Genomic DNA, 72,089 nt, shown 5'->3' on the forward strand with positions numbered 1-72,089 from the left:
TGCCTCCCCGGGGCACGCAGGGGCTGCCCGCGGGTGGGAGCAGGAGCTGCCCGCGGGTGGGAGCCAGGCAGGGGCTGCCCGCGGGTGGGAGCAGGAGCTGCCCGCGGGTGGAGGCAGGCAGGGGCTGCCCGCGGGTGGGAGCCAGGCAGGGGCTGCCCGCGGGTGGGAGCAGGAGCTGCCCGCGGGTGGGAGGCAGGCAGGGGCTGCCCGCGGGTGGGAGCCAGGCAGGGGCTGCCCGCGGGTGGGAGCAGGAGCTGCCCGCGGGTGGAGGCAGGCAGGGGCTGCCCGCGGGTGGGAGCCAGGCAGGAGCTGCCCGCGGGTGGAGGCAGGCAGGGGCTGCTCGCGGGTGGGAGCAGGAGCTGCCCGCGGGTGGAGGCAGGCAGGGGCTGCCCGCGGGTGGGAGCCAGGCAGGGGCTGCCCGCGGGTGGGAGCAGGAGCTGCCCGCGGGTGGAGGCAGGCAGGGGCTGCCCGCGGGTGGGAGCCAGGCAGGGGCTGCCCGCGGGTGGGAGCAGGAGCTGCCCGCGGGTGGAGGCAGGCAGGGGCTGCCCGCGGGTGGGAGCCAGGCAGGAGCTGCCCGCGGGTGGAGGCAGGCAGGGGCTGCTCGCGGGTGGGAGCAGGAGCTGCCCGCGGGTGGAGGCAGGCAGGGGCTGCCCGCGGGTGGAGCCAGGCAGGGGCTGCCCGCGGGTGGGAGCCAGGCAGGGGCTGCCCGCGGGTGGGAGCCAGGCAGGGGCTGCCCGCGGGTGGGAGCAGGAGCTGCCCGCGGGTGGGAGCAGGAGCTGCCCGCGGGTGGGAGCCAGGCAGGGGCTGCCCGCGGGTGGAGGCAGGCAGGCAGGCAGCTGTCCGCGGGTGGGAGGTGTCTGCAGCTGGAAAACAGCAGCTCCGGTTTCTGATCGGATTTGGGGGTGGGGTGGGAGGTGTGTGTGGGAAAAGCCAAGCGATGGATCTTCCCTTCTTTTGTCAACGCTCTCCCCCTCAGGACTAAGTCTGCACTGGAGGAAATAACTGCGAGGGGGAACCACTAATCACACCTCCGCGTGGGAGCTGGCTCCGGGGAGCAGCGTGTGCCGCCAGCCCCGGGATATTCCCTGCCTCCAACCTGAACTGATTCGTCCTGGAACGGTTCAGTCGCCCCTGCAGTTCACCTTTGCCAGCAGTTAACAAGCGTTCAATTTGGTTTTAATGGAGCTGGGTTTATTGTTCCTCTTTGGACTTACAATTACGTCGACTTCAGGTAACGCGAATTTCTTTCTTTCTTTGCCACTTCCACGCATGCACACAAAGAAAGGCTGGGTTTTGGTTGGGTTTGGGTTTTTTTTCCCTTTCCCTCCTTCTTCCAAAAGGCTGTAAGCAACAGCCCACTCCGGTGCGCGGTGAGCAACTAGACGCCGGGGACCTACATCATTTGGCGTACGTGGGTTTAAAAAGAGACCCCCTCGCTAGCGGTGCAGCCCCAGGCTGCCGGGGCTGCGGGTGCCCCCCAACCGCGCCGCGGTGAATATAAACATAACGGTGCTCCGAGCAGCCCCGACCCCCCGGAGGCCGGCGCGGTTCGGGCGCCGTTCCGGAGGGCCGGGGGGCGCCGGGGAGGGGGCGCTGGGCGCTGAGCGCTGCTCTTGCCTTCCCGCGGTGCAGGGTCCGCGCTGCCCCGGCCCCGCGCCCTGCCGCTGCCGGCCGGCGGTGAGCCGCGCTGGGCGGCGCCGGGGCAGCGGGAGCGGCAGCTGAGCGAGGCGGCGGCGCTACCGGCCGGCAGGGCCAGGGCGGACGGCGGGGCGCAGCGGCACCGGGCCCGGCGCTGCACTTGCTACACCTACAAGGACAAGGAGTGCGTCTACTACTGCCACCTCGACATCATCTGGATCAACACCCCCGAGTGAGTGAGTGCGGGCGGCGCGACGCGAAATGGCGGGCCGGGCCGGGCGGCGGAGGGCGCGACCCCCGCGGGCAGGGGGAGGCGCGGGGGCCGGCGGGGCTGCGCGGCCTCTGCCACGGGCCGGTAACGGGCTGGGCTCCCGCCCGCCCCCGGGAGGCCGAGTGCGCTGCGGGCGGAGCCGGCTCCCGCCGGCGTCGGGGTGGGGGTGGGCGAGGGGCCGGCGGGTCCCGCTGCCGGGGCGGGCTGTGCCGCGGGGCCTCCCCCCCGCCACCCCGCCACCTGCCGGGGGAGCCCCGGGCACAGGCCCCGGCGCGGTGAGCTCCGGCTGGGGGGCACGGCGGGCCCCGCTGTGCGCGGCCGGGGGCTGCGGGGGCGGCCGGGCGAAGCCCCTCACGGGGGAAGCAGCCCCCTGGCAGGAGCGAGCTGTGCCCCGCAAAGCCGCGTTGGGAAGGGGAGAGCCGTGTGTGCGCAGCTGTGCTGGTCTTGGTAAAAATCCACGTGGGAAAAATACTTACGACGTTAAAAGACTAACTTTTGAAAAACTCAATAGACCAGATTTAAAATGTTACAAAAGAACATCTCTGACAATTACGCTTTATGGGAATGGCAGACATGACTTTTTGTTTCAACTCATGAGAAAAACAAATTTTGAAACCATTTCCCACGAACTAAAAATTCTGTGTTCCACGCGGGTCAGCGGGGGCGCAGCACGCGTGCAGAAAGGCAGGGTCGGTACTAGCAGTACTGAATGAAAAGAACCCACCCAGGAAGATTCCCTGCGTCCCAAAGGTTAGAGGCTGCCTTTTCCTACCCCGCAGTATATAGCCTGTCTCTCTGAGTAACTGACAGTCTCAAGGATTTGTGAAGATTTACGTAGGCTAGTAGGTTTCAGTCCCGCAGCAGCCACAGCAATCGCTTCTTGAAAAATAATCAGATCAGGTGAATCTAAACCCAGATTTCTTTTGATGAACTTCAAGAATGAATGATCTGACTGCGTGGATGTGAACTACACACACCAAGTACTCCGCTGACTGCAGTTACGAACAGTTGTACTAACTTGGATCTGCCTTTGAATCAATTGCAAAGCTTTTAAGCAGATTAAAATAACAAAAGGAATATAAAAATCGAAAGTAGCAGTAAAATAAGTTATGTCAGATGGGGTTTAGGGTGCTTAATTTGTAAATTCATGTGTGTGTCCTGGCTAGAGGCCATGTCTGATGACGAGTCTTTTGAACTTCTACCAACCCGTAAGTATCATGTATTCACACAAGGCATTCAGTTCCTTGAGTTCCATACCTGTGCTAATCCACCACAGGATTACTTAGAATTATTTTAGCTAAATATTTATGACTCTATTTATGTCAGAGCTTCATCAGTGAAAATGAAAGAATGACATTCCTTTGCCCCTACACACTGAATAAATAGAATTCTGCTAATTTTAAACACACACCCACTTCTTTTTTTTTTTTTTTTTTCTTTAAGGATATCCTGTTTTAAGTCTACAGGAATTATAACTTTCATTCCAATGGCAAAAATATTTGGTGTGCGTTAATAGTGTGGAGTAAATTCAGTGATGTGGAGAATTTTTGTCCTACATGAATGTTTTGTGCAAGCATCACCAATGAAAGAATAAAAAACCAGAGAACAGAGAGAGATGTAACTTTCTCATGATGCATATTGCATTGGGGCCATAAGTCTCTGCTTTCTTAACAGAAGTCAGTTGTACATAACAGCAAATCTCAGGTATGTGAAGTCTGCCTCCATGGTCTAGTGTATAGATTAGCCTGGAACCATTCGACCTGAGGTCTAGGAAAGTGTGACTGGACATTTCTGTACAAGCTATAGAATGAATATATTCAATTTGAATATTAAATACTCGCATAGAACAATACATTTTAGCTACTGTGATCCAAATACATGAACCTGTATAACCTAATAACACTGCTGGAACTAGGTTAATCGGGATGCTGAGGGCCCTCTGGGGTTGATAAATAGTGAGTGGATAACAGTGGACGTTAGGGGAATTAGTCCAGTAGGAACTGAATTTTCTGGAATCTGTAAGTGCTCATTAGAACTGGAGAAAGGAGGTCCTCTCAAAATTGGCTGGCTGCAGTGCCTAGAGCGTGGTGCCCTTTGGCTGGAAGAGCCAGGTGTCTGAAAGGGGCTGTTTGCTGTCCTGCTCCTCTCGCTGTTCCTTGAGGCTTACCTGGTCTGAGCTAGAAAGGTGAGCAATGAAAGGAAAAGCTCTGTTTACAGGTGAGGTAGATGTACAGATCTTTCTCTAAGCTGAAAGAGCGCAGTCTCGATTTTCAAAATTCCTTGGACTCTTTCTAGGAATGTCTCTGTATATGAGGGCAGAGGTAGTCGCTGAAATAAGTATGCATGGAGATATTACACATTTTGGACCATGTTCAGTGCAACAGAAGCTGGATTTAAGATTTCATGTCGCATGGCTGTAATTCTGGCCTGGTGTCCTGCCTGGAACGGTATCTCAGTCAGTCAAAAGGTGCTTCTGGATGTGAATGAGAGAACTCAGGCTTGCTTGTGCAATCTAATATCCCATGCACGTTATGCTGCTTCTTTTTAAATGGAAGTAACCACTGGATCTGTACAGACTGGTGGTTTGTAAATGGGGCTTTTATGTTGCTGTTGTATGCATGTTGTTGAAAGTTTTTCTATTTACTAAAAATCTGGCTCAAATGCAACTTTGAGGACCATACGCACAATGGGAGGCCAGAAAGATGGTGTTAAAGACTGGAGAAGTTTTCCTGACATCTGTTGATTCTGCTATTTTTCTTGCTTATTTACTTATCATCTTTTTTTTGGTTTTATTTCCTACATCAAACACTACAGTTGCTTTTTATTATTTTTTTCTTTCTTATTTCCCCTGACTTACGTCCTTTACATTATCATTTCTTATTCCCATCACAAATTCCTTAATATTTTCTCTTTCCAGGTTACTCTCTCCTCGATACTTCAAAGACAAACTTTACTTCCTCCTCTGGTTTCTTCCCCCTGCTCTTCCCAACAGAAGAAGCTGTTAAGCATTGTTGTAATACATTCAAAACAAATTTTGGTCATGGCCTCTTCTGGAAAACCAGATGAAGTTTTTATTGAAACTGTTGGAGGCAGAGCGATGATAGAGGGTCTGTTCCTACCATGCTGAGAAATCACTTAGATCAGCAGGGTGACAGTTGTAGAAAAGCACAAAATAACAGGATATGCAGCCTCTGATTCTTTGCAGCTATTACCAATTAAATGAGAAATTACCTCTGCACAAATGTTTGAGTATTGCTTTATACTTGTTCATGAACCACTGCTGTTAGTCCAAACTAGTAAGCACACCAGTGTTGTTTTGACATAGTGAATCTTTTATCCTGGGAACAGTGGGACCCTTAAGTGGAAAACAAGACCTAAAGAAAGTCAAGTCAGTCAGGATAGAATAATGCAATTATATGATGTAGGCAAAGGTTGCGTAACAAAGGTAATTAAAAGCTGGTAAATTATTCTCACTGATAAGATTGATTACTTAGGAATTAGTTTGCAATGTATCTTTTTTGTCAAGTGATTCATTATGCTTATCTTGATCTATAGCTACAGACATATCTTAAAGAAGAAAGAATTAATTCTTTTAAACAGTACCCACTGGTGTAGTACAGCCACAACTTGATGCTTAATTATGTAAGTTAAGGGAGAAAATACAGGCAAGACTTCTTTTAGATAGGCACTTCTTCAAAGAATATTTCAATATGAACTGAACTTGTGCTTCGACAGCAAAATAATGGTTCAATTAATAATAATGTTGCTGTGTGAAGCATTAGAGATGCTGGGAATGATTAGTGAAAGATTAAAAGGTGACAACTATAAGAAAGTCATACTGTCATGAGGACACAGTACCAGATACTCAAGTGGACTCAATTCTGAAATAAAATTGTAATGAGAATTTATGGCAATAATCCAGACACTTTCAAAAGAGTTAGTATAAATCCATACTGGTAAAGTTATTTCCTCAAACTAAGCACTAGAAATAATAATTTCTTGAAGTGTCTAAATCAAAAAAACCCTATTTTTTTGTAGATGACATGTCTTATTTCAGTATTTGCTGTTACGCTCAAAAGATGAGTTACTGAATGAGATTCTGCGACCGTGATATAGAGAACAGCTTACATGATGATCTAAGAGTTCTGTCTGCCAATTACATCAATTTCTGAATCGGGAGAACTGGGTGGACAAAGTGAAAGGAAGAACTGGATCTAACTTTGTGTTTGCTGCTCTGATCCTCTGTATTTACGTTCTGTTTCCCCCGTGGAAGAGCATGCACTGACTTGCATTCTGTTGCTTTGCTCTGTGGGATGTACTGATGGATGTATGGTGACTGTTTCACGGTGTGTGCTCACATGGTGACACCACAAGGATGTGATATTTTGTCACTTCAATAGAGAAGAAATTTGTTTCTGTAACACACCAAGTCAGATATTCCTTAGCACTAGGTTGTCTCCAGATAGTTCCCCTGTGCGAATCTGTTTTCCTGACCTAATGTGACCAGCCATTAGGGTGAGAAAGGCTTTTCATACACTTCCATTTTTTTGGTCTTCCCTGAAAGCGATGACAAATGGGTTTCTTAGGGGTCCAGGAATTGTCAAGCTGAACAGACAACAGCAGCTGATTCCACGTGTTGTCAGCTCTCTAACAGTTGTAAGTTAATGATCTTTGCTCATTACTGGCTAAGGTTACCATCAGAAAGTCATTTTAGAATGGAAAAAATTTGTACCCTATCATCACTTCACTCATAGCTTTGGTCATATAAAGAGAGGAAGTGATGGCTTGGGGGGGTTGTTACAAAAGAGAAGACTTAAGACAACCAACTGGATACTCTTGTTCTAACTGTATGCTCTGCTGGCTGATTTTGCCTTCGTAACATCTTCGTTGAATGGAAGCCCACGTAACAATTTTACATGCTTTTCATCCTTATGGATATTAAGTTGTATTATAAAGTATTAAAATTACTCCACTTTTTGAGAATTATTTTCATAATTAGGTAAGTTCAGATGATGTCCTGTATATTACTGGAAATAAAAGTACACAGCTAAAGATCTCTTGCTCAGCAGAACAACTAAGCATGTGCTTAGAATTTTAACAGATTGGACTGAAAATACCTGCTAGCCAAAGGCAAGATGATAAAACAGTGGCTGCGAGCCAGGCAGTTCAAATAAGGAAGCTGATCTGTTGGTTAAACACTGCATATGGTTAACCATCAGAATCGAGTGCCAAAAGTGAAGTGATGAATATCCTGTTGAGTTGCTTTTATTTTTCTAAATGAAGTTTGCCCTGCATTTTGCAGACTTTACTATCTACATGTTCACCGAAATCTATTTGGCTTGTATACATGGATGCTACCAAGATTAGACTACATATATACGCCGTATGTCCTGATGTATTCTGAATGTTGAAGATAAAAAGAAAAATCTTAACAAGCTAGTAACTGAAATAACTCAAGCTATGGAACCTGTGGTCATACTGATAGGAAAAAATACCAAGCATAAAGCAGATAAAAGAAATTGATGGAGATAAGGAAGAGTAACTTCCTGGTTTTTTTTTTTAGTTACAAATTTTTGTGCAAATTGAAATGACAGGGTAAATAGCTCTAATCCTAAAAACTGGAGGATCTTTGGTGTTAAAAAGCTGCACAGATCCTCACATCAAATGGAGAGTGTTTCAGATGGATTTACTGAATGTACTAACAGGCTTCTGCTGTTACTGTTATGTTTTATCATGGACAAACTGACTGGATTTTTAGGCTTGTTATTCAAACATAGTTAATTCTTGTTGCATGTTTAAGTCGTGTGTTGACTTCACACTTTCAGTGCCTTACTGTCTGAAACGTGCACAGCTTGCATGTCCTCCACAGTCTAAAAGCAGAGTATATCCTCGCAGTCTTCCTGTAAAGCTTATTTACAGTACACACAATATTGATGTTTTAGCAGCAGTATCCTCTGAAAGACTTGAAATGACTTGGCTCTGCAGGCTAAAATCCCATGTCACTGCAGGAGCTGGCCCCACAGAAGATGGGGTCAGGGATGAGGCACTAATAGCTCGTGTCTGAAACTTCGCTACTGCTGCTCATGTTGATCTCATTCTAAGAATAAATAGTCTTGTGGGCTGTCAAACCACAGTCACTTTCATCTGTCTTGAGTTTTAACACCATGCGTTTATTTTCCCCTAGGTTTTTGTTTTATTTGTTTTAAAACCAGCAGTGGGTTTTGAACTATATACACTGTGGAGAGTGGTAGAAATAGGGGTTGGAGCGTGTGTTCTTTGTGCGCGCCGGTATGGTGGCTTCAAAAGCTAGCAATAAGTACTCCGAATTTTAGTTTGAAAAAGCTACCATTTGAGACATAAATATGGATGAAAGTAATCAAATTTCCAGCTGCTCTGCCTTTTGGGATTTACCTCAGTGTATTTGTCTTAGAACCAGCCCACTTAGTAATAATACTCCAGCCAGTCAGAGGAAGGAAAAAGAATAATGGGAGTCTGGGCCTCACGAACAGAAAATGCTGCACTGGATTTTATTTATTTAAACCAAGAATCATATATCTTGCCACAAAACTGGGAGCAGATTGGGATTGGTATGAGGTACTGAAGGATTTTAGCAGTGTTGTTTCAAGAGAGGTATTTTTGTGAAACTGACTGAGTTTATTAGGTCAGGTGAGCTCTACCCAGCCTCTCTGAGTATTTCGGGTGTTAATGGAAAAATACCCACCCCCACCCTCCATGCTTCCTTCAGATTGCTTACCTCAAGAAATGTATCCCAGCTTTTCACTCAGCTCGGATATTTTTCTGTTCATGTTTGAAGAAGAAAACATCTAACACTGTTTTGACAGCTACAGGAGGAGGAGGACTAGTGGTAAACCCCCTTCATATTCGCTCACAGTCCTGTACTTGGGTACCATAAAGTCCCAGCAGGAGGGAAATCAAAGAACTCACGTGATCAGTGAAACTGGATGATGAAGGCGATGTGTGCAATCCTTGGCTCATTACCTGAATTAGGTATAACTAAGAAACTACAACTAATTTGGGTCCTCACAAATTAACAAGTATTAATTGAAGAATAAGACTGGGAAAAAAATTGAAGGTTAAACCAAATAAGCAAGGTCATGGAGGTGCATCTTTTTTGGATAACATTAGCCTAATTAGGTATCTAGGAATACTGACTACTACTAAATTGAGGATGTGCAAATGAAGGTGTGGCTATAAAGAATAAAAGTTTGTTTCCTCTGAAATGATTTTAACTGCAAAAAGCTACTCAAAACGAGTAGCGCTTCTGTGAATGGAGCATGTGGTTAGAATGGCAGAAGACCAGCAAGTCAAGCACTTTGAGGAAGATGTTTTACTTAAATGAGGAGGAAAAGGAAAGGGTGATACGAGAGGTACACCTATTGTGAACTTCTCTGTTAGAAAACACGCCTGTTACAGAAAGAGTTGTAGCCAGCTTTCAGAGCAGCCAACGATCTCTTCATCTACAGCTACACAATGTTACTGCAGGAGCTTTGTATGAAATATCTGTTATTTGCCCCAAGCATCCTTCATTCTAGAGACATGTTGTTTCACTTGGAGGTTGTTAAATTTTGCTACTTCTCCACATTTTTTTTTCTCAGTGGTCCTTACAGGGATCTCATACATTTTAAGATTGTCTGAAAACACTGGAGACTGTTAGGAGCCTTGCTGGCCTGGATGCATGCCAGAAAATATATTGCTGAATACTGAAATCACAGCATCTAAGATGATTGCTGCAACCCCCTCATCCCTTTGTTTTGCCTGAAACTCTCAAGTGCCCTGGAGCTATCTGCTGTGTGTAAGTGGCTGGGAAAGTAGAAAATAATAGCTGCTCACAGGTCAATTATAACATAGCCTGAGAAACTCAGCCACATGTTATAAAAATTAAAATAAACCAATTGGATTTATCTGCCTGAATTCTGAACACTCACTATAGTATAAATGATTGACAGCAGGACTTAGGCAAATCATACTTCCCTTGAAGTATGATTCTTCCACACAGACATGCAGGTAGTAGTCGTTCAATGAGCAGGTTATTTTTCTGTGGGAAATTTCCACTGATGCCACTGGTTCAGAATAACTGTTTCACTACTGCTCAGTACTACTTGTCTTTTTCAACAAACAAATGCCTGTTTCTGTTAATGTAATGGCAAAAACTTGCTTCAAGAGCTAGCTGACTTTCAGGGGAGAGCTTTTATGACTGTGTTCTGTGGACACAAAGTACAGAAATAATCTCGGTTATTTCAGCATCTGAGTGTCCAGTCTGCAAATCTATACTTTCGTTCTTTTAAATTTCTAGGAGAAATACTAGCTGACCTAAAGATTGCTGTGTATTCCTTTTCATTGCAGAAATCAAAAGTATGTTTCAAATGAAAAAGGCACCCTGTGCTTTCTTTGATCAGCTTCGCGCTGCTCTATATTATGCATGGACTTATCTTTAGTTAACAGCTCTGTGGCACTGACTAATTGTAATTTCATCATATGGAATAATTCCAGGTACTGGAGAGTTGTGTTAGCATCTTCTTTTTTTTGCATACAGAATAAAGAAAAAACAGCTTATACTAAAGAAGAAGTTATTTCCTTAAACTCAGGCCTTCTGTAATTTAGAAGGTGCTTTAAAACTGAGCATGCAGGCTTCTATGCACCCACTTGCTGGCTGCAGCAATCATACTGGTAACTGAACTCCACAACAGAGGGTCACTTCCACGTAAATTCCAGGTTGTATGTTGGCACACAGATACCAGTTCAAAGTAGTACCTTGGAAAGGCTGATCCAGAATTGCTTAGGTTTGCTTGTTCCCCAGTTTGTAGAGAGGAAAGGCATAAAGGACACCCAGTACATGGTAGCTCTTAAACATGTGGAAACCTGATTCACTGTTTCAGGAGAATTTTGTTCTCCTAAAGGAAGAAACTATGCATACTGAGTTTGAGGTCAGAAACTAAAATTTCCTTTGAATTGTAAATGTTAAAAAAAAATTACAAATCTATGGATTTTGTGTAGAAATTTCCAAAACGTTTGTAAATGGCTCTTAGACAGTACTTTGGCCAGGGACCCGGTCATAACTGCAAGGAGCAGAGTGTAAGGGAGCTGGTTGTTCAGGATCCCTAGAAGCCTAGCAGATGGCTAGCCGACAAATCTGCCTCTGCCTAGGTCAGCTGCTGCACATCTTTACTGGGGAGACACAAACTGCCATGCATATACTAAAGTCAGCAAGCTTTCACTAAAGAAAACGGATGCCTCACCTGAAATGCAAAGCAAAGAGACTTCTTAGCAACACAAATCCTTGGTGACAATTGCATCTTGACAATAATTCCCATTCAGTGTGTAGAAATTGTGACTCTGCGCACCTCGTTTTGAACCTGAGTATTGCAGCACCATTTGTTAATCACATGCAACAATCTAAGATTAAGCATGCTGCTAGGCAAATGCTTCTGATACTTGTTCAACTGAATCTCTTCAGCATTTCCTCTCACTTCTGAAGTGCTGAGAAAGAGGCATGAACTAACTTGAAATACTATCATTTTCTGGAGTGATAACCATACACACTACCATTTGCTTAAATGTGATTTATGAGTTGCATCAGAGTAACTGACAGGCAAGAAAACATGTGCTATATTTTTTAGCTTTTTCTGAATACTGTTGGAAAGACACTGGGTTGCTATTGAACTTTATCTGGGGTTTGGATTTTTGGATTAGAAATCAAACTCAGGCATATTGGGATACCTAGTTACACTTTTACATACATCAGTGTATGTAAAAATTTTTGCTTGAGTGTTCTAGTTAAAATTCTTACACTTGAAAATATCGTTGGATCGGCATATATTTCTGGACCACTGATAATGAAGGGATCTTGAAAACATTTTCCAAGCTATGAAGCATACTTTCGTAAATATTGTAAGTTTCATAGAATGTAAGGCACTTCATTAGAACGATCAGGAACAGGATCTAAAACATCAGCCTCCTCCCTTGCTTAGGGCTGTGATGCGTGGTTCTTACCCCTTGTAATTATACTATATTCTCCACCCCTGCCTGTTTGCTGGAATTTACTGTCTCTTAAGAAAGGCAGCAGACTGGTAATGGGCCCATTCCTCAATCACTGTTGTTCACACACTGATGTGTTAAGACAAAATTGATGATGATTGTAGTCGGTCCATTAATTTTCAAACTGCAGCAATAAGGAATAAAACATGTGCCTTTCTTCCTCTCTGGCTATTCAGGCAGAGGCTCTGACACAGGGCAAACTGCAGCAGAGATTCTGATTTAGAGAGTAAGAAAAAACCAGTATCATGTTTTGGAAAAGTGACTTTTTAACAAGGAAACACTAAATAACGAGAATAACATACTACAGTATTATATGTCTTGTTAGCACAATATGGGATGGATGACATCTGCAAAAGCTTCATTTATCCCCTGGCAAGCTATCTGCCATGAAATAGGGGTTTCAAGTTTGGCTAGACCAAGCAAAAATCATCTTTTCATTTTAGCCTAAATCTGAGCGGGAAGTTTTCTACCAGGCAGTTTTCACAGAGGGTTCACCACTCTTTTAAAAATACAGGAACTTCCTCCTGGTTCCTGACTTAAAATATTAGCCATTACTTCATGAAAAACTTGAATGTATTAAAAACATGATCATGCAGGAGCTATTTATGTCAGAAGTTACCTATGTTAGCCATTTAGCATTCATTATTCTAAAGCAGATGGCAGGATAGAGTTTTTAATACTCTTCAGTTATGAAATGGGACTCGGTCCTAATCCTGAAGACAACAAAAAGCTTTTTAAATGACTGCGAAGGGGTGCCAAAATCAAGTCCTAAAAATATTTTAAGACTAACATGCATATTTCTTGGTCTCTCCCAGCGTCTAGACATAGCCGTAGAACGAAGGAGGCAGAGAAAATATGCAACAGTTTTTGCATATAGGTGAGGCAGATCAGCATCTGCTGGAGAAGGACCATCTCATGGTCTCAGACACTTGTGATTTTCTATCTTTCAGCATGATTTTATGATAAATCTATCTATGATTGGTCTGATTCAGGCTGTGAAAGATGAGATGCTGTTACAAGCTCACATGTACTGTAAGTGCAAAGGTTTGAGGAAGTGATTTGCATCAACCATACTGATGTTACATGAAAAATTATTGCAGAGTTTATGAAAGCAATGTTTCTGAACATTTCAGCCCACCATGTGTGTGTGAAAACAGAAAATTTGCAGCTTTCCAATTAATAGTCTAATGATGTTTTTATGAAAACAAATGAGATAAGTACAACTATTGAAGTTAGGGTTCCAGACTGATTATTCAGGCTTTGTTCTGTAACCTTTCTAGATATATTCTTACTTTCTCTCCCTTGCCTTCCACCACCGCTCCCCCCCTTCCTTCTTGCTTTTGAACATGAGATGCTCTTCAGATTTTTAGTGTTTGTGGATTTGTGGGTTGCTTAGCCCATCCCTCAGGTACACAGGAACTTTTATGGGTCTCCAGAAGTTCCATGTGATGTACACCTGCTATCAATTGAGATTCTTTAACAACTTGTAGGAGAATAATTTATGACATCAGTCTAAACTGTCCAACGCTTTTTTTGGATGTTAGCAGGCAGCGATGAAGCACGTCCTTTTCTGCTAATAACATTGACTATAACCCATTAAAGAACAAAGCATGCCAGACTGCAGGGAGGTAAAGAGAACTACCTCTTGCTATTTCTTGGTGTGCTGTGCGGTACAGAGTATAATCTCTTGTAGAAAAGTACTAGTAGATATGTATGAGGAAGATTATCTGTCTGTTTCTCACATTTATAACTCCGTGGGTCATGCTCCAAACATGATGCAATAAACAAATCATGTTGACAGTTTTCTCAGTGATAAAATTGATGGCAAATCGGGCTCTGAATCATGAATATGATGACAACAACATGATGTTACTTATCTGGTGGAAATCAGCACAGCTTGTTTGTCGCTTCATATCAGCTATGGCACTGAACATAAATTTTGTGCATTTGTGGGGGGTAACCAACAAAATAAAGGAATAAGCAGTAAAATAAGCAATACCCTGGGGATGTATTTATATGAGCTCTTAGGTAATCAGAGTTTTTTTAAGATAGCTAATGTAGTTGCCAATTAATTCTGCCTGTTGAGCTGAGTGTCTGCTACTTCATATAACTGTGTGGAAGGCTGAGTTGATTGAGCAGGAGTTGTGATCTGTTATAGGCAGAACTTCTTATGTAAGCATAGGGTTTGATTTTTGTACCGCTATTTATTGCTTTGTATCAGTAGATCTATTTTCTAAACGAAAAGATAGGGAATTTCATTTTAATTGGTTCCTAAAATATACAGTATTTGTGGTTCTCACAACAGGAGAACTGTGCCATATGGGCTGTCTAACTACAGAGGCAGTTTCAGAGGCAAAAGGTCTACAGGCCAGTTCCAGAGTGCTCTCCAGCCGTCATTTCGGTGTTCTTGTTTGGACTCCTATGACAACCAGTGCATGCAGTTTTGCAGAAGAATGCAAGACAGAAGAAGGTGAGTCTCTTTTCTTAACACTGCAAACTATCTATATGATTTGACTGTTTCATGGAGATAAATTAATCAATTTGCATGTATCAAATGGAAGCAATTAACAAATACATTGATTTTAAATAAAATTCTCATCTGCAGTTGTGGTAGGTTAACCCTGGCCAGCAGCCAAGCACTTACACTGCCGCTTGTTCACTTCCCCCTTAAGTGGGATGGGGGAGTGAACATGAAGAACAAAAGTGAGAAAACTCATGTCACAATAAAGAGAGTTTAATAGGTGAAGGGAAGAGGCCAGACCCAGTACAGTACTGCTCTGAATTTTCTTTTTGCTGTTTCTTTTTATGATGTGGTATTTTTGAAACAGCAGATCTCCTGTCCCGTTAGGGACACGCTTAATGCTGCACTATTTTAGAGTGTTGTAAGTTTTATCTAGTCTGATGAAGAGTATGACATTGTCATTTGATGAATGGCTTTGTAAAGGTAATTGATGAGAATGCAGTGACAAACAGAAAATCTCTCTTCCCCAGAAGTCATGGATCAATGAAAAAGACAGAGGAGAAAGACCAGTGCAGGGAAGAAGAACACACTTTCATTCAGTAGCACAGAGCTCAGAGGATTCTCAACAGTCAGGTATGCTAGAGGTGTTCAACGTTAAAAAGAAGAAATACTAATTTTCCACACATTTTCTTTGTATTTGCAGAACTCTTAAATCCTTTCAACTGACTACTACCGCTTCTTGCTAAATAAGGGCAGAATTTGGCCCATGAGTTGTCTGGGTTTTTAAAATGTATTTTTTAAAATAACCTCTAGTATACAGAGAGCTACTACAACTTTTCTCATGCTGATACAGCTTCTTCAGAAACTGGATTCTTTGGCTAGAGGCCAATACATATTTTGGCAACAGTGGCCCCCCCCCTCCTTTTTTTTTTAGGGCAAGGTCTGTTCCTGTCTATCATCTTTTTGCTCATTTAGCACTGCAACAACTTAAGCTACATGTCCCAGTGCAGTGCTTTAGTAAAACTTAAATTGTCAAGGTAAAGAAACAGAGCAAACTTTGTGGGAAAAGTATTTGGAGGGAAAATAAACCTACTTTAAATGTTGGATACAAAGAGGTTATTGTGACCTAGTAGCCAGTTTCAAAAAGTTGCAGTTCCAAATCTACCCTTAATACTATTGCTACAAGGAAATGCAAAATGATGTCAAGATAAGCACACAGTTGTTTTCTGGGTAAAAGCAGCTGCCACTGGATGTATTTAAAATAAATAATAATAATAATAAAAAAAATCACACCATTACCCAAATTTTTTTGCTATGAAGGGAAGCACTTGGATTAGAAGTCCCCAGACTGAATTTATTGCTGTGATTATTTGATCAGAGCTAATTAGACAACCGGGTAGCTTTCCCTCTATGTACGCATATTAAAGGAGGTGAACCATAGTTCTATCAGGAAATAGAGATTTAGGTCTGAATAATTAAGATGTTTGGTTTGTTTGTTTTTCTTTTGGTTTTTTAAAGCTTTAACATTTATTTGCTGAAGCTCAGAAGCAAGAACTTAAACTACAACTCTCCCTTGAGATGGACAAACTTGATGCTTCAGTCTGATGCCAGTGGAGATTTCAGCAGTATGCAAGACTTTCATTTCAACAATGCCACTTTGAGGGCATGTGAACCTGTACGAAGAAGCTTTCTCCCATGCTCCACTCGCGAGAGTCTCACTAGGATAATGTTTATCATGTAACCTGGCAGCGAGTGTATCACTATTGAAGAAGAATTCAAAGGTAGATCCAAACTTCAGCAACACAGAGTTTCAGCAAACATTTTTCTATACAATTTTAAAAAGTACAATAGAGAAACATACTGTTCCACTTACTGCTTGCTGTATGTCTGAAGAATCCATCCACAGCTTTATGCAGGCAACTGTAATTGGAGAACGTGATGAGTTAGAGAGAGATTGCCTATACATGAGTTCTCATAAAGAATAAACAGATACAAAATATTTCTCTTGTTAATGTATGCAAGCCTGAATCATCATATTGTAACTTTGTGGCAGATGTTTAAATGGCAGTATCTATGCAGAATAAATATGAATGGCTAATATAAATACTATTATTAACTATAGCAAGTTGAGTATACATTGAGTATTCAATAGATTACCTAATTTAGGCACAAATTATTCCTGCACTTCAAAGTTCCATTCAAAAACATTCACAGTGATTATTTAAGGATGCACTGTAGTTGATGAACTATTCATCCCAAAGAATTCCCTAAAGATGAAAGGGTAGGACTGTGGAACTTCATACAGTCAGAGTAACTTACTGTACTAGACCATTTGCTATTCTAAGGTCCTACATACGTTATCATCCACATACATTTGTCTTTGATAGTACTAGAAATCATATTTTTATCTCTTCATTGAAACATCACTGAATAACATGGAAACTTGGCAATAAGCATTATATGTAACCCTGGACATTTTTCAGTGTAAATGACTTCTTCAGAAATTATGGACTTTCTTTTGATAGGAGGGTGCAAGAGTAAGCTAGGAAAAAAAGAGTAACTTTTGGAAATCCTGTTCTATATTATTTAAAAAGAGAGGAAATCCCTTACTTGTGACATTATAGATATTTTTTTGGTTTGACTGAACTTGATGCAGACTTTCCCCAGGGCACGTAGATTAAACTATAACCTGGTGACATGAAATTATATTTTGTCAGGAGAAAGATGGATACCAAAAGAAAAATGAAAAGAAATTAACAGTAAAAATGGTTATATAGGCTTAAAATGGTGGTAGTAAACTTTGTTTGAAACAAAAAAGGGAGGTCTTTGCCAAAATATATATGATATATTTTATATATATGTGGATATATTTCATAAATAAATTATTATAGTTATAAAATTAAATATATCTTTCAGTTACTGCATTTGTATCAGTTTCTTAATTGCTGATCAGCTGATTTTGTACATTTATAGAAAATAGGTTATTTATTGTATAAGAACACTTCACATGCTATTTTCCCATAATTTTTAAAGACACTATTGTTTTGGGTTTTAAAAAAATCAATCAAGCTTTGTTATGATGAATGCTTAATCATTTATAACCACCAACTAGAACTTTTTATCCCCCCAAACGCATATGCCCAGGTCATACAAAAACTTGCCTTCAAGAGGTTACAGTTCTGACAGTTTGAGAATTGAGTATGAAAACATAAGAAACATTTCTTTGATATGCTTAAAAAGTTACATTAGAATTTTGTGTCCCTTTTGGTATAAATGTAATCCGCATCTGGCCTGATTTGTATCTCCGGACAAGGAGGTGATGGCCATTTGGACTGTGAGTTCTTCTCCTGAACAGTGTTTACCTACCTCAGTTTCAGTCGGTATTTTTTATTTTATTTTTTTTTCCCTGGAATTACAAACACGTCTCGGTGCTAACAAGACTGTCAGTGCCTTAACTGATAGAATTCAGCTTTCAGATGAACTGCTTAGCCTGTGTTTGGATTTCTACCGACTTCCCCTCTGTGAGTTTGAAGAAGGATTCACACCTTCCCCACTCCCACATGCTTTCACTTTATTTTAAACGGTCACAGAAACAAAATCATCAGAGTGGTTTCTTTCTTTGGCATGCAGGTAGATTTAGCACTTGAGCAGTGGGCTACGGGTGTTACTGTTGTACTTTCTTTTCAAGAAAGAAAAAACCGACTTTTTTCTATGTCAGTTCCACATTCAAGTAGTTTGGGTTTGGGACTTGGCACAGTAACTGAAAACATTGTGCCAAGTTACTGCTAGTGGTTAATGTAAAAATGAGTCCATCATGAACACAGCAAAAGAAAGAAAATGAGAAACGAAAAGAAGCGTGGCCAGCAGGCTGTGGGAGGTGGTTCTACCCCCCTACTCCACTCTCATGAGACCCCACCTGCAGTACTGCATTCAGCTCTGGAGCCCCCAGATGAAAAGGACACGGACCTGTTTGAACAAGTCCAGAGGAGATCACGGAGACAACTACAGGGCTGGAGCCCCTCTCCTGTAAAGATGGGCTGAGGGAGTTGGGGTTGTTCAGCCCGGAGAAGAGAAGGCTCCAGGGAGACCTTACTGCACCTGCCAGTACCTAAAGGGGGCTTATAAGAAAGATGGGGACAGACTTTTAGTAGGGCGTGTAGCAACAGGACAAGGGGTTTAAAACTAAAAGAGGGTAGATTTAGATTAAATATTGGGAAGAATTGCTCTACCGTGAGGGTGCCCAGGTTGCCCATAGCAGCTGTGGGTGCCCCATCCTGGCAGTGCTCAAGGCCAGGCCGGACAGGCCTTGGAGCAACCTGATCCAGTGGAAGGTGGCCCTGCCCAGGGCAGCGGGGTGGAACTAGATGACCTTCAAGGTCCCTTCCAACCCAAGCCAGTCTATGATTCTACAAAATAACTGTTACATCAAATCCAGAAGAGATTTACTATAGGTATCTCCAGATAAAACTATAAACTGCAGCACATACCTGAAAATTGCGTGTGCTGGGTTCTGGAGTTGAACTACAAATATTGTGTCTGGGAATAGTTAACAGCCACGAGATTGTTTTTACCTCATTTCATATGTTTACAGGAAATGTCACCATTAATATTCCTCAGCTGTTAGGGACTCAGCTTGCCTATTTTTAATTCATAACTAGAAGACATTAAGCTAATTTGAAATCCAATTCTTTAAAAATTATACACAAAATTAAATTCATATACCACTAATGAATGCTTTTAGCTAAGAAACAACTCTTAAAATGGGATATATCATAAAATGACTGCAAAAGTTAGAAATAAATGCTTTTTCAACACACAACATTAGTATAGTTAGTTGTAGTGCAGAAATACTCCTGGTCTCTGGCATTATTTTGAGGACACTTGGGGTTTTTTTGCAGCAACAAATCTGTTCCAGTTCTTGCTCTATTCCATTTACATGTAACTCTGCTCTAATTCTGTCAGAGTTGCATAGCTTTCATTCTAGTTCCTATTTATAAAAGTTCAGTTTTCAGTTGTTAACAGCAATAAGAACAATAAATCATCAAAATTCTAGAAAACAATGTAGAAGGGAGGTGTGGAAGAATTTCAGGCTTTTAGTCTACATAGGAGAAGGAAGAGAGATGTGAGCGCAGGTGTCAAATGCAAAGGGCTGTGTCAGAGGGGAAAGCAGTATTTTGTTCCCTGTGTTCGGCAGAGGAAGTACAAGTAGGGGGCTGTCAGGTAAATGTACTGGGCCTGGCTGAGCCCCACAGCAGCCCTCAGTGTGGTGCTTTCTGTTGGTACCTGGAAAGGTGCTGGTAACACACCCGTGTTTTAGCTACTGCTGAGCAGCGCTCGCCCAGCACCCAGCCTGGCTGCACCATTCCCCCTCACCAGTAGGCTGGAGGGGGGGGAGGGGTGGGGAGGACCTTGGGAGGGGACAGAGCCACCTGACCCAAACGAGAGGGATATTCCACACCATATGACTTTTGCTCAGATAAAAAAGCTAAGAGGAAGGAGAAGGAAGGGGGCACTGATTATTTATGACATTTGTCTCCTGGAGCAACCACTATGTGTACTGAAGCCCTGCTTCCTGGAAGGTGGCTGAACATCACTGGCTGATGGCAAGTAGAGAATAGTATCTTCTGTTTTCCTTTGCTTCTGAATGCGTGACCTTTGCTATTGCTTTATTAAACTGCCTTTATCTTGATCCACGAGGTTTTTTCCATCTTATTTTCTGTCCCCCACTTCATTCTGCTGAGGAGGGGAGTGACAGAGTGGCTTGGTGGGCACCTGGCATCCAGCCAAACTCAACCCACCCCATAAACGTATTGGCAAGAACGGTTAAGTGCCATGAAGACAACGGTCTTCATCACCACCTAACTCCTTGGCTGTGCCTTGTGAAAGGCATAGGCTTTGATGTCAGTCTAAGAGGCCCTTAAAGCTGTGAGTGTGAGCGGGATATCTTCTTACAGAGCTAGGGGACTACTCCCCGAGCACAGCTCATGCCTGGTTTCTGTATGTTAGAATAAATGGCTCCTTGCTTGCTGTGCCAGCTTCTGGCAGTACTATTCTCCTAGCTTCTAATTCTTCCCATATATAAAATGCTGTAAAACCCAGGAGTCAAGTTCTTCTGTAGATCCTTGTCAATACAGGGATGGCAAATAAGGCATGTAGGAGGAAAAGAAGCATTTTTAATTGACTTTTCCAGGAAAGATGTTTCATTTTATAAAGAAATCTGCACAAATTAAAACAGACCCTTGATTTAGTCATTTAATTATCCTTACCCTTACTAAGAGTTTTTTGTAACACAGTGAAGTCTACCAGAGTGGGAGAAGGTGTTACATTTTTAGGGTTATTTTGTCATACAGGCAGAAGTAATTCCCTCTTGGCTGAACTGTGATGACTTAAATCATTCTTCATCTGCTTTAAAAATGTGCTAATGGTATTTACTATATCCTCCAACTATTTATTAAGTACAGCAGAACTGAATTGTTTTTTCTGCATAGTAAAACCTGAAACTTCTGGCATGATGTGCCAGCAGAGGTTGAACAAAATGCTTTTCATGGTTTTAAAATCCCCAAGTTTGACATGTAAGCCTTTCTCTTTCCCCAAATCTAGCTGAGCAGAAAGAGCTTGTAAGAATTTCTCTTGCTACAAGACAAGAATACAAATATTACATGCACAACACTCTTTTTATAGCGACCAGAAGCAATGGTGGCTGCAATTCTGGGATGTGTTCTTACCAGATCCACTCCAAATACTTTTAGATACCTAGCACCCAAGCCTGAAAGATCTTTCCCTTAGCAGCATCTAGCACCTTTCACACATACTCAAGATGTTGCTTTTAGGAGCTGTTTTTCAGAAGAGCTAGGCAAAAATAACTCTGATGTGTAAGATTGCTGAGGACAATCATAACAATTTGGTTCAAGATTTAAGATGACAAAATTGTGTGTCAATACAAGTAAAATGTAGGATAACATTAAGACTGAATAATGCAGCTGAAATTACTGTTAGAAAAGGAACAAATTCTAGCCATATGAACACTAAACCTTTAAATCCACAGCTTGAAATCTATTGGAATAGTAATCAAGCAAAATTGTAAACAGATGAGATTGGAAACAATGTCTTTTTTTATTGCTAGAGTTTTACAATGGAAAAGATATAACCTGACCTGGAGAGCTTTATACTACAAAGAAATGTCAGGACTGAGAGACTTAAAATACCTTAAGCATAAAATATATTAAACAAAGCATATTGAACTTTCTGTTTACCTTGCAGTACTATCTTGCCAAACTTTGTTTAAAATCACATTTTAAGAAGTATTTTGACTTCCAAGATTTTCAGAAGTGCTTTAGAAGACAGGTGTGCCTTGATTTGTATTCCAAAGGTGTATCTGTAGCTGAGTGACTCACGTTGATAGTAGCACAGCTGACTGTCCTGCTTTCAGCTGGGATAAAATTAGTTTTCTTCTTAGTAGCAAGTACAGTGCTGTGTTTCTTATCTCAACCCTTAAGTTCTACATTCCTTTCCGACTCTCCTCCCTATCCCTCTGGGTGAGGGGGAGTGAGCAAGTGGCTGCGTGGTGCTTGGTTGCTGGCCGGGGTTAAACTACGACACTGACTTTCAGTAGAGGTTTGGGATGAGGTTCAAGTCTGTTCTGCTGTGGGAAGCACCTCACTGAATCCTTGGGCTCTTACTGGGTTTTAACCTAGAGTCACACCAGTATCCACATTGAACACCCCTCCCCATATCTAGGTCTTCTAGCTTAGTTCTCTAATTTTATTTCAATATGGTCCTTATCCATTCTATAACAGACTAGGTTGCTAGTCATTTCCTGTGTGCACCACTTCCCAAAATCAGGTAGATACGTAAGCCCACCTAAAATCTTCTTCTGCACCTCTGTATTTCTTTAGGTACCTAAACATTTTTACCACACACTATCATTCGGTCATCAGTAAATGACTCAGACTTCCTGCAGATGCCTCGGCCAACATACATGGCGCTGTATTGACTTGCAAGCGCTGAATTTTGAGCCCCTTAATAATAAGTTGATTAGAAGGCTCTGACATTCAAACTCTATTTTTCCTATGAATATTTTAAAATCCTGTAAGGACAAGATTATTCAGACACTAAAAGGCCACTATGTTAAACAGTGAAATAATCTTAGAGAAGGTAAGAGTTTCATTTTAATTGGTTATAAATGTGATTTGATGTCTAATGGACTATCCATTATTAAGTAATCATTTCTGTTAAAGCTGTTTCTCAAGAGTGTGAACCATCTCTCCCTTAATTTAGTGAGTGTTTATGTGTTTCATGCATAGTAATGTTGCCATACTTGTCCAGGAATTATTTATTCTATTGCAATCAGTTAAATAATTTTATTTTTTATTTTCATAGTTCATTTTCATTTAGCAGTCTTATTTTTATAAGTACTCTCCCTCAACCCCCCAAACAACTGACTACACAATTTGGAAATGCTTCAGTGTCTTACGAAGTTTCTCTTTGGTATTCCAGGCCTGGCAATCCATATGGCTCAAGAGGCGAGCCGCTTTCTCTTACCAGTGTGAGCTCTTAGACGTGAAGGGGGTTGGAGCCTTTTGTCATTAAAAAATGAATGTGCAAAGTATTGTAACAATATAAAATATATATTGAACAGCTAGTGGATTAGGTGAACTATATAACCAGAGCAAAGCAGATGTAAAAATTAAAGCCCCAAGACTCTTTTCGAAAATTCCTGGAACTATACATGTATTCATGCAATTCTGATACCATTAAGATGCAGTTCCCAAAATAGATGTTTTTCAAACTTGTACTTTGTTTCCCTGTATCTATTACAGAAGAGAATTCCATTAATTTCACAATGAAGCCAGTTTACAGCTCCTTCTGGTGTCAGTTTGGATGGTCACGGGTCAGCTAAGGGTCATGCTTTCAGTGTTTTTAAGACACTACAATTAAGAAACAGATTGAATCTAAGCATTTGAATTCTTAAATGTAAAACCTTTCTTTATACAAATTTGATCATTAATTAAAACATTCAAAACACCTGTGCCAGATCCTGAGGTCTGTCTTTGATTAACATTCTTTCTTTAAGCAGAGTTCCAAAGAGAATGGATAATTCAGCTCTGTATTTGGAGGAGCACAAAAGAAGAAAGCTTAAGGAGAGGAAATCCTGCATTAGAGTTCAGTAATCCCCAAATCATAGTTCTGATTCTGCCACTATCTCGTGATGGGTTCATTGGGCAAATTACTTGAGCTCTTATTGCGTGCACTAACACAAGAGCAAGACCAAAGGCAAGGTCCATGTTAGATCCTACAGGCCCAGCCCTAAGCCATGTTTCTCTCCAAATAACAATCTTACTTATAAGTGCTCTGGTTGTCTTAGAGAACATGCGAAGGATCAATGTCTTTTGGTAGAACCATCACTGTACCTCTTTGACCATTTTCAAGGAATTGGTCACCTATTGCCTACGAGAGAAAAAAAAAGGTATTTACAAACCCATACTGTATGCAGAGTAGCATGCACGTGAGAAACCAAGTGTTTGGCTCTGGAGGTGATTCAGAGCAGGACTAAGGCATATGGAAGGTTTGAATAGCTGTTCCCTTTAGTTATAGCTGCCTGTGCATTCACGTATGTGTTGGCTGTCCTGAAATAATGTTGGTATTGCTTTGGCTGGTTGGTTCCAGTCCCCCTGCATACTTTCAACCAGAAGGGTTAGAAACATTTTTAAAGGAAAGCTAACATGTTATTACCATTGTCTAAATTGAGGAACTGTAGTATTAAGTAGAAACCTAAAGAAAACTAAGCAAGGGGCATGAGGTATTTGATTAGCAACTCGCTAGCAATGTACATGCCATGCAAGAATCTTGAGGAAAAAAAAAATAATCCCAGAAAGTAAGCTAATGTATATACATTCACTATGCCAACGTGCTCAGAAATGTCTCATTATTGTGACATCTGTTACTGGTACCAGTAATATTAAAATGCACATCCTAGTTGCCTGAATCCAACCCCTGAGGTACCACTTTGTGTAATATCTTGCACACATTGCTAAGGGCAGCACGCGGTGTAGCATTGGGCCTCTAGTAAGAGAGGCCGACAGCATAGGCACTAGGCCCTCTGTCTTGAGATTCAGAACTGTGCCACCCAAGCAAAGGATTCCAGAGGAGGACATTTCATTGCAACAATTATTTATTTCTGTATAAATAATGCTGCAATGTCTTGTCCCAAACATCACAGAGCAAACTGAGTAAACATGTTTTTCCAGTCACATGCATTGTCTTCCTAAAGAGTTCCCAATGTCTTTATTTCCACATATGCAGCACTATCAGTAATTTTCTAGTACTTTTATGGTGGGGTTGTCTAACAGTATGAATTGGAACATTAGCCATCCAGAAAGTTCCTAAGTTAATCAACTTTTGTTTTTCAAGTGTTCTGTTTGTACACAACTTTTTGTGCTTCATCTGTTTCTCTTACTGCAGATTCCACTGTTTGCAGATTTCATATATGGAAAACAGCCTCAAGATGTTTTTCAAGCTTGGTTTTTGCTTAAAAACCATAGGAACATCGTTGTACAAAACATCACAACATCACTTTCTTGAAAAATTTCTCTGGAAATCTCTGTCAAACATGGATATTTACTAATCTGCGTGCATCCACCAAAGGCTGCTCTTGAGATCTTGTTTCTGCCTCAAGGATCCTTACCGTCCCCCTCACACTGCTTTATATTCCATACAGCACGTGTATTAGCTCAATCCCTCATGATTAAAGGGCTACCTTACTGAGGAACCTCACTTGCTATGTTGTTAGCACTTGAAATGTACTTGTAAATAATCAACTGTTGCAGATGTAGACCCATTAGAAGGACACTATTCATATATTTGTTCATGTTTTCTGTTACCAGCATCTTATGAATGGTATTGCAAAGCAGTTATTGTTCCAGTTTCTGAAATACAAAACATTTTCTAAATTATACAGACAAAATCAGTTCTGATCTCCACTGCTGTTATCATGCCTGCCTCTACTCAAGGCAAAGAGAGACCTTGTTCAAAGATAGCCTAAACATCACTAAAAAACTCCTTACATATAATTACAGAGAGAGGAAATCCTAAGTGACATGACTCAAAGTTTATGTATTACAGCAATATGAACACTAAACCATTAATTCTACGTAAACAGATCAAAAGAAATCTGACATCTTATGGATTTGTGTTTTTAAAAATAAACTTGAATTGTACACAATATCTGTTAATTCCTTGCATACCTATACAATTCTGTCCTTTCCCCCCTAACCCCTCCCTGGTTCTCCAGAGGATTTTGGTAGAGGCAGGCAGCCTGCCTGGAATGATTGCAAACACTGGTTAGGGGGTCATTAAGGACAAACTTGTGAATGAACTTTCCATTGCCTGGAGACCTGCTTGTACGGAACTTCTAGGCATTTAAGTATACCTAAGACTAACAACTCATCCAGCCATCTGCCAAAAGCGGTTGTAAGCAGCCGAAAGTTTGAAAGGTTCAAACACTCACAGCATTTACCTAAAAGGTAAAAGTTTGCTTTCTATAGGAAGTAAGCTAAAATGCTTGAAATTTTAGAATTAGGCTAAATGAAAACAAAAGCATAACACATTACCTAACTAAATAGCTTTTTACACAGTCTTTCCCTCCTAAAAATAGTAAGTACATTTCAAAACTATAATAAAATATTTTATTTGAGTTACAGTTTCATGGAAAATGGCAGCTCAAGCAACATAAAGGAGTAAGTTTACGGTTAAGAGAAACTGTAAAAAAAAATAATAATCCAAGATAGATGCTTTTTCTGTAATGGTGTTGAAGCAGCAGTTACCTAAAGACTTCACTCTTGTAACTGCCCATAAATACGACATGCTGCTTTCACTGTAAGACCATCTATGTTCTGGCATTCTCACCCTACACCTCCTACAGGTTAAAGCAGCTAAACTCTGGCATTTTCCTTACTGCAAGACAGGCAAAGCTCCCCATCACAGTTAAAAAAAGTTCCTGTGAGACGCCTCATTGAAAACAAAAATTCCTCTATGTGGCAGCAGCAATGTTGCAGGGTGTCTTTGCTGTTCCAAAGTGTTTCATGTGAAAGAACAATTCACGTGAATATAGTTTCATTTCTGTACTCCGTTGTCCCTTTCCTCTGACACCACCACTGCAGGCTAGTGGCAGTCCTGGTTTTGATTACGGAGATTTATTTATTGTACTCATGGAGAGGCCCTCATGTGGGAATGATTTGTGGTCATGAATGATCCAGTCTGGATTTAATCGATTTAGCGTTAGTCCAAAAGTATCTACACAACTACCCAAATGCTTGTGTAAGTTACTTCCACATACTGTTACATACCACTTCACACCTCCTGTTACATTTTGTGCTTGGAAAGAAAAAATAAAAGGAAAAAGCACTGAAGACAATAAAAATTCAGTTAGATTTAAGACTATAATACGTGAGATAGGCAGGTCATGGTCTGTAGCTGTAGCTGTCTGGTAATAATAGTTTCTCAGTACTTTTAAGCCTTGATTTTATAAGCAAGGTTTTGGTATGACAGTTACTACCCGCACTGCCTTCCACATCCCCATCTCTTTCATCTAAGGAAATTAATTTAAACTCTGTGACTTTTTTTTTTTAAATTCCCTTTTTTCAGTGATTCAAGTTTTTAATGCAAAATTGAAGAGTAAGGGGATGTTGAATACTCAAATTACCTTTATGATCAATATTTAATCAAAATGTTTTTGTCAACATACAATTTTCTGTCCATTTGAGATTAGTCTTTAGAACAAGACAAAGATGATGACTATTCCGTTTTTTCTATATGGGAAATTATCTTCAATTACAGTCATACAGTCTATCTAACCCTTAAGGTTTTGCTCAGTTTTTGCAGCACACCTTACCCTCAAAATACTCAGTGCTAATCACAACATCCATTGGAAACAATGGTACTACTCCAGTAGTATCTAATGTAAAATATCTTTTGTAGCAGACAAAGATACACCGAGGAAAGTTGAAATAGCTGTTTACTTTTGAAGTGTTGCCAGAAATGAACTTCAGATTCCTTGAGGACTAAAGAGATTCTACTGTACAGGCTACGAGAACAGTACTAACTCATTCCTATGTGCCATAATTTACCCACAGCTCTCAAAACAATTCACAGTCAGCATCATTTCTGTTTCACCAACAACAAACTGAGGCTGTAAAACAGTCAATGCCTTTTCCAAATTCACCATCAAGAAATAAAACCCTTTTCCCACAAAACTCTGTTCACCTCTCAATCTGTGAGGCTATCCCAGTGTTCTAGGGATCAGATCCAACTTTCTATTTTTTTAGTTACGTGATATCTTGCAGAATTCAAGTTCACTTTGCAAATACTTCTGTATTTATAGAGCCTCTCTTGAACGCAGTAAGAAGACTGCATACTCCATAAATACTACTGAAGCATGGGAAAAATGCTGTTCTTGAGAAGTGCATTTTCAGAAGAATAAACAATAGCATGTAATTACTCATCTGCAAAAGCAGTGAACAAAGACAAAGGGAAGTGGCTGTCTTGAACAGTTTTGTTAGCTTCCAGAGCAGAACGTTATGCCTGCAAATGTTTCTCAGACATGCAACTAGTGTGGCACTGTCCCTACAGCACTGCCACATGGACTCAGATTGCAGAGGGGCTCGGAAGAAAGAATGAACATTAGCAAAACAGTAATCAGTCGTGGACAGAAGATTTAAAAAGAAAACTTGCTAAAGCTTTAGAAAGAAAAATACAGGAAATAATAGTAAACAGAAAGGGAACTTTATTTCACATTAACATTGCAAAAGATGTTTAGAGGGATAACCAACACTTAATTATTCTATCCCAATCAACTCCTGCAGTAGCATGGAGTCCTGTTGTGTAGTTGGGAGGGGTGTGAAGTTGAATATACTTTCACAGCTGCTAAGAAATCCCTTACACAATAATTAAGGATTTTGGAATTCAGATTTAAGGTCAGGTTTTTAAGTTGTTTTCTGATTTCCTAAATATTTTTCATTTAATCTTTAGTCACTGGAGCTTGGCTCTGAAATTCCAAAGTTGAACTAAACTTGGACAGATTATCCATAATTCTTACATGGTACTGCTGTCACAAAAAGGTAAGTATGAACTGCAAGGGGTACATTTCTACCTTAAGAAACTCGAGAGAAGCGGTGGAATGGCTGGACTTGTGCTTCATGAGGCTAGTTCTTTTTCCTCCTCAGCCACAAACTCTGTGGTGATCCCAAGTTGTTTATGAAACTCAAGGCTAGTAGAAACATGGATAGTTTTTCAACTGGCATTGCCAACTGCAGTTCTACTGGTATATATTCCTGTTCAGGCAGTGTTTTTAACAATTTTGGTTGATTCTCAATAGCTTGTTTAAATCAATTTCCAAATTATAAAACAATTCCTAAGCAACAAAAACTAAATCTGAAAGACCATCTCTTATCAATAAATAAATAAATGCCCACATATGGATCGATACTTGAATACCAAGAGTGAGTTAAATTCAAACTTTTTCTTGTGTAAGGAAGTTTAAAAGCTCTCCTTAAAAATTTTCATATAACCCTTGTCCAGATTTTGAATTGAAATACAGCACTCAATTATGTTGTGCTAAACCAGGAATAAAGTTGGTATTTGTTTATCACAGTGATCAAAGCAACGCGCTAATGAAATGGAAGTAGTTATTGATTTAAATGATTAATAATTATATATGCTACTAACATAACTAATCATGAAACCTTGACATAAATAGCAGAAAACTGATTACAAACATGTTTATATACAAAATCAACATGGTAGTATTAGCTGGAAAAACATGCACCTATGCTTTGCTTATGAAAACCTTCAGTCTAAGTCTGGGAATGTCAACTCTGTACATCCTAAGAAGTCCTGAGGGCAAATACTATCAAGAAATAAGAATCTAGAGACTACAGGAGAAAGGAAGGTGCTGTGATGGCATGAGAGGCAAAGAGAACAGCTGTATCAGTGTCATCAGTACCTTGTATTCATGTTGTTTAGGCAATTTTTCCTTATTGGTGATTTCCATGGAATAGTCTTTCCAAATACAGGAAACATCAATCTATATCTATCATAGGTAGTTTCCTAAATATTCAACAACAATGACATTTCTAAGGCCAGACACAGAACCTTCTAGTGTTTTCACTGAACATAGCAAGATTTAGACATCACTAATAAACTACTTTCCTGAGCAACCGTGACTGAAAGGGAGGACCTGCATTTATAAGCACTCTTGATAAAGCAAATACACATCTCTTATTCAGCAGGAGCAAAATGACCCTTCTGGAAGAAGAATTCTAAAATGAAGTTGTTGAAATTGCTTACACTCCTTACAGACTGAGTATCAAAATTTATGTTCAGGTTCAATCCAGACTTGGGAATTACTAGCCAAAATAGGAAGCCAAATAAAATTAGGATAAAGGGGAAAGAAAAAAAAAAATCCATAACCTGGAAACATCTGGAAATTATGCATTTTCCAAAAAGTAGATTACGAAAGCCTAAATTATTCAGTTTTCTCCTCTTCCTCTGCCTAGGAAGCTAGGAGAACACAAAATTTGTTTTATATAGTATTCTTTTCATATTATTTTTTTTTAGGAACGTGAAAGGAATACAGAATTTCTAGTCCAGTTTTATGTAAAAAAAAAAAAAAAAAAAAAAAGTGATAGCTTAGTTAACATGGAAATGTGAAAGGGGAAAAGGGCACATCATTCCACATGTAGTAAAGCTTACAAGACCATTCAAAGTATTCCTAACGCACACACACTCTGAGAAAACCTTTGGTGTTTACTATCTAATAAACAAGACAGACTAGCAGGAAAAATGTGTAAACACACATCAGAGGGATGGGCCTAACCAAACAGTCCATGGCATGGACTACCAGAAACAAAACTATTAAAGCCAAAACCAAAATTGTATAAGAATCCTGTAACTTACTAGTGACATTATCTTCTCTTTCAGCCAACAAACCTTCATCTGTACCTTTGAAAACCTCTTCTAAAAGGAGAAGTTACTTTATGCTTCTTGCCAGTGGACAGTTACGGTATTAGCCTCATGACTGCGCTGTGCACGTACGAAAGGCTATAAGCAGAAGCAGTAACAGAGGACATATGCTTATCATAATCTGACTTTCTGTCATTCTTGTTCCTACCTACTCATTCTCTTCCCTTCTGATTTGGGGAAGGAATAAAAAATTACCAGCCTTTGCTAACACACAGGGGTAAATAAGCATCTCGTCTAAAACAAAGTCATGGCATGATGCTGAGGATTGTATTCTGCTTTTAATTTATCTTGCTGTAAAGTTAACTTAACTCCACAGATTTGAATAGAACTCCAGTGAAAAACCACCGAGAATCAATCTTTTCTATGATGAGTTTATTTAAAAATAAACTTTTGATCAAAACTCTGATTTTGAGTTTGCATTTATACAAACTGCTAAAATTATTGCACTTCTATACTGAGAAAAAGACACCCATGAAACGGACTCCTGAATATGGCTTTCAGTTTGCTGCATGTAGTTGCAACAACTTTCATCACTTCTGGCATTTCATCTCCATGAAGATCTGACATCAGTGTGACTACTTTTTTTATTCATCTCAAGTAAGTTTGCCCAAGTAAGGACACAAACTAGGAGAAAGTCTGTTTTCTACCATAAGGTACAGCAGACTTTTGTCCAGGTGTAAACATTTGTTACCATAACAGACAAAAGCACAGGCAGACAACATCCCAGAATTGGTTTATTGTAGACTCTGTTCATTGGCATACCAGTAAAGACATCTGGAATGTGATAATTTAGAAACTATGATTCTGAGTCACAGTGTAGGCTTTTTAGTGATTCCTACAATTTCTTACAAGAATACACCACATGTCCTGCATTGAACCCTAGCTTATTAAAGTGCAAGAATGACCTAAAGGCTGAACAGACACACTTTGATTTATTACCTTTAAAAAATAAATAAATTACGATTCATATTGGGAATTGCTAGCTTTTAGTAGTTACAACAGTTTTTTCAGTTATTTCCTTATTTCTGCAAGAATCTCAGTAAGTCTCCCCACATACTTACCTACATGTGCATTCCATATGTGCTTTCTTCCCTTCTCAAATGTGATGCAGTATTTTTTCCTCTTTCTGTCATTCAAATACAGAGCTATAGGATTACACATCGCTGCACTTTTAATTAAGGTGTAGGTGCTGATGTGATTGATAGACTCATGACAAGGAAACATTTATCAGAAGCCAAGATTAAGATTTTCACTTTTTTTGTGTCAAAGCTGGGAGATAGACTTTTGTTGCTTTGACTTTTGATCAGCCTGGCCTCTGTACATGGCACTGATCTATCACACTGTTCTTGACTTTCCTTATAGAGCTCCCAGTCCCTAGATACTATCCAGATTTAAGCCATTAGTTCTGCACAGGATGATCTTTGTCTCGTTCCCATATGGCATCTATTAAGAAAGTGATCCACAAACTGTCAGTGGTGTGGTGGCACTCTTGGCATAGAGCAAGAGTCGAGGACAAACGCCAGGAGTGCCTGGTGACACACTCCCACTTGCAATGTGTCCAGCATTGGGACCTATCTAGGATACTGCCTTTGACTACTACTTTTCTCCCTTTCCATCCCGAGCTTTTCTTCATGTCACAGTTTACTGCCCCTACAGCTGTGCTTATGCAGCCATTTGTGGGACCACATGGTGAATCAGATTGGTAGAAGGAAAATGTTTCTAAAGATGCTTTAACATGCATTACTTGTTATTAATTATAAAATAATGAATATTTTAGAGGAAACCTCTAAAGATCATCTGGTCCAATTCACAGCTAACTTCAAAGTAAAAGAAAATGTCAAGTTTAGATCAGGTTGTTCAGGATCTTGTCCAGTTGAATTTTTTAAATCTCCAATCTTCCAAAACTTCTCTCAGGCTCTATTTCAGTGACTGAACACCCTCACTTGGAAGACTTTTCACCTTCTATCTAATCAGAATTTTCTCTGCTGTAACCTGTGTCTGTTGTGGGTCATCCAAGAACCAGTCTGTTTCCTGCAGGACCACCTGTGAGGTCACTGACAGACCCTGCAGCCTCTGCTTCAGGCTGAACAAACCCAGCTCTCCCAGGCTGTGCTTGTACATTAAGTACTTTATGTCCCCAAGCAGTTGCTGGCCCTCTGTAGGAGTTCATCAGCATCTTTCTTGAGCTTGGATCCCATTCAAGCCCCCAAGCATGATCTCACAGGTGATGAACATGGGTTATAAGATTTCCTTGGCCCTCCAGCAACTTTCTGCATGCAGATAGCCTTCAGCTGCACTGACAGAAATGAAGCAGCAGTAAAAATCAGATGTGTAGGGATACCTAGAATGGAAGTTTCCACTGAGACTTAATTCAAAACTTACTGAAGAATAACAGAATCTTTCCTTACTTTACACAGCATTCATTTAAGTCCTCTCTAGGGGAAATCCTGCATGCCCTAGCGTTTATCTCATGAATGCATTTAACTCAGAACAAGATGTATCAAAGCAATAGAGTACTTTATAACTGCTTTGATCAAAATGTGTCAAAATGAACCACTGGTCTTCACCACAAATCCTACTTCCCCCAAAAGGGCAGATTTTCCCCTATGGACAAGAAATTACTGTAAAAGGAACAGAATAGATTTCTACAGTTATTTGTGTTGCTACTATGGGCATGTTGACATAGTACAATGGAGAGTCTGGGACTGCACCTGGTCACAAACTGAACCTGGGACAGACAACATCATACTTGCACCAAAAAAACTATAGCGTTGATAGGTTTGGATAACAGTGTTGCTAGAAATATGCATGATGTAATCCTTCCCCTTCTGCAGTACCGTGTCTAAAAAGAATGCTCAACAAGTAAAGAAAGATCCCAGAAGAACAATAAAGGCAGTCAAACTTCTTTGCAAACATGCTTGTGAGAACAGAGAGATAATTAGGAGAAATTCTGCTCATGCTTTTCCACACTTTCCAGTCCAAGAATCAGCTAATCCTTACGCAGAATTTCTTGGGATTTACTATGCAATGTTTCCATATTAGTCTCCACTTCAATCATATAAAAATTAGACTGAACTTTAATTAATTGAAATTTAATTAATACTGTTTGTTCCTCTTTGCTTTGCTTGTATGCTTATTCATAAGTGCGTACCTGGTTTTAAAAAAAATATTGTCTACACAATCATTTCACAAACTGTCTGCAGGCAGAGAAAAGCTGGTTTAAAGAACAAACAATCAGGGGAGGACACACATGGAAACAATCCTCATCTATGTTTAAGCTACTGCAAAAGGAAAGGTAGTATTTTTTTTCCATGTTGGCTACTACAATGGTCTTAAATTACAACAAATGTTATTCACGTCAAATATTATTTCAAGGCTTCTGTCTTCTCATAAGCCTGGATGCCAATAAGAATGTGAGCAAGAAAGATGAGTCTTAGGAGAATTAAGACCACAGAATCACGATGATGCTTTAAGAAATACTCTTTCTGGTACAGATTCACCCTGCACACTGTGCTGTGCTGCTTCTGAGTCTGAAAAACTAACATGGCCACCATATGTTATAATGTTCGTCCCACCCCATGAGATTACAAACAGTTTTTCATTCACAAGATTTCTGAACTGTATTAGGGAAACTGAATAAATCCGTATTGTCGTGCTTTCCCTTTGCATGAGGCCTATGAGCTCATAAATGGAAAGGGAACAAAGATCTCAGACTTTGGCTAGTCACAGTAGGTTTATTAATCACAAAGCAGTTTAGCCTAGGAACATTTACAATACTAGAATTTTTGAGAAATATCTGTAGTCTTCCACAAAAAGAAAGTAAGATGACTTAGGAATGAGTCATACAGTACTAAAATTACCTGTTGTAAGCAGATTTGATGGTAAACCGAAGACCTAGTTAGAACTGCCATGATAAAAACCCCTTTGTCTGGACTTCTGGTTCACATCAGCTGCAGGGCGACTCAAGTGTGACCGTAGGGGACCACAATGCAGAAACAAGGTGCCTAATGGAACACCTGAAATAACGGGGCAGTATCTGCCACATATTATAGTGATGTGTTGGCAGAACATCTGCAAGAACAAAGAACAGCACCTCACCTAAGAGCAGGAGCGAGCAGTTTTCAGTACGGTGTAAGCATCCTAAATGCCACGTGTGGAGGCTCCTTTTTCCCCTTAAAAAAAAGCCTTGTTTGGTAGCACACACATAGGTTTCTGTCTGCATCATGTTAATTCTTCATGCTTTTTGGTCGTCTGGTTGTTTAAGCACAGCAGAATGCAAAAAGTAACTACTTAGAGCTTTATGTATGATGGATATGTGCAGTACGCTATAGTACTTACAGATATTTTCTTAAAAGTTCAAAACTATGTGTTTCTAAATACTACTTTTGGAACAGAGATATGAAAAGAGAAAGAAAAAGGGAGGGGTACAAGGAAGATCTTTTTTCATAATTCTTTAGGTAACTAACTTCACTTTATGGATCCTGGCTATACGAATATCTGTCCTGATATTACTAATCTACTTAAACACTTCTTTACATTTCTCCTTCAGTATGAGACCTGGCAGAATTTTTTCATTCCTTAGCAAGCTCCCTTGGTAAGAACTTTGACTTTTGTGTTTCTCATAATCTTTATGATCTACTTGTGCTCCCAATTTGTCTGTCTAATCTCACATGTTGTCCTTCCATGGCCATCTGTTTATTATATGCATTCAGTACAGGAAGGTATTGGTCTTCTGCACAGCTGAAGGCTCTACAGCAAAATAATATGGATTTCTTTTTGTAAGTCCTTGTTATATGATGATTTCAAATTTTCTGGGACAGCTCTTATCTTTTCCAAATACATATTTTTAGTAAATCTACATTCTATGCAATAGTAAGATTAATGCATACAAATACATCAGCACAGAACTGCTAGACAATCTTGGTTGTAATGACATTTATCTTCCTGGTTTATTTTTCATAGTGCTTTCATCCTATAAGCAGTCTACGTACATGATTTTTTCATATGAATAGTTCTGTTGAAGTCAGTAAGAATTGCACCAGCCTGTGTTTGAATGCTGAATGATTCAAGTTGCCCAGAAGCAAGAACTTAAAATCCACATATGGCCTCTCTGAAGAAATTAAAGCCATATTTTAGGCTATTATTTTAATTTTCAAAATATAAGCAGTGACTTCTAGAATACAGGGCTCAGTTGAAACTGAAGTGCATAAAAGGTACAGTAGAAAACAGCTCTGGCATATTAATAGAATTATTATTTGAATACTTACAAGCATTTCAGAATTACAGTTTGTTCAAACAAAAGTCCTTTTCCTCTCCGCCATACCAAAATATATCTAAATTTCAAGTATTTTTATATGCTTCATTGAAAGTTGCTGTTCTCGGCAAAATTTAGCATTGCACAGGTAAACCCCATAAGCCCATTATTTTCTTGGCAAACAGTTCAAAGACCTGATAGAGTTATTCCTTTGTTTCAAGTCAGATTGTTTCACCTTTCATCTTGAAAAGAGATTGGAAAACTGATAAATGTCATCTGCTGAAAGAGGTACTTATAAATGCCTTTTCTGCTCTAAGTCCACTGGAAAGCTGCTGATCTTCAGAAGCATCATCATGTACCTTTTCAGGAAAAAACCCAAAACTGTACATGAAGATCTCAAAGTGAAAGACACTTCAAAAGTTGTTTAAAGAAGAAACCCCCAGTGATAGAAATTTGTTCTTATACCATGCAATCTCTTACTCTGTTGCTAGGTTTCATTTAAAATTAAACACATTACCTGCACTGGAACCTGAATCAGTCATCCATCTAGAATGACCCTCATGACCTCTGGCTCTACAGAATATTCCACAGTAGACACAGCTGGACCCGAGGGGAAGACTTGAGAAAGCCTCACGTCATCTCTTTGTTTTGCCCACAGAAATTTCCCAGGAGAACATCATAGCATCTACTAAGCACCCGTGGAAGGCTTGAGCACGGCAAGGAGTACCACAGCATATTTATGAGCGAGGGGAAGGATCACCACGAGTAATTTTATAGAAATAAAACAAATTAAATGTTTCAGAAACTAGAACAAGAGAAGCAAACACAAAGAAAACTCAGAGATGGCCCCAGCCCCGGCTGGTTGATAGGTGGTTGATGTGATCACTTTCAATACCCAGCAGTGAAGCAGACTCTTTACTTGGCAGTTAGGCATTTCACTATCCATTATTTTATCTCTGCTTTTGTTTAAGTTCTGTACTTACAGTTTGTTTACAATGCTGTCTGCTCTTCAGCCTAGGGATGGAGGAATTATCCTTAACATTTAAGTTTTACTAGCTCAAGTACTGAAAGTGGTTTAGCCACAGCAACTCCTTCTCAGCCGATTTACCTTGCATACACACACAGAAAAATTAAACTACTTTTTTGAACAGTTAATTAGCTTCCATGGTGTTACACACTACTGTGTCTAAAACTGCTGTTACCAAGCTGATGGCTTTAAAACTAATTTGGTCATCTCAACACTGTATTTCGTAGACACACGATCATTCATCTAAGACTGGATCTGCAAAATTAAATGTTGAAAGTCTGAGATTCTTACACCAAAAAAAAAAAAAGTATTAGGAGAAGCGTGTATTTAAGCTGTTCAAAAGCTGAATCTCTTCACATATGGGGAAACTCCCCCTTCCCCCCCAAGAAACTGTCTCTGATTTTGCCATACAATTGTGCTTTATGTTTTTTTCCCTGGCATTCTACATCATAACACCACAGAACCTTGCAAACATTACAGACTTTTGTGTCAGATAGGGACACTTTTCCTTTTTTTAATTAGGAGGAATCATCAAATATATTAACGTACAACAGTATTCTTGTCAATTTTTAAAAGCATAACAAAGGACAGTGAAGAACAGCTCTGTAATGTGTCTTTATCACACAGCAAAGAATCACTGCAAAAAATAAATGCTAACTTTTAAAAATGGATAGCAGAAGTAACAGTGTTCAGAACAAGCTTCAAAGTAAACAGAAAATATTTATGCAATTGCAATTTAACAAGACAATTTTAGAACCAATCAACAGGTAATACTGTCTGCTGATTTCTACATATTGGAAGACATTAATTCAAAATTTGTGATAGAGTGATAAAACACAAAACTTCAAAGAAATTAGTAACAGAGTCTACTGATTTTTACTATTAAATTCTCTCTTAAATTTTTTTTTAAAAAACATGCAATGCTAATAAAATTTTGAATAAAGTAAAGTAGTATCTTCCTGATAGCTGCATAAAATTGAATGAAATTTGAGGGCATAGGAGGAGCCACATCCTACCCTCCAGGGACAAGAAGTTTCTGAGAACATTACAGCAACATGTATTGTATTTGTGTTTGTTTTCCAAATAGTTAAAGAATGAATCCTTCAGGAAATGAAGACATTTGAGGTATTTAAAGCATAGCAGTAACAATAAAGGAGGAGATGAATCTTTCAGTATTTCACCCCCAATCAGGAGAGTTGAAAGAGTGATTTCACTCTGTTCAGAACACCTGACACAGCACAGGACTTTAAATTTACAGTGGGAGAATACTGACTCGAGAAACGTGGATGTGGAGACACATCAGACTGATTGCTTTTAAAAATTGTTTTCTCTGAAGTGTTTTGTTTTATAAAATATATTGTTCTTCAGAAAGAAGATGTGTACTATAATGCTGCAGAGAATGGAATTGCAGGTGTTGACCTGACCTGTTGAAGGAGATCGCAATGAACAACAGAGGTTTAGAGCCTAAGGCTTCGCACTGGAATGAGTGAGCTATGGAACTCTATACCAAGAAAGGTGATAGCTGGAGGCTTAAATGGGGCACCCTAAAGACAACCATGAGCAGGGTCAGTGAGGCAATTTATTTAGGAATTGTCACACTATTAACAAACACTTGTCAGGGTTTGTGGCTCCACTCACCTCTAATTTGGCAATTCAAAGTCTCTCAAGTATAACAGCACTCCTGACGCTCTTCCGCCTTGTGATCAGCATCCGCCAGTGCAAAAGCGTGACAGGCGACTGCCCTGCATAATCTGCCTAACACGGTCCACAAAAAGCTGTTTTATGGAAAAAAGTCCATGAAGCACTATAACCAAATCAATGAGACTTCTTTTGAGCTTTACAGACTTGTCACAGGTATTGGCATTACAGCAGTTCCAAGCCATCATTCTAACAGGACTCAGGAGAATTCCTCAACGGCTTAGTTCTAATCAGCATGTTCCTTCCAGGACTCGATTGCCACTGTGAACTCTGAAGGGCTGATTAGGTCACAAGGTATAGATGCACTTCCCACCCTTCCACCTAGAAAAAACAATTCTTACCATAAACCAGATTTAAATATATATAAAATGGTAGATGCAGTGCCAACACCTAGTTAATCACTTTTACTTTGGAAATGAACCAAAACCATCTGTGTTTGTAACAATACCTGCCCCTCCTAAACCATAAGACTAGCTGTAACTCAGAACTGAGAAATGCATTCATTAAAAAAGCAATAAGCAAGAACACTTACAGAAGATTAGATGTAATATAGTGTAATGATGGAAAAGTACCAATTTATATAACAATCTAACAAGTCTGTTGAAAAGTGTTTTGTTATTTTTCCAATGCCTGATGTTGTAGAATATGTAAAATGCAAAGTCTTACTCCTTCATACTTACAATCTGATTTCAGATTAGTCTACTGAGAATCACCAACAAGCACATGAGAAAAGCTAGCTTTATGTGGATGAATGCAAAATAAAATATATTTTCCATTACTTGGCACTGAAATGTTTTGACTGGCTATGAGTAATTTCTCAGGAACAGCTACGCAGTGTTTTAGAAAATTCCCTCCAGAAGATTATATCCAAACACACACTCTGTTAATCACTCGAGATACTATTATTATTTTATTTAGTTTATCAGGGTATTTTTCACTACTGTATCACTAGAGGCACTAAATGACTAATCTTTACAGACTTCATTGAGACTCTTTATACTACTCAGTGAAAAGAAGACTCTCAAAAATCTATCCCAAGCATTATACTCCTCAAAGACAAATGGGCTTCAGATCAGAACCTGAAAACTAAATTATTCTTTTCTAGAGAATTCATAGTTTAGTAACTATTTTTAGTTATTTTAATATGCAGTCTTCACCCAGATGCACAAAGATTGTCCTGTGGAGATATCCACATATATTTGCAGATATTAGTCAGTGTTTTTAATTTAATCCCAGAAGTTTTCTGTATTTTCTGTCCTCTTCCGCATTAAAGGGGTCCATTTAATTGAAATGATAGCCCAAGCAAGTATCTGTCCTTACAGTTAGATTGACACATGCAATGTGGATTCTCAAAAGTAGCTAAGAGACTTGGGAGCACAAATTCCTTATGCTGTTAAGACGTTCGAAGCTTTGAAGAGTCCCTTTCCTAAAGCCAGTTACAACATTAACATCCTAAATATGGCAATACCTAGAAGTTCTCCAGCAGCATCTTTGAAGGGAGCCTTAAAAACTGCTGGGTCACAAAAGCCACTCCTGTTTGTTGGGTTTTTTTAATATATACAATATCTCCTCACCCAATAAATACAGCCTATGTAACTGGGAGTGTCAAAAATGTGACATATTTGCCCAACACAATTACGACCAGTTTGCATACAAGAGATTCAAATCAACATTTGTCAGCAAAGACAATTTAAGGTGATTACATTATTTAGTCATAACCTTAACAAAGCTGCAAATTTAAACACTTTTTAAAAATGTTGCAAAGGAGTTCAAAAGGTTTATGATAAACAAAAAAACCTAAAATTCTGGATTTGGAAAAAACATGCTCTTGTGCTAGAAATGCCAAGATCTTTGACCTGGTAAGAAAAGAAAAAAAAATAATCAAAATGAAATAAAAATTCTCAGAAGAGGATGTTACAGAATATTAGCATTGACAGTCAACAATATCTGCAATAGCCTGCATGATTGCAACCAAAGAATAACAGTATTGAATTCAGTACCAATGAGTCTTTCATGTGAAGAACATAATGCACTTGACATCACTGATTCAAAACTGACAATAATCTGTGTTATCATTTCAAAATATATTAATGAAATACTCTGTGGAAAAACATTTATGGTGTGTTATTCAAAAACATGCATTCAGAGCTTCAATTGAAGTACAGACATGTCAGTAGCACAAGTCCATAGTATGCACATGCATTTGGTGGACAAGGTTTTTGCATTTTTGCCAAATGAAAAAAAAACCCAACAAAACACCAGAGCAAAGATTATCTCAAATAGCACAGTGGGATTAACTGAAAAATGAGTAATAATGAAATAAAAGTTTCAGACTTGCTGCCATTGGCCAAAGTATCTTTAAATCCATAGTGGCTTATAATAGTTTATTATTCCAATTCACAGAACAAATATCTACAAAGAATTCTCCCACACACAGAATTTATGCCTTATGGGGAAGACTCCTCATGAATCAGTCCAATTCAAAACAAATGAGGAAGCAGGAAATTACAGTCAGAAAATTATAATAGAACAAGAAAAAGAAAACTCTGTACTGCAGACTCCATCCCAATTAAGTTATTTTTACAGATGGACCTACAATAAACACTCAAGGAGTTTATCACTAAATGTACTGGGAGATCAAACCCAAATAGTTCTTTTCTCAGTCTGCCACATTTGAAAGATGCTCCACCCTTACAGGAATTCTGTGTCACACTGCTGCTGGAAACTGCTCTGCAACTACTTTCAGAATCCTAATTTTGCCAAAGGTTTGGGACTAGTTTGTCTGTGAGAGCTGCTGTTCCCAGTGCTACAAGAAAATAATTTCCTTGGCTAACTGCAGACATCTTATTTCTGATATTTTTGGCTACATCTCAACCTGCCGCCTTTTTCTGACTACTGAAGGTAACGTTATCCAGTTCAGCTTAACAGTAGTGCAAGGAAAGTTAAGAGAATCTGACTAACAACACAGGGAAGCCTTTTGTTCAAAAGTTATTTATTCTGTGGAAAAAATAGGGCTCAGTCCAATAACCTTTGTATAGTGGGATATTCTGAAGGCTTACGTTAGAGTACAGATAATCTCTTCCACTTCAGACAAACAACAAAAAAAGAAAAAAAAAAAAGAGCATAATAATAAAAAGAAACACTAGACTGGAATATTAAAAGCTTGGAATATGTTACAGTCACTTTCAAAGACTGCACATAACCTAAGGCAAAGTTTGTTACATAATGAAATCCAGTGACTTATTTGCATTTAAACAAAATAGGCTTGTTTTATGCTATGGGAATATTTATGAAGTAGGGACACAATGCAGGCGAACACTTGGCATATGGAGTCACAAAGAAATTATTTACCAGAGAAATTTGATTAAAACTGTGAAAAGTCAGAATCAGTGCTAAGTAATTCTATTAGTTCATCAATATCTCTGAGAAGCCTTGCTTGATACAGACTCACCTCACCTTAACCAGAAATGTAGTAGTGGTTATACAACATTCATCAGAATTTTCTCTAACACTGGCACCATGATCCAAAAATTGGAGAATCCACAAAATGTTTTGGTTTGGAGAATATGAAACTGGATAGAGTGCCTTGCCCAAACAGTCCTCTGGTAGGATTTAGTGGTAGAGAGGAGTGGGAAAATTTAAGCTCTGTTTAGCTTAAATCAACCTATTATTATTATTATTATTTTTAATCTTTGCTTCAATCTTTTGTGAGGATAGCAATTATAACAATAAAAACCATTGAGCTATCATTCCAACCAAGTCCTAACAGCTGACTCTCTGTTCTTGGGTCTCATACCTGGCTTTTAGAGAAAACGTCTCTTTTTTGTGGTGGGGCAGGTCTGGGAAAGGGATCTTCTACATGCTTAAGATCTTTAATTTAGCCTTCTTTTAGCCAAACCTGTTAACTGCATTATCTTTTTTTTTTGTCTTTAGATTCTGATTTTTACTTATTCTTTTCTTTAAAAAGTCCTCTCAAGAAAAATCCTTCATCACTAATGAAATATTCACAGCTTATTAGCCTGAACTTCCCCTCCCCTACTTTTTCTCTCCCTCTCACCCCTTCCTCTCAGATCAGGAGATTTCTGACACCTCAATAAAATATTTTCTTTGAAATAAATGCTCTAAATTATGCTGGTGCTGGGATATTCCTGCTTTTACACCTTTGGCAATCCATAGCTGTAAGAAATCTACCTAGGGAAGACAGGGTATGCATCACAAAAACAGTAGCTGGGGGCAGAGGCTTGTGTAAGTTGGCCTACAAAGCTTGTTTCTCTGGGAAATGTACTTCCAGAACATTCTGACCTTTATTTTTAAATCTTCCTCCCTTAATTTTAATGACAACTCTCCTTGCTTACTTTCTTCAGGCCCAATTCCTTCCCAAAACGTTCTTCTCACTCTGATGGATTTCTACAATGAAAGAATGTGCCCATTTCACAAAGTTTGGATGCTTTGTACACTGAGCAGCAGCCTCTGCTACACCTAGTAAATAAAACCTGCAAGCGGTGAGTGACTTTGCATCACCTTCCCATGCATTGTGTTGGTCTGGACAGATACCACATGTATGCAACAGGTACTGACCAAACGTATGATGTGTACGTAGTGCTCAACACACAGAGGATACGTGACTCATTAAAGGAGTGCCCACCTTTCTGAATACGTGGCTGCCAGGTGTCCAGGAAAGCAGCCAGTTAGGTTTTTTCCCATATTTTCATGACACGTTACATACACTTTCTGCAATATATGCGTGCCCTCTGGGTATCCTTACTGGATGCAAAAGCGCCTTCCTAATTTTGTGTCTTTGTAGAATGTAGGAATTCCCATGCTGCATCTAGCTGATAGGTCACACAGCCTCTTTGAAATGTAAGCTTGGGGCCAGGACATGTTTGCTTATTGGGTTTTGTAATTTTTGCAGTTCTTTAGAGTCAGCTCATCCCTTTAGGCAGTTCAAACATGTCAGGCTCTGCCTGTCACCAAGCAATTGCCTGCAGTGCTCTGAAACAAAGCAGTCTTCAACTGCTGCTCTGTGGCCATGGGAAGAACTCAGTAGTACACCATCAGTGCTTCTTGAAAATGAGCCACTGCTTGCAGATTAGGAGCATGGAGGAAGATGTCTTGTGACTGACAATATAAATGCACCTGCAGGAATAGTTCTCTCAGTTTTATTGTCATCATCAATATTGATCAAAGTTGACAAATTCAAAGAAAAGAAAAGGAAAACCTCTGAAGACATGCAAAATGGAAATACAGCTTTCTGGGAGAACGCACTGCAACAGCACTCTAGGTTTTAAACAGGCAAAAATTTTTGGAAGGCAAGCCCTGGAAACATCCAGCATCCAGGAGCAGTAAAATGATACAAAGCCAAGTTCTCAGAGTTTTTTTGGGGGTTGGGGTTTTTAGTTGTTGGCAGTGGGGGTTTTTTTGTTGTTTTTTTTTCTTTTAAGAATGCACCCTAATAGCTGCCACAAGATTAATGAACTGGCTCAAGCCTAATTAAGTCAATGGGGAACTTCACAAGAGTTTAGACCAGGCTTTAAATCTGAATTCAGTACAGCTTTTAAAGTGTGAGTTTAGCTTTCAGAGAAGTTCCACCATCTGTAGCAAACATCTAAGGTGACCTTGCTAAAGTAGAAGTCATGCCAGGCTATACTGCTAGAAAGGATTGAAAAGATACCGTAAGCAGCTGCTATCTTGTCTCATGACTGCATACTAAGGAGCTCTGCAGCCACTATGCATGGTGAACTCTTGCACTGCTTTGTCTGGCTCTTCAAGATCAACTTCAGCAGCTGACAGACCACCCACCAGGATAAAACATGGACAGGACAGGAGGAAGCTTAGTAGTAAAAAGAGTCTGAATGGTTTCCTAACTTGCAACTTACTTTTTGTAAAACCTGAGACTGTTCTAGGTTGAGTAGCAGACAAGTCAACAAGAATCACATCCTTTACCATCTGAAAGAGATGTGAGGACAAGCAGCAATTTACAGAATTTGTTGATTTAAATTGAATTAAGAGGTAAACCCTACAAAAACACAGATTCCTGACAATCCAGTGGGTTTGCTTTCAAGAAAACCTATTATAGAAAAGCTTTTGGGGTTCAAAGAAGAGCAAAGAGTTTTTCTGTTTCAAAAGGGAGATTGAGGGGTAATAAAGGCACACTGTGTTAGACACAAATTCTTCCAGATACATTTCTGATTATATGTTAATAATTAATTACATATGGCTAAATAATTCAAACTTAGAAAGACTTCTGAAGAAATCAATATATCTTTTGATTGATTATATCATGTAATTTACAGACAGTGAAATTAATTTCTGATTTGAAGTATAGCTTAAATTTATTCATGACCTGCAGCCTACAGTAGAGGGTTGTGAGTTAAGTAATTTGTCCCAGATAGCTTCCTGCTATAATCTGCTATACATGGCTGAATTTTAACCACAGAAGTATCAGAAAAATCAGAGGAGTCTTTTTCTATCTCTAGTCTTTCTGGTGGTTGCTACTATCAAAAAGCACCATTGCTTCCTCATTTTATGAGCTGAGAATCCCAAAATCCAACACCTTGCCCAAACTGAACCACTTCCTTACATCCTGATTCCTCACTGCTCCTGTTCTTGCCCCCTGCAAGTAGGTACCCTGAACTGAAAGTTCCTGTCAGATTTGCTGTTTTTTCTCACATTTTCAACAATAGTACCAAAAGATCTTTCTTCATACTCTGTCGCCCTAGCACGCCTGATTCCACTTCATAGATCAGAATTTGTATTTTGTTAAGCACAACAATTCACGTGGCTGTTACTAATTCTTCATGTACAAATCAATAAAAGATTTAACAATAGCATAATTTTAGTCATTTGTACTCTTGTACTGTGATCTATGCATCCCTTGATTTGCGTATAGTGTTCCTTAAAGGAACTTAATCTAACAGTGAACTGCCATTCCGGCAAGACCTAACACTGCAGAGATCTGCAACTGGGAAGTGAAGGGCAGTATACATGAATTCATGTGTTATCGCTGTATAAATATAATCCGCTCTATTTAGACTTTAGGAGAACACAAGACAAAGTTAGACAAAGATTACCATAAAATCACAGAATGGTTTAGGTTGGAAAAGACCTTTAAGATCACCGAGCCCAACCGTTAACCCAGCGCTGCCAAGCCCACCACCAACCCACGTCCCTGAGCGCCACATCTACGTGTCCTTTAACCCCCCCAGGGCTGGTGACTCCACCACGTCCCTGGGCAGCCTGTCCCAGTGCTGGGCCACCCTCTGGGGAAGGAATTTTCCCTAATATCCAACCTAAACCTCCCCTGGCGCAACTGGAGGCCGTTTGCTCTCGTCCTGCCGCTTGTTACCGGGGGGAGAGACCGACCCCCCCTGCCCACCCCCTCCCGTCAGGCAGCTGGAGAGAGCCATCAGGTCTCCCCTGATCCCAACAGTTTTTAGATGTATAGTATTCCTTATTTTCTTTTTATGAGGCTTTAACATCTATTTTAATCTAGAGAAATCTCTGTCTAACAACATTATGGTTTTATATTCTTAAATGACATGATGTCAAACAATGAGGCAGCTCTTCTGGCCCTAAGTACACGTGTAATTAGCAGACCTAGTAAAAGAAAGCTGCCTCTCCAGAAAAGGTGGAAAGCCGTCAGTAATGGGGGCAAAACCGAGAGTCTGTTTATTACGGAAAACGATGTTTGAGGGAGACAATTGACCTGCGCCAACTCTTTTTGAAGCCAGCGGCAGGGGGGCGCCCGCCGTGCCAGCCTGCCGCACAGCGCCATCTAGCGGCGCCCTCCTGCCGGCACCACCGGCGGCGCCGCGGCGTCACCGCTCGCAGGCTGCGGGCAGGAAAGGGCCGTCGGGGATTTCCATGAGGTAATCAATCACACCGAATGAAGAGAACCTAGTGTTAGCTTCGGACACGAGCATCCGATTCCCATAGAAGCCGTTTGGAGCGGTATGAACAAGTCAGAGAACTGAACGTTTTACATGAAAAGAACAATTTGCACACTGCCTCTTCAGCGATTCTTAGATTCTTCTACACATACAATAGGGATGATATCAACTATAGCATAGTTTAGTATAAAAACCTCAAGTTACTCGCACTACCCCTAGAAACAAGGCTGGCTGAAAACTAGTAAGATGGAAAATCTTAAGCTTCCATTAAATGCTTGACCTCATCTTGATCCCATGCGCACATCTTCCGAATAACATTAGGATTGCGCCATCCTTTGCTTAACACATGATGACCTTAGTATCTGAAGTAAAGGCAAAATGGAAAAAAAAGTTTTCTGTAAAAAAAGCCATGAAAGAACTCTCAAATACCACCAGAGTAGAGGAGGTTTATCCCAGTTTAGGCTAAAGATTAATTACTTGGATATTCACTGTGCACGCGCTCAAGGTGAGGTCAAGTATTTAACGGCAAGCTCCGTACAAGGTGAGGTCAAGTATTTAACGGCAAGCTCCGTACAAGAATAAAGCAGACCTCAAGTAAAACCTGTCTAAATGTATTAGTAGTGATCTACCTTCAGTATTATTGGTTGCTTATCCACCTGTAATTATACAAGTTCTTTGGGGTGGTAACAATGTGTTTCCAAAACTGCAAGGTGCCATTCACCACACACTTTACCTAAAAGAAGTGCTACAAATCCAACGGCCAGGGAAGGATTCCTTCTGTCAGATTAAGCCTTTTGTACAAGAAAAAGGATCTCTACCAGCAGTATACAGAACTAATAGTATATGCTTCTGGAAAAAAACAACCCAGCACTACTGGTAGCAAAACAGGAAATCAGTAATCATTCCCTTTTTCTTGTGTAACAGTGGGAATAAATGTGCATGTGTTGTATGTGTTACATTAATTTCAAGAGGAAGAAAAAATACCCAGAACCAAAACTTTTGAACTCCATTTCCTCCACTGAAATCACTGCACAGGAAATGAGACGTTTTAAACATCAGCAAAGTAATTTAGGATGTTCTTAGAGATGGCTGTAGTTACCAAAACTACTTTTACGTCTGTATTTTTACTGGCTTTCCTCTAGAACCTCTTTCATGGGTACATACACTTACTTTACTCAGCCTGTTCCCGAATCTTTGTTTCGCATTAAGAAATGAAAATGCGAGAAAAATACTGAATTGTGTCAGAAAGGAAATAACCTAACTGGAAAAGGCCCCTGATTCAAAGCTTCAAGAGGATGGAACAACTATGCCATGTGGGACCCTACATATACTGAGAGGCGAAATAATCTGGAGTGGGAGCAGAAACCAGAATTTTCTCCCAGAACTACATTTCCTCTATACTTTTCCACAGTTGTTTTTGAGCCAGCAATACTTAGAGAAATAGTTTGTACTAAATTACTCACGGAAACTATTTTGCATATGGTCATTGTCAGCCAACTGCCTTTCAGATACTTAACTCACAGTTGATTAGATATAAGATCTTAAACGGGTTGCTAAAAATACCTCCATTAATACTCTTTAATGATCTCTCTATCCAGGGTTTCTAATTAATTTCTGAGCACACTATATAAACTGTCAGTCCTCTGACTTCTTCCCCTCCCCTTTTTCTGAAGATATAGGTGAATTTTTAAATTAAGATTACTCATGTAAATCATAGAAATGAGGCAAGTGAATTCTACTATATTTGAGATAAGCATTTAATCAGTAAACTCCATTATACATCATGTATAAAATACTGAAGATCAGAAAAAAGCGCTATACCCAGGACACTGTTTTGTTTGCCTATTTTTACAGTCCATATAGAACTTCAGATATCCATCTAAACTCCAAGTCAGAGAAACCACCGGTGCAGTTCAAAGGTTTTCTATAGACTCTTCTGGAAAATTACTGTTCTTCAAAAAACAGATTTACGTTTAAAAAATTAAGTACAAGTCAAAATCTGATTGTTTTCATGTCTAATAGTTCTCTCCTAGGAAAGAAAATTAAGTCTCCATGTAAGACCTTTTACTTACCTGAAAATAAAATTTTCAGTAGGAAAAATGTTAGTGTCAACCTGAACTGGTTGTAAAAATCTATTTGACTCAATATGTGGTTTGGTTTGCGACAAATGACCAAAATTGGAACATTTTTAAAAAAGCTTCCATTCAATAAATAAACACTTTCACTCTGAGATTCTCAAACAAGGTCTTTAGACCTGCACAATTAATCCTAATTCAGTCTCGTCCCAGTGAGAAAGTAACATGTCATAGAACAGGAAGAGATAGCCGTCACATCTTAATTTTAAGGGAATTATCTGGACACTTTTTTTTTTGCACACAGTGTTTTTGAATTGAAAAAAAAAATTCTCTTTAAGTCTGTTACTTTTTATGAGGGTTGAGAATTCTGGACCTTATATATAACATACTTCAGTGAAAAACACTCTAAATTCTCTATACTGGCTGCAATAGACAGTGCTTCTGCACAGTTTGATCATTTAAGAATTAACTACTTCAAATGCCACGGATTAATAGCACAAACAATAGGCACTGCTTTGTCTGTGAGACAAAGGCTGACCAAACCTTTCCTAATTCTTCCACAGCAAAGTTTTTTTTAAACAAACCAAAAATAAAACAACTCCAAAAAACCCAGACTGAAAAACCCCAACAAAAGCTCTAAATCAAAATTGTGCTAACATCACTGACCATTGAAAAGAAAAAAAAAAAATAAAAGGAAAGAAAAAAAAGGGGGGAAAATGTCTGTTAGGATGTTCCTGTGTTTTTTCTCTTCTAATTTAAGCTTTAATATAAAATGCTTGTTGCTGATTAAAGTGGAGGAACAAACCACACAATAAAGTGACTATAAAAATCATTATTTAATGTTATGAAGTTGTTTAAAGAAAGTTTGGACCTTAGTTTTTGAAACATCTTGACAAAATACTTTGCACAAGTAAATATGAATAGTCAGTCTGAAAAATGGGTGGATGTTTCCCGACCATTGCCACAAAAGATCAAAAAATAATGTAAAATTTGCAGCTGTGTCAGTAGGATGACGGAGAGGGTAGAGCCTCAGAAAATAAAATTTACTAAATCGTCTGTGAACTTTATACAAAATACGAAGCAGCAATTTTGGAAAAAAGAAAGCTATGCTTCAAAATTCACAATTTTTGCAGCCCTCCTGAATATGTTTCTGTTGATTAAATTATTTCAAAATTGTTTTATTGCTTTCGGGTAGCAAGAGCAAAATATATTGCAAATATATAGCATTGCATTTATAGCACATGTAAATGTTATTTTGCCATATTTCTAGACTTTAATTACAACTTACTAGTTTTTCTATCAATCTTGTATTTTTCTGGGTATGATAACTCTATCAAAGATTCTTTCAGGCTTACAGGCAGATGCAGCTATGTACAATATTAGATCACCGCCTTGCATCAAAAATAGCTTTAGGACATAGTCCCATCTATATTTAAAAATATGAAATACGTAAGCAGTCTTCATAACACCATATGAATACTTCTTGCCAGATTGTATGATGCTTTTAAGAATAGGATACAAGAATACTTCATTTCTTCAGAACTGGCTCCGGTGCAGAAGCAAAGAAAGTTTTATTTCTGTTCTTAAGTCTTTTGCTTGAAGGGCCGTGAAAGAATCAGATAGCAAAGTATAATTACCAGATAAGTAAAAATAAACAACAAATAATTTAATTAAGACTGGATTCATACCATTGACTTCAGGCAGAATACTCATGAGCACAAGTTAATGTAAATAAGATTACAAAGCCAGACTTGAAACATGCAGTTCTCTTACTAAGCTGTATTTTTGGCATAGTAAAATTCTAACACAAAATGACAAACTTATCATGTAGTCTAACATAAAAAGCATACCATTGTGTACCAGCAGCTCTGCAGTAATGCAAGGTTACTTACTTTCTCCTTCCCCAAGAAAAAAGCTACTTCAAGTCACATTTTTATCATGATACCATAGGGGGGGAAAATTGTCAAACAGCCAGTAGTGGAGACCGTTAATACTCAGTAACTTCTTTGTTCGTAAAGATTTTGTTCCTTCAGCTTATTCACATATCATTTCACTTTCTGAAGGCACTGTGCTATACTAGTGCCATACAGGTTTGACATTTGACTTAGATTTGTATTATTTTCACAATTCTAAACTCCATTTCAGAAGGATACAATGATAACAGCCACGGATGATGCAGATCTCAGCACAAAAAATAAATGCCATTTTTCAATTTTTACTTTCAGTGGCCTGCCTTTCTTTGTTTTTCTAGGCTAATTAAATCTAGTAAGCAGTTGTTTGAATTAGGTAGTGTAAACAGCTGACCAAGCATAACAGTAGGAAAGTGAATGAAGGCTGCTGCTCTTATTGTTTGCGTTAAGTCATACGCAGGCCAGGCAACTCTAGCCTTAGCACAGCTCCTGTGCACCAGGCCCCCGCTGCAACCCCCACTGGGTCCAAGGACAAGCAGCAGCACTAAACTCTCTGCATCAGATACTGAAAGCCCATAATTTTTTCCCCTGAAAGTCCATGGTATGTGGGTCAGTATAACCAACCACTGACACAATCATTATCTTATGCCATCGTTGCTCAGCTGTCACAGACAAGACTGAAGCTGGATTTCAGGAAGTACTATAAATATAGAAAAGACCTGCTTTGCCTTTTCCAATCTAGAGACAGGCAATAACAGTAAGTATTCATTTTACATATATGAAACTGTGGCACAGAGAGATGATGTCAGCTGGTTGCTTGGAGCTTAAACTGGAAACTAAACCAAGGCCTCTTGAGGCACATGCATTGCTTTAACAGTAAGGGCATGTCCAATTTGGGTTCTCCTAATAAATGCAGGAGGAAAACTTCAACTGTATTATTTGGTCCCCAGCTGGTTTTTCATTGCTGCAGCCAGGCAGAATGGACAGAGGAACAGGAGCTTCTGAGCCTATGAAATTAAGCCAATATAAAATGAATGGGAAACACAAAATTATAAGATCTAGCTGACAACAGTATAATGTATATACATTTATATTCTGGAACTCTAAGGGCCTTTTCTGAATTCTCAGCTCTCCCTCAACACTTCATTTTCAATTCCAACCTTTAAAAAACAGCAGAATACCTTCTTTGATATTGAAAGGTTTTCAGCTCTATAAGTAGATATTAATATGAAATACTCTTCAGATTGTAAAAAGGGGGGTGGGGAAGAGGAAAAACCCCATAATATATCTCTCCCCTAGCCATTACCTTTGTTACCAAGGTTTGGATTAATTTGGAAACATACTGGACCAAGAAATACTTTGAACATTCTTAGTTAAGCCTGCAATAACTGAAAGCCAATAATAATAGCTAATGATAGACCTTGTTTGGCTTGGACTTGCTTTCTACTCTGCCTGTTTTACAGACTGTAATTGCTGACTTTTTCGCTGTAAGGCCACCACAGATCCTTATTTTTCAGCATTCCTGGAAATGCGTATTAGCACACTAAAGACTTCTGAAAGCTTGCGGCAAAGCTGAATGTTGGAGACAAGAATGTTTGCTAATGAATTTCCATTTATTCAGAGTCTTTAAGACCAAAAGGTACTCCGAACATCTAATCAAGCATTTTTCACTCTTTTTTTCTCGACAGTGCTGCTCTGAATACAATCCTTCATTCTCTCTATGTGGACTTTATAACTCATTCTAAGACAGGTGTTTACTAGGGAACCTAATAGACTTGCATAACTAGCCTGTCCTTCCTATTTACCATTCCGTGAATCATTATCATGCACAAAGGTTGTCGATACCAATGCAGAAGTTGCTCATGACTGGCATATTGCCTTGTTAGAAACCACAGGAAACAGATGGATGTGGGAATCCCCCACCCTGACCATATCTTCCCCTCCTGTAAAACGAGCTGCTTCTGCCAGTACCAAGAACCACTGCCCCCTTCCCCTCCTACCCCCAGCTCTGCTGGCAGCGCCAGCAGTCGTAAACACCTCCAGACACTAAGACAGGATCAGTAGAAACGATAATCCAGCCATTGCAATAGCAAGCAGAAAAGACAAAGAAAATCAATTATATAAAACCTACAAACATTTGAGTTTTAAAAACCAAATGGCTCTAGACTCACCTTTGCTCTAGGGACTGGAAAAAATTGGGAAGAAAATCCAGAAACCTAACTAGCCTCTTCAATCTCCAACAACTCATTCTCAGTAGTAATTCACAAATCCAGGCGTCTTCACCCTTATTACAGTGTTGGTAACTCCATTCCTAAATGGATTTTTTTTTTAAAGTACTAATTACACAAATGGCACTGAAAACCCAACATCCCAGGTCTAAATCATTCTGCACACAATGGTCATTGGATAGAGTTTGTCTGCTATGAGGACTGAAAACAAAATTGAATTGTTAACACTGCATATACCCACAAGCTACAAAAGCAGAGCTGCTGTTCATAATTTAAACAAAAAATGGGCTATAGACTTTTCAGAATACTTCAAAATGAGAACATATTATGTAGAGATGCATGTAGAGTTATTGCAAATTAATTTGTATGATTCCAAATGTTTAATCTCCCTAAAATCTATGCCAAACTTTAATACCACCCCCTTTTTTCTTAAGTAGGTTGCTACTTTGCTAAATGTAGTAACTGAATGGCTTATGTGCCGAGTGGTGTAGGAATTGTGCAATTCTTGAGCCATTCTTGGCACCCATACCCACCATAACTTACATACAAAAATAACAATGAAAGTGAGTGAATAGACTTTATCTTTGATTCTAAAGGATTTACCAGCGACAGCTGTAAAAAAAAATATACATGAATTTATCAAAATTATTCTAGTGAAAGGATTTCATGCTGGCTAACAAAAACAGAAATTAATTTCTTCTTTGAGGCAGTAAGCTCATATTGATAAAGTTTCCCAAATAAGTCAATGCACTCATTTCAGTTATACACACCTTTCTGACCTCTGAATGGAGGACTTGACACTAAAGATTATAAATACATTAAAGATCACGAGGGCTTTGAATGCCTGTGTACTGGGATGCTTAAAACTGCATGCAAGTAGCGCCTTCTCTTCCTGGCTTTGCTTTCTCCAGTTATGAAATGCTTCCTTTGCATTTTGTTCCACAAAGACTGGAATTCTCATCATTGATGGGCTCACCCCAAGGATAAACATGTATAAAACAAATATAAACAAACTCAGTCCAAAATCAGCAAAGGATTTTTGCTGAAGACTGAACTTCTTACCAGATAGAGAACTGGATCTCCATTTTGGGATTAAATGGAAAAATGCAAAGGTTGTTTTTTTTATTTTGTTTGTTTTGTTGAGTTTTGGTTTTTAATAATGAAAAACATCGACCGAGGGTTTCATCCATTTTTCAGCTCCTATAAATATTCTGCTGGCTTATATTTAAAGTCAATATTTTTTTCATGGTATTTTGAGAGTTCTTACATGAGGATACCAATTTTTTCGGATGCATTCATTTATGTTCATTTCAAAATAGATGAAGAGTGAATGCAATTAACACTGAGCAATTTTATCTAGTTAGCATCAACTACATTACAATACTATTCTCAGAACCACAGACTGGTCAGGGTTAGAAGGGACCCCTGGAGCTCACCTAGCCCAACCCCCTGCTGAAGCAGGTTCACCTCAAGCAGGTTGCAGAGAGTCGTGTCCAGGTGCATTTTGATTGTCTCCAGAGAAGGAGACACCACAGCCTCTCTGGGCAGCCTGGGCCAGGCCTACGTCACCCACAAGGTAAAGAAGTTCCTCATCTTCAGAAGGAACTTCTTGTGTTGCAGTTTGTGCCCGTTGCCCCTTGTCCTGTTGCTGGCACCACTGAGAAGAACCTGGCCCTGTCCTCTTGAAAGTTGCCCTTAAGATATTTGTAGACGTTAAGATCCCCTCTCAGTCTTCTCTTCTCCAGGCTCAACAGGCCCAGCTCTCCCAGCCAAGTGCTGTGGCCCCCTCATCACCTTTTTAGCCCTCTGCTGGACCCTCTCGAGTAGTTCCCTATCTCTTTTGAACTGGGGAGCCCAGAACTAGACACATCACTCCAGCTGTGGCCTCACTAGGGCAGAGTAGATGGGAAGGTTCATCTCCCTCGACCTGCTGGCCACACTCCTCCCAGTGCACCCCAGGATCCCATTGGCCTTCTTGGCCACACAGGCACACAGCTGGCCCATGGGCAACTTGCTGCCCACCAGCACTCCCAGGCCCTTCTCCAACAGAGCTGCCTTCCAGCAGGTCAGCCCCAGCCTTGCTGGTGAATGGGGTTGTTCCTCCCTAACTTCATTAGGTTCTTCTCCACCTAACTCTCTAGCCTGTCCAGTACTATAGTACTACTCAGTACTATACCTTTCAGAATGATTATTTAATTGTACTACAGAAGCTTAAACTCTACGTTGTCCAACTCTGTGGCAATAAACAGTTCTGCCACTGACCAGATGGACAACCTTGGGAAGGTTACTTCACATCACTGGACCAGTTATTCCAGAAAAAATGAGGATGCTGATATGACATGATACAATGGCTTTGAGACCTATATAGGACAGATATCTCCTAATTGGTGGGTACTTTTACTTATTAATTCATTAAGGATGGATTGAAGATACATTAGTTGTGTATCAGATGGAAAAGCTATTTATCACAGAACAGATTATTATTCTTCAAGCCCTCATTTCTTTTGTGTATTTTTAAAGTGATCCACTCAATCCATTTGTTGCTCAAATGTCAAAGTACTTTTAAAATACTTAATGCACAGACTCCATCTGCTAATAAAAAGATTATGTTTTCATTTGTTAAAGCTAAAAGGATAATAATAGCAACATTTGCTTTTATTTTACTATTATTACTGGTGCTTTTATATTCATAGTATAGCACAAAAATATGAAAACTAAACTCATACTCATCCACGTGTCCTTTGCACTAAGAAAACCCCACAAAGCCCACCTCAAACCAGAAATGGTCTCTTCTCTCATGTTAGGATGACTGATTAATAAGAAACTTGGAATTAAAAAAGCTACGCTAAGAAAACGTGGAAGTACTGAGACAGACCATAATGTAAGCCCAAATCCACTAGTTGAGCAAGGAACAAAACAGACTGAGTCTACTTACGAAGCAAGCTGATTTAATTACTTTGCCACCAATGACAATATATGCTTACCAAATATTTGGCCCTAATTAACATACAGTCAATATCTTTTTTTGATCAGCCTTTTCAAAGAGTTGAGCAGCACTATTACAAAACCAATTTAAGTAAGAGCCAATAGCGTTGAGAAGGAACTAAGGGGATTTTGGAACAAGGCCTCAACTACAAGAACAGGCTAGGAACTGACCAGCTAAGTAGCAGCTCTGCAGAGAAGAATTTTTGGATGCTGGTGCAAGACAAGCTGTGCAGGAGTCAGCAGCAAGTCCTTGCAGTGGCAAAGGCGTAAGCAAACACAGCGCCAGCAAGTCGAAGGGAAACCACTGCTCCCCTCTGCTTGGCACCTGTGAGGCTGCAATCTGGCTCTGGGCCAGTCTCGGCACACTCATTACCAGACAGAGATGATGAAACCAGACAGTCTAGTAGAAGCCACTAACACAGTTAGGGGACTGGAGCACATGATGTACAAAGGCTGATGGAAGCAACTTTAGTCAGCCTGGCAAAGAGATGGGTAAGGGGCAATCTGCAGTCTTCACCACCTGAAGTGAGTGACATACACAGAAGCTAACTTTTTTTAGAGGTGCATGGTGAAAGGACAAGGCACAATGATCACAGGTGGCAGTAAGGGAAATTTTTATCAGATGTATGGAAAAAATATTCAGAATTAAACCAGTTAAGCACTGGAACAAGTTGCTCAGAGAGGCTGGAATTTCCATCCTCTGAGATTTTCAAAGCGTGACTGGGCATGGCCCTGAGTAACCTGATTTAACTTACAAAATGGCTCTGCTTTGAGCAGGAAACTCAAGGCCTGAATAACCTCCACTAATCCCTTCCAGCCTAAATGTTTTCAGGGTTCTGCAATTTCTAAAGAGGAATTAGATTTAAATAAAAGTATATATACAAGAGATCCTTGAAATGGAATCATAACATGCTGCTTTTGCCTTTCAGAGAAATAAATTTCAGAGAAACGGGAGCCAATTAAAACAGAGCCCTTCACTGTATGTGAACTTAGAATAACCAAGCATACTTCTTTATAGGTAAATAATCACCAAAATTATTTCAGAACACAGTGTATTCAACTATTTTAAGGATAGGAAGTGATAAAGCACCTTCATTCTGTCTCTTTCTGGGGGAACATCCCTGTAGACTCTGTTGATAGCCTAAAATTTACAAAGGAAAAAACTTTTGAGGACTAAATAAGGTTATAGAACAGAACACAATACGCAGAACTATCATGACATTCAGTTAGGAAATCGCTGGGCAATCTAGCTGCCTGGATCCCTAGAACTGATAGTGTTCAGTGGGTCACCTTCAGCAGCACTACACCAGGACCAAAATCAAACCTCAGCTGGGTGGGATGCTGACTGGGAACTCCCCTGTCACACAACAGGGAGCGAGTGCATCCCAGTTACAATTCAAAGGGACAGGAACTAATGTCCTCTTAACCTTTCCTTCACATAATTGATGCCAACTAGTTTTTGAAAATCATTGGATTCATGTCTTTTTAGAGAAGGAGGATGTTCTTGCAGCTCCATATATAGGTAAGAGCATTGTTTCAGTACAACAGATTCTGCCAGGATAGACAAACACAGAGGTTCTTGGCTATATGCGAGCTATTTTATAATCAAGGCATCGAGAGAACAGTATATTCCATTTCTTATAACCAAGATTATAGAGCTATTGCATACACCGAGGATGAAAACTGTATTGTGAATTCACTCTCCCACTTTCCTTTCATACTAACGATGGAACAATTTGATTAAAATTACATATAGAAAACCTGCAGAGCATTTACTTTTTTCTTTACCCTTTCCTATGAGTTTTCAGGGCAAAAGGGGATTATAGTAAAGCGCTACATGAAAGAAGAAACTATCAGTGTGTTAGGTTTCTTCATATTTGAAAAATTACTCAAGTTCACTTTCTAATAGTAAATTTAGAGAAAATTTTTCATGTTACATACTAATGTGTTGCCGTTTCTGCATAAATTCTTACTTTATCTAAAAGCCATCTTTATCATCAGTCTGCTTAAACTGTTTACATTCATCAGATCAATGACTTGCTGAGACTGATCTATGGAAAACTCATTAATTTAATAGGTTTATTTTTATTACACTTTGGTCCCTAAAATGTTTTCTCTGCATGAAGTAAGTAGCTGCAGTTAGGTAATCAGAACTCGAAGGGTTATTGCTGGTATGTAACACAGGAAATTAGTAAGATTTGCATGGTTACTGTGCCAAATCCACTGCCGATACAAATGTTTCTTCATTCTGGTACACGAAAGTAACATGGTACTTTAACAGTAGTACAGTGTAGCACAAATATTTTTGGAAACTCTGTGTCATCCGTGATAACCAAAAGACTAAAGCAAAACAAAGCCACCTATAAAACTCTTTCAGTTTAGTTCTGTAGATAAACTGTGCCAGATTACTATTCTGCAGGATATATAAAGACTTACAGGTAAATGCCCCATGCTTTGGGAAAGTTACTTATGATAGAAGTGTTTCTATCAGTTTATTTCCAGGATCCCTTTCTTACTTCACAGATGGAAACAATGAACAGAATGTTAAATAACAGTAAAGTGTATTTCACACAGCCACTGTCATCTCTCAGATGCCTCATCAGTTAACATAAGCCTCCTGGCAGGCCAAACAGACTGGAGATATTCCGTTATGTGAGTCGAGAAGGGAATGAACACATAATAGTAGAGAACATGGCAGGGAATCTCAGAGCTAGAAGACGGAGTACTGAGAAAGCAAACGATAAAACATCGTATCATTAACTCAAAAAAAACCCACAGCAGTGATAAGCTTCTTTAATAAAGGGAACTCATTGCCAGCCACTGTTGCAACGTCTAAATACAAAAGAATTAAATAAAATTGAGGCTACTCTTCAACAGGATCAGTTGAGTAAGATTTAAGAAGAATGATTATTATTTGGGACAGATATGACTGAAATCTCTAGCATTTGAACTGCAGAAAAAAATACACACTTTTAAGACAAAACTCAGTATTTATTATTCTAAAATCCTGGAATTTTAAAGCAAATACTTTTTAAGTCTTAAAAAAGAAATTGTGTTTTTTAAGGTATCTTTATATTTCCAAACTAAAAAAAGTGTACCTTATCATGCTGTCCATATATATAGATATATATCATCCATAAACAACCTTTGGTTTTTCTGGCCAACTTAATTAAAATTAGTTAATTAATGGCAGAGATTTTAAATTGTTTTTTATTATTATTATTCAACTGTTCCTAAAGGTTTGCAGAAACCTGTTTCCAGTCATTGGTGCCAGAACACTTAAGCTTAGGTCAGTCAGAATCTAGGCAGTGTGGAATGAACCAGTAAGTGCTTGTTGCCCCATCTGTGAGTTCGGGAAGTCAAGAGGGAGTTGTGGATAGAGGGGTTAAGCAAAAAAAAAAAAAAAAACCAAAACCAGGAGGGGTTTTGGTCACCGACATGAAAAGCATTTGATAAGGAGAGGCCAGAGAGCTGGATAATGCCATTAATACAGCTAGTATGGAAGTGGAGCAGAACACTCCACAAGAAATTAGGTTGTAGCAACTCCAGTTTTCAGAACCATTTGCTGCTTGTATCCAGCATAACATGAGTGGAACTACAAATTGGATACATATCAACAGAACGATGAAAATGAATTCTACAGACAGGTCTACTACACAGAATTGGAGATACGCTTGAGAAACTAAGATCACTGACTGTTAAGAAGGCCTTCTTTATCACCTTAGAATGCAACTTTAGCAAATTCTGTGTTTTACAAAGCAAGTTGACTACCTTTAACTGTTCTCACTTTAATAGGCAGTTTACCCTGTGCATAGGTCAGCCAACTAAACCTTACCCTTGCAAATTTATACGACAGTAGTATTTTCCTGCTTTCATTACACAGTTTTGTAATCTGTGTTTTGGGTTGGTTTTTTCTGGTTGGTTTGGATTTTTCATTTGGTTGGTTGTTGGTTTTTTTTAAACACTTACTACAACCTGGCCTAGGCATTGACAACATAGAGATACAAACAGTTTTGCATTTGCATTTCAGCATGTCAGTAAACAAATTTTTTTTAAAAAAGTCATGGTTGGCCAATTTAGACAATAAAAAGCCCAACACTAAGAACTGAGCAGAGTGTAATTTATATGCTGTCATGTCATTCATCACAAGAACATTAACCTTTAAACTGTGGCTAAAGCAATTCCAATTTCATTACTCCCTAGAGGATTCACCTTGGTAATATTCTGCAGCCCCTCTGGGCTTTTCTGTGCAGATGTAGGGGGTCTTCCTTTGATCTTTGTCCTCAGTTCTAGAGAGAGGGCAATAGCCAGCTCACATTTTATGAATGACTTAGCATTAAGCCCAAGATAATTCTAGCAACATATTCCCCCTTGCGTTATTGTTTTTAATCCTATTTCTCATCTCTACCTTCTCTGATTCATTTTCATCATTCATCTTTGTCTCCCCAAAGGAAACTGATTTGCATTTTACTAGTGAAGAAAGTGGGCTTGCTTAAAAATTCTTACATTACATTGATGGTAATGAGATCAATTAAATAAGATTCAACGCAGACAAACTTCCTTCCTGAAGCTGGTTAGTTGCTTCATTTCTCATTGCATATGGGGGTGGGGTGAGGCAGGGAGAAGAAAAAAACATATCACACCACAAAGGAGATTGGAGAATACAGCTGGCATGAGGGAGCTCCCTCACTTGCAGCCTAAATCAACTTACCAAAGCTGGCATTTCATGTGTAGAAATAGGCAGCTGTCATCAAAAACTGTTTTGATGGCTTCAAATGACCACAAGGACTCCTAGCACTGCCTCAAGGGTGGGTAGATTGGTTCTATACATGATCTTTCAAAATACTTTCAAGCTGTTCAAGTTATTAGTAATTCTGCAAAATGATGAAACTCTGACAACTATTTTAAGACTCACCATATTAGAGCACTGTTTCTTATTAAGTCATTACAGATGACTAAACTAGTTCGATTTATTGCAGTGGAAATCTTGACTATACTGACTCAATTTCATAAATAAAGCACTGAATTGGCAGTTTGTGAGTAAGAAACATTATTTACTGCCTTTTGGCCAAACACAGTAAGTTGAGACCATCTCTTCTAGATTCCAACAGTTTTTCTGTTTAAATAAAGCCAAACTTACAGGATTCCTAATGCAATCTCTAGGACAAGAAAACAACTGTTTTCCTCCAATTTGGGAAATAAAGCATATGAAGCATGTTGTCAGATGCATATCTTTGATAGTTCACCCAAATGTCTGCCTTGCAAATTGCTATGCATGTTCTTCAAATATTTAATAAGTTCACCTTGTTCAAAGAATACAACAGTTTAAGGTATTATACAAAGTAGCTTTAAAAATTTTTCCTTTAAAAGTCTCAGATTCCTCATAAGAGTAGTTTACATTTGTCTTTTATGTAAAGGCCAACTTATTTTTCTTCTGTAAATTGTAAATTTTCAAGTAGGTTTGTTTTGTATTTTGGTTGGGGTTTTTTTGTTTGTGTGTATTTAGAAGATTATTTTCTTATAAGGAGAAGTTTTCCTTTTAAGAATGGTCATGTTCGTTCATACTGGACTAGTTTCTAGCAGTGACGAGACATGGACACATATGGAAAATACAAATACCGATACCTCTGTCTCCCAAGTCCAGCTCTCAACCACTTGTAACTTAGGGACTGATCCAGATCCTATTTATGTATATCAAAATCCCCATTATTCTTTCTCCAAGTTCTTATCCAGTGTCCCCAGAACTGCTTGCACCCAGTATCTTCCCTAGCAGCAACATGCATTTTATAAGCCAATATGAGGGAAGAATGACCACATCTTCCAGACACAAAATGGGTATTCCAACTATACGCCACAGGTCGTTTCTGTTTGAAAGCTATGTCCCAGCAAACACCATACATCTTGAGCACAATACTGTTTAAATTACAGAATTCTCTGGAATTCTGTTGGAATAAATCTGTAAAACACTTAAGCATTACAGTTACTAACACTGGACCTCCTTCTGATTTTATATTGATTCACAGCAACAAAGATCCCTTCAGAGATTTCCTTTTTCTGTTTATTACAGATAGAAGAGATAACTATCTTTGTTCAGTGCTGCAAGACTGTAAATATTCATTTGAATTCTTAATATTGTAATGCATCTACAAATGTAGGAAAACGTACCTAACAATTCAACATTTGGTTCTCAGCTCAGTGGCATTCTGGAAAACATTTAACAGTAAGAATAAACTGAAGAAAAGATTAAGGTTCTGACAGTGTTGCAAACTTAACATCAATTCTCATCATATTTTGCTCCTAGTATCCTCATTCCATTTGGGGCCACAGCCTGCACACGCTTGTACATGCAAGCATCAGCTCTCAGAAGAAAGAATGGATATGTGTTCACAGGACAGTACCCTTTGAACTAAAAAACACACCTAGCTTGACATAGTTAGTTTCCTACTCCGGGAGATGAGAGTGACAAGGATTGTTTGAATTAGATTTTCTCAACAAAATTCAAGTGACATGACAAAGATAGATCAGGGTTAAAAATAATACCAATCAATTAAGCCCCATTACAAATGTGCAAATAAAGAATCAGTGCACTAAGCCTAGTAGAACTACTCTAGATTTATCACTTTCCCTTCATTAAAACCTTTTATTGTTTAGAAACCTTCAGTTAATTTTAGCATCATTTTAAACTTTACATGATGCTGATGTTGAAGTTATAATAAAGGTAGAAGCTGTCACATGTAATCATTCTATCCTACAGCGCAATTAATGGCTAGCGGCTAGTAAGTACTTGACAAACTTACACTTAATCTATCTTGCATTCATTGTCCATCCCATTAATAGCTCATATACATAAACTCTTAGGTTTATATAAATGCAATAACATATCAATTTTCTAATAAAAATGTATTCAAATAAAATCAATCTAAAAACATACATTAAAAAAGTAAAAATTATCTCAAGAACCTACCTCTTCTAAAAGGGAGAAGTGTCAATAATATAGCAAGTCCCAGGACATTTCTGTTGCTCTCAATTTGGAAAGTTTAGCAAATTAAGGTGACTCTCCAGAAATCTTCCAGTGCTGAAGAAGCAGCTGCAAAGATAAGGATCGCTGGAAAACAACTCCTTTAGACAGGTAAAGGACTTTTTTTTTTTTTTATGAATATATGGCATGTACATACTATACTTAATGGTGCTAATGAGTAGATGCAATCCCCCTTAGCTTCCCAGGCTTTCTCTTGCCTCATAGAGATACCTCTGTGGTCTTCATAAATGTACTCTCTGAGCACCTCTCATAGCTGTCAAAATACTTAGCCTCCCATCAGCTTGGGAGAGATTTATCATTGCATCTATTCTGCAGATCAGGGACTAAGACACAAAGACCGCCTTCACTGTAATAGGAGGTGCAAAGTCAAGAGCAGATTTAGGTAATCCAATCTTCTTGATCTCATGTGCTTTCAGAATACATTACTGTTTGTAAGCTTGGCAGAGAAAACACCTACATCAGTCATAGCAAAAACTGAGCTCAGGGTATTTGCTTAGAGGCTGATTTCTTTTCATGCTCGCTCTACAGTCCTTCAGTCCTTTCAACCATATACGACTAAAACATCTGTTAAGGCAGCGAGCACAGACTTCTGGAAGACTGGTGGATTGAACATGGAAACATAGACTGCAAGGAAAACTATGCCTTGAGTTAATAACAATACATTCAGAGATGCTTGAGCTAGGTGAGGAAAACTAGCTCCGTACCTAGTGTAGACACATTAGCAATGTGCTATGGACAGTAACTAACTTGCTCAGAGTGAGCTACCATAGTGCCAGCACAGCACTACCCTGCTCAAGGTAACATACATTCTATGCAATTTGCCAATTTGCCATCATCAAAGAAAGCCACTAGGCTATGATTTCAGGACCTTAGAAGAACAATTATCACTCTTTGTTACACACATCTTACTGGATTTATGTGCTGTGCGGAGTAGCATGGTGCAACCCACTCTGATGCTAACTGGTGTTTGTAGAAGAACAAATAACACTCAACTGCTGCAGGGGTCGCTTACCTCTTTTTTTGGCTCAACAGATAAAACTTCATTTGCAATTTTCAGTTTATTTCCAAAGGAGTGAAACTACTTGTGCACACCTGAGTTCCCAAGATCAGGTCAGAAGTTTAAGTTTTAAAGTAGTAATGATTTCAATGTAATTAATATGTCAGAGAGAAGTTCCGTTATTTACTGAGACTAAACATGCCAGACGCCTTCACTTAGCTTCCATTCATGGAAATATTAAAACCAGTGAAAGGTTAAACAGGATATTAAAACTTTTCTCAAACACACAAGGAGTTCAGCCATTTCATTATGGTAATTAAAGTGACAAAGAACAGCTGAGCTCAACTGAACTAGTCTGGAGTGTCCCACTAATGAACACAGGAAAAGGAACATCTAGTAGAGAACTTGAAGAGAAGCAATGCATGCTTTCAGAGACAGCTTGTTCATTTTCTTCAGGAGTTTAATACAATCCTTCTCACTCTTTGACACTGAAAATCCCAATTAGCTTCACATCTGAATCAAGACTGGACTAAATCTTCAAAGATTTGAGAATCAGCCATCATGCAAGATGCTTCTGAAATGCCCCAAACACTTCTCGTGCTGTATCACACAACCACTATCCAGAACCAGAACCAGTTTTGGTTATGGAACCAGAAGCCATGAAGGTGAACGTCACAAGCATTTTTAAGTGAACTTAAATTACTGTGCTTCATAAACACAGCATTCCATGTCTGATTAGACTGAAGTTAAATGCTAAAGTATTTGATTCCAGATCTTAATGTTTAGGGTTGTCTTCTTCATAGGACTGGAGGACACAGCTCCCTTTAGCTTTATCAGATAGGTCTATCTCAGATAGCAAGAGAATATGAATCTACCTTGTAAAAGTATCTATTGTACTTCCAAGTATATAGATGATGTCACACTATTTTCTTCTCCACTTCCTGAGTGTGAATTATCAATGAAGAGCAGAAAGGAACACAAAAGGGCACAATGAAAACCTGAAGATAATGTGTTGGCAGAAAGAAAAACAACTTCTCCAGCCAATGTCAGTTACATCCAAACTCAAGTTTTTTGAAAGAAAAAAAAATGCGGCTTGAAGACGCTCTGTCTTCTTTATGCACAAGCACAAAGAAATCTTAGAAATGAACGTACTTTTGCCACTCAAAAAAAATAATTAAAGTGGCATAGGTCACATCTTGTCCGCATTGAAATTGCTAGCAAAATTTCTTCTGACTTAGATGAATTTAGGAACAAGCTTTTAAGAAAACAGTATGGGGAAGAAAAATAATCATAGGGCTATGAGATTAAAACCGCCAGCAACCACTCTGAAAGCATCCTGCAGCAAAACTTACAACAAAATGAAGCTGCTTGCATGATGAAAAAACCCCCCATACTGCAGAAGATGAAAGGGAACAAACTATTGAGGGGCTGAACAGTAACACTTCCATTCTAAATTGAAGCTGCAAGACCCACAATGTTTCTATCACTTCAGGTCTTCCATTGAAATTAATTATTTCTTTCATATGTGTATAACATGATAGTGAGGTCTTGTCCGCATTGAAATTGCTAGCAAAATTTCTTCTGACTTCGATGAATTTAGCTCTAGCTTAAAACCCATGGAAAGGGAAAATATCATCTCATTTAGAAGAATCACGTGTCACAATCATTAAGTTACCCGTTTCTGATTGTACCTATTAACACAAAAGTTACTAAACATTAGCAACATAGTTGTTCTGAAAGGAAAAACTGAACTTAGAAGGTTACACAACTGGAGGAGAAAACAAGAATTCAAAACAAAAAAAAAAAATACAGGGCAAGAAAAATTCTGAAGTTAAAGCCATTTAGTTACCAGAGGTATAACTTGCTGTGTTTGAAGAAGCAGAAAAACTAATTTTCAAGAAACATGCAAAACATTTATCTTAGTTAGCAAGCATCTTTAAAAAAGCTAACAAGGATACGACTGTATTGCAGGCTGGAAAGGTATGCATTATTCTGAAAACAGCAATAACCACTAGTATCCTTGAACAAAAGAAAAGTTACTGTCTTCCAGGAAAGAAGTACGTGATGCTGAACAGAAAAAACAAATTAGTGAGTTCTGCTCAAATGTCTAAAGACAAAGAGGTAGAAGTTGTGGAAGAAACTTCTGGCTGGACTGACCATGTGGAATTTGTGGCAAGCAAAGACCATTTTATTAATTACAGTAATGCTAAACAGGCCTCTGAATGCTTTAGAAAGATTTTTTTATTTTGGGGGGGAACCTATCATTAAAAAATCCTGAGATTAAGCATTTAATGGAAGCAAAAGGCATAAAACAAAGTCTTATTCCACGCTTATAGAAAGGAACTCCTACAACTTGTAATGTGGTAAATATACCGCTGTGACAACAAACATACATGTAACTCAGATTTTATAACTTCCTTCTCCATAATCCCTTTGATTGAAGAGCAAAGAGATTTGCATGTCATGTTTTAGTTAAGCATGTATTAAAGTGCTATTACATAGGAAAAAACATTCTTCTTGAACACTGATAACTTTACCCAAAGAAAAGGAAGAAAAATTACTTTTGGGAATAAAAAGTTTGAAAATTTCTAGTCGCCAGAGTTTCTATTACTGAAATGTTACAGGGTTTCAACTAAAAGGAATGCTTTCATGAAAAAGAGAATCATAGAACTGAAAACATAATTGGTAGGGTAATAAACAGACTTCCGAGAGGCTGCATTAAAAAAATACAAGAAACAAACCCAGAAGGGTGGTTCCCTTTGCACATACAGCCCAGTGTGCTATTTGGCATTCCAGAAGGGATTGTGCAATTCTACTGTAGCAAAGCAGCCATGGCATAGGCTCCTCTCTCCATTGGATTAAGGCAAATCAGAAGTAGCTCTGCCATCAAAGCATTTATGCAAACCCAAACCACAATGTGTTCAAGTTTAAATGCGTTCAGTTAAATTGTACAAATCAGGCCTTCAGCTGCTACACCTGGTAGCTTGCTTTCATACTAGTTATAATTAGATCACTACAATTGGTGTATTTGCCATTCTTCACTTACAGTCTCTGAGAGAACTCTACAAGCTCTAGAAGGCAAAGCAGTAGTAAGGTAAAAATCAAGAAGTGTTCCTTTGCCATGAGCAATGAACAGCAGGAAGTACACACAGAGAACTGATTTAGAGGGAATGGAGAAATGCCTCAGCCAGCCTTAACTGATGAAAGGTGTGTTGGGGAACAAGTTGCCAGGCAATTTCAATCCACTGTTTCCAACTGTGCTGCAGCTCATTTGGCAGGACAGTTGTTTGGACGTCTTCAGCAATTTGTGGTCTTAATCTGTACTCATTATAGATGCATCAAAGCGTTCATCTGCTTTTCTAGCATATGTATTTTTTTAGGAACAAGCTGTCTAAGTATTTTGTCAATTTATACTGCAAAATGAGGACAATTTGGCTTTTTGATTTCCTCCTGCCTCAGACAGTCTTAGAAGAGAGATTGAAAGGGTCAGTAGATGTTTGCATTTTTTTCCTAGCAACATTTCTGTATCAAATAACAATTAATTTATTGTACAATTATGTTCTACCTTTAACAACTACCACAAATGAAGCTTGGACAGCGGGAAGATGCCATAGCACATAAAACCTTAATAAATATGGAATTACATATTATTGTACATGAAAGAAAGCATGAACCAACTACATATCAAGTCAGCAACCTAGCCCAAAGTATAACATAGACTGATGTTCATTTAAAGAACTAGGAAAAACCACCCACAATTCATTACACCAAGATAATTACATTTACAAAGCAATTCACAAGCCAAAAGACTTCTTTATTATGATTTTACCAGATGTCATTAAGTCAACAGCCTATAATTCAGTTGTATACAACAATACAAATGTAGATCATGAAACTGAACAACTGTTTTAAAGTTTGCCCTCCTGTATTTCAGTTGTATGGGACCTGAACCCAGAAAAATATGTCTGTTTGCATATTTAGATCCCGTGACTGTTGCATGAAATCGATTAAGCCAACATTATTTACCAAGATATCACTGTCTCCAATAAAACATGCACTTACATTTTAAAATGACAAATGCAAAGTTCAAAAGGACTCCTGTGGATATACAAAAGTAGTATAGGATTTACAAGAAACTGATGGCAGGAAAAGTTGTTTATTTAAGTATCATAGGATGAGATATTAGCCTGTCAGCTATGCATACAACAACTAAATTTAATCAAAAGAATAGCTCATGGTGTTTTGTGAAAAGGAGCAGTGCTGCAGATGATTGAAGAGATAATTTAAACAAGTCAAAAGCAGCAGCTGGAAAACAATTAATAAAATAGGTAAAAGCACACACTGATTGCTAATGATTCCCCAAAACAACAAATAGCATACTAGATTACTACTATAACATAAAACAAGTTCTACTAGGATATATTTATAATATTTTTGTACTCGTCCTTACATTATGACAGAATATCAATGATTTTGTCTCTTTTATTTTGTCTTTTGTCTTGAGAATAAGATGCACTAGAGGGTGGCCTTGGTGGTTTGGTGTCTTAAGGAAATCCTATTAGCTTTAGATGCACGTAATATCTTAGTAACCAGGAATACTGGTTAAATTTGTAACTTCCATTACAAAGGAAGTCTGATCCAGCATAATCTGTCTCTGAGACAGAATAGGGGACATACACACACACTTCTAAGTAAAAAAAAAAAATCCAGCATGAGAAACGCAGTTTCAAAAAAAATTCAGATAGCATTTGTTGTTTTTTTTTCCAAAATAAAACTAGACAGCCAATTGCCCTAACTGCAAGCAACTAGGTGTGACAGTCCTAATTCTCAGAATAATCTCAGCTGCTCCAGAAAAAGATAAGACATTCCACAAAGTCCTCTTAAAAATTAGGGCAAATGCTATCAGTGATCATAAAATGTCAACATCCCCACTTCAACCCAAAGGTGCCAGGCCTATCAAACTTATCAGTCCTTGAAATGTGTGGCAGGGAACCAGCAAGTCCCATGAGCCTTCACTTAAGACGGGGTTATTTGCACTTCCATTCTAGTTTTGAAAACAGGGCTATAGAATATTCAGTGTTCTGCCCAAGAGGCCACAGATACTAAACAATCTATGATTTTCAGCACCCTGCAAGATAACTAGGCAAGTTTCTGACAGATTACATGATTGATCGTTAGTGGAAGCGTATTGCAATAGGTACATTTTTGCTTTACCAAGCCAGTATTTTTCAAATAAACCCCCACTATTTGACTTTAAAACGTCCAAGCTATCTTCTCAGAATACTATAATCACAGCTTGACTGTATCACAAGTACCTTTGTTTCAAACTCTTCTGCAGAAATAATTTTGCGGTTTCACATCAGCTCTCAATAAACCAGATTTCCAGCAAGAACTCAATTGGCCCAGGTATTTTCCAAACAAACAGCACTGATCATTGACACATTATAGATCTAGTTACAAATATTACTTACATGCAGAAAGTATTTTCTCCTAGTATCACAAAACAGATGATGTTTTTTCTCACAAAAGAAAAGAGCAGTTCTGCAGAGGCTTAGAGGAGTTTCCCAGTAGTCACCTTGAACCTGTTTTCTAATTTTGCACATTTAGAGTGCTTTAGTCTGCCAGATGTTTGTTACGTCCCTCATCAGTGAGTCTTCACTTGCATTTTAGAGACAACACCTTTCACCTGGAACAGAAATCCTCTGAAATTCCCAGCTGCCTTGCTCTCCATATTCCAGTCCGTCCTAAGGGCTCTCTCATCTACTCTCCTAATCTTAACTCATCTCATGAGACAAAATACTAACACCTGGCATAACATATAAATTCCCTTGCCAATTTAGAAGCAATAATTTTTCAGTTTATCATTCTCTACCCAGCAGCCACTTAATTTTGAGATTTTTTTTTGAGGGTGTTTCTTTGTTTTTGTTTTCCCTTTATTTAAATCAATAATAATTGAAAACTTAATTTATAAAGATCATTCTGGAAGACTGTTTACAATAAAAAAAATAAGTCTTTAAAGAGTAGGGTTTAGTCCTCCTAGGACCGATGGTTGAGAAATTCTTAAGGTCAATCTCTCATCCAGTATCAATTGCAATCTTAAAGTGTTCAAATACTACCTTTACCCATCTCCTGGATCAAAACTCCACAGTCATGCCCCAGCATTCACACATACTCTCTTCATACAGATTTATGGTGCCACTGATTTTAAGGTAAGACATTTTGATAAAGCTGGGTTCTGTCCCCTCAGGTTTTTAATCTTTTGAGTTGGTTGCCTGGCTTTCTGGAATAACTGTTTTTGGATACAGCCTACAAGAGGGGAACACGTCAAACAATTTCTTATAAAACCAACATTCTTGCACGAGTGCTCCATACCACTCCTCTATAACTCATGTGATCTAGCTATCATTGTATAAACAGTCTCTTAAAACATGAGGAAGAAACCTCCCATATTGTGGCTGAAGCATGTTGGTCACAGTTCACATTTTTATCACCTTTATACACACTTGGTTGTCAAAAGGAAAAGTATCAGGTGATGACTAGTTATTAAAGCACAAGCAGCAGCACGTTGGGCACAAAGACTCTTCCAGCTAGTTAAGATGCTGCTGACATTGGTCTTTTATCCACAGTTGCCTACGGGCTCCTCAATCAGACTCTCTTCCCCATCATCCGCAGCACTAACTAGTCATGCCAGTAACAGCATGTTTAAACTACTTTGCTGAGGTTTAATTATTGCATTTGATGACATGTGCATGATACGATTTCATGCAGTTATGAAACATTAACTGCTTTCTGTACTATAGAATATAACTTATATTCAAGAGTGACTGTTATTGCCTTTCTAATGTCTTCTTTTAAACCAAAAATTTTAGATTATCCACACTATCACTAAGCTAGTGAAACAAATAGTGTCCTGGTTTTGGCTGGGATAGAGCTAATTTTCCTCTTAGTAGCTGGTACAGTGCTGTGTTTTGGATTTGGTGTGCGAACCATACTAATACACTGATGGTTTAGCTGTTGCTAGGTAATATTTATACTAAGTCAAGGGCTTTTTAGCTTCTCAGGCCTTGGCAGCAAGAAGGCTGGAGAAGCACAAGAAGTTGGGAGGGGACACAGCCAGGTCAGCTCACCTGAACTAGCCAAAGGGATATTCCATACCATGGGACATCATCCTTGGTATATAAACTGAGGGTGTGTGTGTGTGTGTTGGCTGAGGCCTGCAGCTCGCTGCTTGGGGACTGGCTGGGCGCTGGTCAGTGGGTGGTGAGAACCTGTATTGGGTATCACTTTTTTTCTCCCTTCCCTTTGGATTTCACTTCTCTCTCCTTCTCCATCCTTTTCATTATAACTGTTATTATTATTGGGTTTGGTTTATTTTATTTCAATTATTAAATTGTTATCATCTCAACTGTCAAGTTTTACATTCCTTTCAATTCTCTTCTCCATTGCTTTGGGTAAGGGGGGAGTAAGTGAGTGGTTGTGTGGTACTTAGTTACCACCTGGAGTTAAACAACAACATAGTGTCAGTTCTTTGCCATGTTTTCTACATTGTCTTGGGCCAAAATTTACTAACAAAAGCATCAGACATCTATATAACCAGCAGATAATCTAGCGTTCAGATCTTCATCTCCTACTGAAGGTTCTTGATTTAATTGGAAAGACTGGATGGAGGATAAGTCCTGGTCTTTTGAGATCGAATGAACATCACCTCAGTACCTTGGCTCTACCTTCCTTAGAAACTATACTAACATGATAAAACACGTTCTTTAACCTTTTTTTCCAAAGAGATGGAAGTTAATCTCCTCCTTAATAACTGATGTAAATCTATGCACATACATTGCAAAGCCACACGTTAAATAGGTTGCTATGATCAGTAGAAATACAGGTGCTTGGTTTCCTAAGGAGCTGTGTCTTACTGGGGCGCAATAGTACTGATGGGGAGCTTTGAAATTTCACAGAGGAATTTCCACTGCATCAATGTCAGCTCCCCTACTTTGTCTTCTACAGCTCTTTGTCCTGTCGCAGTTGCTTCAGCTTCTCACAACAGCTCAGCAAGTAGCACCAGGAAAGGAAAGAATTAGCTGTGCTTCTGAACCATGGTTCAAACAGCAAACAGTAGAGCCAAACGGTGCAAAAATTGAGGGAGGCAAAAGATTTAACCAAGTTTACACAAGTGCAGTAGTACAGTAGGACCCAAGTCTCCCGACTCCCAGTCCAGAGCATGAACCAAACATTACATACTGCATTTACCTTGGTAAGAAATAATAATTTCCTGAACACTCACAATTTAAAATAGAATACAAACAGGTGAATATTAAGGAAGTGACATAGCTTTATTACTGCTATATATGTATTATAGCTTGTTTCACTAAGTTAATATTGCACAGAAGATACTAAAGGTACTGTCACTATCAAAAAGAATAATTAGAGGACAAGTTTAAATAAATTATAAGTAACATTAAAATTGCTCGTGAGCAGCTCAACAAGAAATTTCTTTCTTACCAGCATACCAGGGTTACAAGAGTAAAGTATGTCAACATGCATCAA

At 39.1% G+C, this 72,089-nt stretch overlaps 1 protein-coding gene across 2 annotated transcripts; it reads left to right on the plus strand.

Moving 5' to 3' along the window:
* Window positions 1-900: 900 nt before the first annotated feature.
* EDN3 (endothelin 3) lies at window positions 901-17,655 on the plus strand. Of its 2 annotated transcripts, none has more exons than XM_055722978.1 (5): window positions 901-1,231; window positions 1,633-1,870; window positions 14,271-14,435; window positions 14,960-15,059; window positions 15,945-17,655. In XM_055722978.1, exons 1-4 carry the CDS (start codon window positions 1,180-1,182, stop codon window positions 15,027-15,029), a joined length of 525 nt encoding a protein of 174 aa, XP_055578953.1. In that variant the 5' UTR covers window positions 901-1,179; the 3' UTR covers window positions 15,030-15,059; window positions 15,945-17,655. The 2 variants fall into 2 exon arrangements, with proteins under 2 accessions (XP_055578953.1, XP_055578952.1); XM_055722977.1 differs by having other exon boundaries at window positions 903-1,231; window positions 14,957-15,059.
* Window positions 17,656-72,089: the final 54,434 nt, after the last annotated feature.

This window comes from Falco cherrug, chromosome 10, assembly GCF_023634085.1.
Source record: "Falco cherrug isolate bFalChe1 chromosome 10, bFalChe1.pri, whole genome shotgun sequence".
Taxonomy (NCBI): Eukaryota; Metazoa; Chordata; class Aves; order Falconiformes; family Falconidae; genus Falco; species Falco cherrug.

What these genes read in the sequence shown, in the direction of transcription:
- EDN3 (XM_055722977.1), top strand. Translation starts at nt 1,180, where the DNA reads ATGGAGCTGGGTTTATTGTTCCTCTTTGGACTTACAATTACGTCGACT. An exon ending in ATCTGGATCAACACCCCCGA is followed by an intron (nt 1,871 to 14,270) that starts GTGAGTGAGTGC and finishes TTCTCACAACAG; the next exon opens with GAGAACTGTGCCATATGGGC. An exon ending in AGAATGCAAGACAGAAGAAG is followed by an intron (nt 14,436 to 14,956) that starts GTGAGTCTCTTT and finishes TCTCTTCCCCAG; the next exon opens with AAGTCATGGATCAATGAAAA.